General features: G+C 38.7%; 1 protein-coding gene and 1 long non-coding RNA gene across 3 annotated transcripts; one reads left to right on the top strand and one right to left on the bottom strand.

Moving 5' to 3' along the window:
• Positions 1 to 20,568: 20,568 nt before the first annotated feature.
• Positions 20,569 to 27,699, bottom strand: nr2f2 (nuclear receptor subfamily 2, group F, member 2). Of its 2 annotated transcripts, none has more exons than XM_043264828.1 (3): positions 26,461 to 27,699; positions 24,935 to 25,480; positions 20,569 to 23,122 (listed from the first exon to the last, which is right to left on the bottom strand). In XM_043264828.1, exons 1-3 carry the CDS (start codon positions 26,918 to 26,920, stop codon positions 22,848 to 22,850), a joined length of 1,281 nt encoding a protein of 426 aa, XP_043120763.1. In that variant the 5' UTR covers positions 26,921 to 27,699; the 3' UTR covers positions 20,569 to 22,847. The 2 variants fall into 2 exon arrangements, with proteins under 2 accessions (XP_043120763.1, XP_043120764.1); XM_043264829.1 differs by having other exon boundaries at positions 24,935 to 25,462; positions 26,461 to 27,697.
• Positions 27,700 to 29,069: 1,370 nt separating this feature from the next.
• On the top strand, positions 29,070 to 35,685 carry LOC122362481. Its single transcript, XR_006253124.1, has 2 exons — positions 29,070 to 29,882; positions 35,228 to 35,685. It is a non-coding gene; the product is annotated as an uncharacterized LOC122362481 (long non-coding RNA).
• Positions 35,686 to 72,089: the final 36,404 nt, after the last annotated feature.

The following is a 72,089-nucleotide window of genomic DNA, read 5'->3' as shown; positions in this document are numbered from 1 at the left end:
GGGAGTGGGTGCTTTTAGCCTTGGACATGTCGCTTACTGGGGCTTAGGGGCTAGCTGACATTTGGAGGCATGTGTTCATTGTGAAAGCTTCGTATGCCGCGCGCCTAATGCGCAGAACGCGAGTATTGTAAATTTCCCATGCACACCCTATTCCCACATTAAAACCAACAGCAAAACATCACAAAAGCATGTTTTCTTACTGTCTGTCAGAGAGGCTCATCATCTTCTTTTTCAACTGTGCCGGTCTCTTTTCTCTGGCGAGAGAATGGCCTGAAAGGGAAGGCTTGATGCCAGGTATTGGTGACACGGCAAGGGGAATTCGCTGCCTTTGCCACAAAAGATTTGGGGAGCCGCATTTGCATAAGGTCAGAGCCTGCCTCCCGATGGAAGTTGTGCAGCATCTCCCGTCTCTTAGCAACCCTCTTGCTCTCTTGGTCCTTGCGTTAAATTGACTGGTCCTCTCCTTTTCTTCCTTTTCAGTGAGAGGCTCACAATAAAATGCCACCCTCCAACCTATGTCTGTCACCCAGAAGGTCATCCTTCTCTTTTTTCCCTCCCCGCTCATTCTCTTTACAGCGCTTTCATCTCCAATTAAATGATGCGAAGAATATTTGTTTGGTGGTCATGGATAAGGAAAAATGTTCTGTTTTCTTCTGTTTTAACCCTTTTTTTAAGCTACGCTTCATTTTTTTAGAATTACAAATAAACATCGGCGGTGTGCACAAAGAAACTCGGTTTTTTAAATCTGTGTTAATGAATGAGGAATACAGCAGCGTTGTCATTCCAAAACGGAAAAACCGCACAGGAAAAAAAAAAAAAAAAAATCTGAATAACCGCTGAGGGGTAATAATTGTTTCCAGGACGGAGGAGAGGGGAAAGGATGTTACGTGGCTATAGGGTCGAGAAAGGATAAGAGCAGTGGAGCTGGGTGTGTTGACAGAAATTGGTTGGCCCTTACGCCTTGGTGGTGGGAGGGGGTGAAAAGATCCAGATGCTGAGAAGCCGTGTTAATAGAGGGTCAAAATTGGACAATAGTATCCATCACTGCTTTCAAAGCTGCCTCTGTTATCCAGACCAATTTCTGACTGCTCTATCAAACAGAATTGAAGGGATGATTCAATTACTATGGTTTTGGCATGCCAGTGGCAGCTACACACCGTCATTTTCAGGGCACTTTGAAGACCCCCCCCCCTCCCTCCTCCTATATCTTTGCGCGTCCCGGTGTGAATATTACGTTGTGGATTATACGCACATATCGAAATGAATGACTCCTGATGAGGTAATAAAGTGTGGTAAATAAAGAGTTAATGACAAGAAATGAGTCTAAGGAGGCAATCTTCAACAGAGATTAAGACCAGACAAACTGTGATTATAATTATGATAATGTGATGATGTTGATAGCAGAGAAGATGACGGCGATGGCGGCGGTAATGATGATTATGGTTTATATAATAAAAACATACATAGTTACATTTGAAATAAGTTTATAGAAGTTTTGCTTTTTTTTTTCTCTCCAACAATCATATCAATTCGTCTTAATTACATATCGCTAACTAAGTACACTTAGACGTTTGTATTTCAGATTATGTGACATGTTAGTTGCAGAAGGGTTTTAACGACACGTTATTTCACATAATCATGGCCCGGTCATGGTTCTTATTTAAATGAATGAATGAATGAATGAATTAATTTATTTATTTATTTACAAAGCGCCGCGTAAGTCGCGTCACGCGCAGACGCGCTTGTTAATAAAAATAATATACTATTTTAAAATGTATTAACATGAAGAAGTATTTAAATAAAAAATAATATAAGCCAATAATAATAGCAATATTACTACGTTCAATTATATATATTTTTTATTAGTAGTAGTACTGTTAGATATTAGTATTAAATAAATAAAAATCGTCCACTGGTCTATATTTTCTGTTTAATTAATCAAGTAGATGGGGATTGGTGTTGGGAGATTGCATATTAATTATTTTTGAGTTAAACTGATTCTGGAGCTAAATTGATGCTCACTAGATAAGTGGAAGATTCAGCTAGGCTGCTTCAATTTGGACCAAACAAGTACGAGAAAATAAAAAAAGTAGGAGGCACATGACCTTAAAACCGACGAAGAGTCAAAAAAAAAGAAAATGTGTTTCATTACGCACCAGTGTCGCAGAAAAAAATACTAAATGGTGATGTTAATGGTCGATTGCCCTGTTAGTAAACGCCTTCGTGGTGAACCGTTTTTTTAATAGAAAGAAAAAAAAGGATGTTATCTTTACATTTGTGAAAATCCGAATTGCTTACGTTCTCGTTTTGTGGCGTAACATCTCGCGTTTGAAATGAAAAAGAGAAAGGCGAAATCGAGAGACGCAGAGCGCGCTCAGACGTGCTGGCAGAGGTTGAGGGCAGTCTGAATTGTTGCCAGAGAGAAGGGAAGCATTAGTGTTCCTCTCTTGTACTTAAAGGTGCTGTAAGTGTCCCTGAACAGCTGTTAGCCACAGTGTTACACCTGTGAAGTTTGCTCATGTGAAAGCTGCTGGAAGGAGGGCGGCAAGCAGCCTGAAGTCAGAACGGTGACCCCTTCAAATTTTAATTAACTGCGAGCAGATGCACTGAAGACAAAGGTTCAATAAAGGACAAATTGGGAAGCATGAAGAAAGGAGAGAGGGAGGTAAAGAGGTGGGAAAACATACATGCAGCCAATCTGATCATTTTGCCCTTTAAACTTATTCCGACGGTTTCACGAGCAACCCCCAAATATAAATCATGTGTCTGCTCTTTAATTTGAGAAATGGATAGTTTCAGAGACGAAGTGTTCAAATTGCACATTTTTAAAAGAAATGTTCAAATAAATAACCAGACAAGCGATGAATCCGATGAACTTTAATGAGTGAAGGGGGGAAAGGTCCCAATTAGAACCAAAGAAGATCAATCAGACGACTTAGGAGAACTTTTGAGTCCTCCAAAGAACTTTTTTGTCTTATATAAAAAAAAAAAAAAAAAAATATATATATATATATATATATATATATATATATATATATATATATATATATATATATATATATATATATTTATTTATTTTATTTTTCTCCTACGAAAAGTATACGAGTGCTTTAAAGAACAAGGAAACGGACCTGAAGTAAAAATGTGAAAACGTTTTCAAAGATTAATAATAATAATAATAATAATAATAATAAAAAATAATAATAATAAAATATATATATATATATATATATATATATATATATATATATATATATATATATATATATATATATATGTAAAGGTTTTTTGATGAAGATAAGAATCATCTAAGGGTGTAATAATATGTATAATATCATAATATCAAAACAATAATAAACTACTGACGATCAGACAGGAGGAGGGATATTTTAGATGTATACTTCCATGTAAAATGTGGTGTATACTCTTCTATAGGGAATCTTTTTGCTCCACCTGCAGTGTGGAGAAACACTCTCCCTGAGGGGACGCGGCCACCTGTCTGACAGCGCGCGACCTGTTTAAATGACTATTACACCGCGACGATCATGTGATGAACACGTGAAGTTCGTCCCTGGTAAAAGCACATTCACGTAAAATGGATGCTGCCCTCATTCTGACACCGTGAAAATGATACGGTGAGATTTCGTACGCTGAAACGACATTTCATCGTGTGCCGGAACAGAACATAATTTCACTTTGTCCACACGTGTCTTATGCAAATATAGTGGCAATTCAAAAAAAAATATTTTACATCTTAAACCGCACGTTCAAACGCCTAATATCACTTTGCATCAGGCTAAACTAAATCATGCTGTCGTAAAAATTAAAGTGAATGAATGTTGAAAAAATCGGTTAAATTGGTTTTCTCTAATAAACAAAAAGTTGTTTATATTGCGAAACATTTTTTTTTCTTGTAATGCCGGATGAATTGTCTTTTTAAGTACCTTGAGCCGCTTGAAATAAACCAAACAAGACGGACTTCGACTTGCAACCTTTGGTGCACCCTATTGACTTCGTCTTTATGCGTTTGAACGCATGAACGAGAACGCCACAGAGAGAGAGACGGAGAGAGCAACGCAGAGAGTAATATGAAACTATCTATAGCCAATAAATATCTCAAACTCGCGAGTCGTGCCCGTGAGCATAACATATTCTGCTGGGATATCTCATTTTTGATCGATAGAAGAATGAGGAGTGATGGGCTTCTAAAATCGAGTTCCTAAACGCGCCAGCTCGTGTATAGAGGCCCCAACATCTCCCAATCTGCGCCTCAAGATTGTGATGATGGAAAGCCCTTGGACTTAGAGAACTGATTACATCAAAGAATCCCACGCTTATAGCTATCATTTGAAGTAATCTCCAGCCCTCTCCGGTCTCTCTCCTAAACATCCAGCGTTTCTCATTCCACTTGTCATTTTCCCGATGCTCCTGTCTCTCGTCTGCTCGTCATAGCCTGTAATAAACTGCCCTTTTTGTACGGAGTTAAAGTCCAAAGGGCATCAGATTTATTTCCAAATGACAGAAGAGGGGACAAGGGACAACCTCATATATCAGTCCTTCTCTTTCTCCCTGTACTCTTCCATTTCACCTCAAAGACAAAATCATCACATTGTGCCTTTGCTTCCATATTAGAATCTATCTATCTATCTATCTATCTATCTATCTATCTATCTATCTATCTATCTATCTAACGATTTATCATATCCTTCATATTTATTTAGCATTAATATGTACACTTCAGGTACAAATATGTAGTGTGTGTGTGTGGATGCATGCACCTATGTTTTTTTTTTAAAAAGGAGATGCAGTAACCCGTTTTCAGGCTTACAATAATCAGTTTGCTTTACGATCCTCATCCTCTTAACACATTGCCCATGTCTTTTAAAGATTTGAAGAGAAACAAATTGCACCCTGCCTGATTGAAAAATCCTGAGCACTTAAAAAGAAATAACATCATTACAATTGTAGGACCCCCTGCTAGCTACCCCTTCTGATTCAAAATATCTTCCTCTTGGGCCTCCTTCTTTCTTTCTTTCTTTCTTTCTTTTTCTTTTGTTTGGTATGCAGTGCCCATATAATAATTTCTAATGTTTTCTAATATGCGACTCTGGGCCACAAACCAGTCATAAGGGTTAACTTCTTGAAATGTTCACATCAAAGCTGAATAAGTAAGCTTCCCATTGATGTATGGTTCGTTATTTGTTACCATTCGAATATCTAGTGGGGAAAAATACTGAGAAAATTGCTTTTAAAGTTGTCCAAATGAAGCTCTTAGCCTTACTAATCGAAACTTAAGCTTTAGATATATTTACAGTTGAAAACGTACGAAACGTCTTCACGAAAAACGATTTTTGCTTACCACCCTAATGATAATAAATGAAAAATCTATAATTTTGACACGTACAATGTATTGTTGCTACTTATGACTAGTTTTGCATTTCCGGGGTCCCGCGTAATCTATAGCATTCTTGTTAGAAAGAAAAGAGTAACCTTGATCCTAGAAAGTACAGGCTTCAAATAACCGTTGACACCTCTCACTCCTCATCCTTTCTCTCACTCCAGCAAGCACGCGTTTTGATACGTCTGCTGTATCACAAGGCTGTAAAACATCTGTGCAGGCGCCGCCGCGTGGGCAGGACTCCCACCCACCGCCAGCGACCCGCGGTGATTCCTCCTGGACCCGCGCCGCGCAGAGGCCGCGAAACACGGTTCTCTAGCTTCCCCCGAAACGGCTTTTTTTTTTTTCTCTCGCCGCTGCCATTCCGACACAACCGCATCTCCTCCTCGAGCTCGGACCGGTTGTGCCGGTGCTCCCCCACCGCACTTGACCACCACACAGTCAGAGTACTGTCAAGCCACCCAGCTGTGACGCAAATCCAGATCAACGAAAGCGCTCTTGCTCTGTAGCGTTTCCTCTCATCCCGCTGCAATGTAAAACCAAAATATTGCTTGTCGTCGTTAAAGAGGGTCAAGGCGATGGTGAGCACAATAACTCAGGTTGTGTCCCCTAATTAAGTATTTATGCGGCGGCAACTGGAGAAAGAGATATACTTTTACACAACACCGACCGCTCAGCCGGTCTTTTCTTTCCCTTCCCCCTCTGTGCATAGCTCTGCTTTTCCCAACGGCGGCGAGGCCATCGTTTCGGGCACTTCCAGCAATGATATCAAAAGGTTTTTTGGTCAAGCCAAAGAGAGGTCATTCTAATAATACCCAAGGTCATCGGTGGGAGCCAATGAGTCTCCCAGTCATTTTTCATTTGTTCGTAGAGTTAACGACAGTTGCAGGGGGACGGGAACTTGGAGCCAGTAGCCATGTGATGTCACAGACACATGCCAGGGGATTATAAGGGCAGGCAGGGGACAAGGCCTGTGGATTTAAATAAGCAAATACATGCATTTTGATTTCTTATTACCATGTAAATAAAACATTAGGACAATTGTGTCTAGCTGCAAATAACACATTGTGTCTATAAACGCTAACTTGTGTCTTTAAAAGTCTTAAAAGTTTCCTGAAAACATCGATACTGGCTTAACGTACGCTTTCTTTTTCCGTGTTGCGAAGCTATTATGTTGCTTTTTATGTTTAAAGTCGCTGACAAGAATTATTAACATGCACAAGAATTTATTTCTGTGTATTATGATGCATGTCGGATCAGCAGGTTTTGGTCAGGCACATGGAACCAGGATTAAAAGACGACATGTAGATGCATTTAATAACCTTAGAACACATCGATTCTATTCTGAAATAAAATGTCAAAAAAAAAATTGACCTTGAAATGTGCCGGTGATATCCCTGTTCGACCAGGGTGATTTGATTTAGGTTTTTTAGGTGCACTTTGAAATGTTTTTTAAAGAACGTGAAATGTGCTTAAAAGGCACGCACAGATGTTAGAACAAACCAGAAAAATGCTTTCTTTTCGAAACATTTTTGCTAATTTTAAAGTAACATCGGCTAAAGGAAACACATTAATTTGACGTCTGTTGCAGGTGGAAGTTCCCGGTGTTCAAGTCGGTTTGTGACTTCCTTTTGCCGCCACTGTAACGACAGCATTGATCTCACTGTTAGCAAGCTGGCACGTCGGCCTCGGCCCTCGTGCGCAACTTCAGCCCGCGTTAATGATAAGGAAAGAAACCCTCTGACAAATTCATTCTGAGGAACGATCTGCGCTCCGCTCCACTCCGCTCCATCGGCCTGCATGTAGATAGCTCTGTTCCTCTAGCACAAGGTCGTGGAGTGTAAATATGAATTGCATTTTGCATTACTTCCAGATGAGTGAAGCTGTCAGACAAATAATACCAGCTTTCAGTCCCGCATTCTGCCACTTCTCCCCCATTTTTTGGCCAAGAGGTCACGGGCAAATTGAAAGTGGCAGCTCGGCCAGCATGTTCGACAGACTAATATTGTTAGAGTACCCTGTCATAGCCCAGATCAGAGCTGCACAACACATACTGTCTGCAAGGGGTCTCCGTGTTTTGGCTGAAAGAACAACTCCAGGCAGTCCCAAGGAGGAGGCAAGAGGGAAGACAGAGGCATCTCATTCCAGCTTCGGGGTACAAAAGTAATTCCCTAATTAGGAGGCTGCAGATTTCTTTTTATATAACATTATCAGGCGCCTAATAAAGTTACTTTTCCGAATGCTTCAGGTCAGCTCGCACACAGGCTTTTTCAAGCGACCGAAACATGGTTTTAGATCTTAGAAAATTCTGTCTGTAGAACACGAAAGGAGATACTCTTCAGAATGTTTCTCAACACGTTTGGTCCGAACCTGAACGCTTCGACTTTAATAGCATGGACGTAGAAAAGGGACGCCATTGAAAAAACGCCTTATTTTTTTCATTCTTCGGGGGAATGAAAGCCGTACGGGTTTGGAACAAATTAAACGACGAAAAAAAAAATAGCCGGTCATTGAGTCTGTAACTTTATGTGACGCTTAAACATGGCGTAACATTGTCAATTATTTGGGATTGACAGAAAAGTTTTACCCCCCAGATGATTATCGCAGTGAGGAACGGAGATGATTAAACTTGCCTAATGTCATTTTGTCACATCTTATTTCGTTTCTACCATCTACCTATCAATCTCAGCAGCTGTCCGTTAACACCTCGCTCGTTATTAAACCGAAAGCATGAAAAAGTGGTCGTGAAGAAAAATAACTCTCAGTCTTTTCTCCTCTCCGCGTGTGGATGTCCAAAGACTGTAATGGTTACAAATCTGTGGGGTATTTGCATGTTCCGCACCTCCAACAAGCCACAGGACAGATCAAAAACATGCAAAACAGAAACTAATGGCACCTGTCACTGTTTTAATGGGAGATACGGCAGCACTGCTTCGGGCTTAGAAGAGGGGAGGCCGTGTGGGGAAAATGAAAAGAAAGAAATGCCTTCACGGGAGTGAATATTCATATCAGTATTGTCATCTGCAATAACAAGAGGTGTCAATTTCACATCATTCAGAGCACGCCGATGTGTGTTAGAACCGATCTGGGTGACATCTTAAAGAACTGTGGAACATCGCCACCCATTCAACATGGGCACAAAAGATGCAGACGTGCTCGGGCTGGCCCTGCAGAAGGCTCTCCCATGTTATCAAAATATCAAAAGTAAGTCTTGCACAAGAGCTTTGACAGGGGTCAAGGTCTATGTCTACATCTTCACATGTGTCAGTATAGGTCTGGCTAGGAGACCTGTGGTGTAAATGGGCTTCTACGCCTGTCATCCCCTTAATAGACTTGTCAACCAATGGCGCAGCCCGAGGAGCAAAGCTAGTGGCATGTTGTGCGACGAACATATGTGGGAAGGTGTCATGAAGTCATTGAGGATTTAACGTTGAGCAGAAAAATAAGAGCACGGTGTCAGTGGACCGTTTTTAAATCTTCCGTCGTGTATTCACGCGGGAAAAAAGAACATTTTCGAAAATCTGTGTTTAACGGCGATAGCAATCGAATCAACTTTATTGCAAATCACTAAGCGGCTAAGATATGCACAGGAATTTTCTTCCGAAATATTCTTATTTGTATTTGTCTGTTATTTATTGGTTCAGCGAAACGAATGAACGAATGTTGACTAAATACAGCTGTTGTTGTTGCTATTATTATTATTATTATTAATATTATTTTGCAGTAGCATTCCTCGTTGTTGTTGTTAATCATATGCACTAAGCTTTCCATAGTTAATAAATAGTCCCCCATGTATTTTTAAAGAAAATGACAGCAAAAGCAAAACGCTTCTATTTGTTGGCTTTTCCCCGATATTGCAGAATGACCCGTATAAAGGCAGAAGAGGGCCATAAATCAAACCTAGAGTGTTAATTCTGTTTTTTTTTTTTTTTTTTTTTTTTTTTTTTTGCTTGCATGGTCTGTATTTTGAGCGTAGTAAATTTCAAGCTATAAACTGCATATAGCTTCTCTGCTCCTTCCGGTGTTTTCTAATTCGGGCATAATAATAAATAAGGTAAAATGCCTCCAAGTAATCAGTTAATGCAGTTATCAGTCAAAATCAGACCATATTTGATGTCAATGCAAATTATGGCTCAAATTAATAATTTGTGACGTTGACCCTTTATTTGATCGTCCCATATATATATATATATATATATATATATATATATATATATATATATATATATATATATATATATATAACTTTAGGAAAGGGGTGTGCACGGATTGACTATCCCGGGCTGTCCAGTGTTGCGTGTCAGTGCGCGTGATGAATTATTTCGTCATTATAGTTAATTAGATAGCATTCAGCGCTTATTTTTGTGCTCTATACTTTTCACACTCTTCAGACACCCACACAGACCCACTGAGGCTCGGCATAATTAAACAGCGCTCCTTTAATTGTGTTATAGGCTACATTGCTTGCAATGGTAAAAATGATCATCTCTGTTCTCTATTGAGCGAAACACGGATCCCGTCTCTTCCCATGTCTCTTTCCAGACCAATCCTCTGTTCATCATGAATTCTTTAGCGGATATCTGTCTTATTCTCTCGGCCTGCCTCTCTCTCTCTCTCTCTCTCTCTCTCTCTCTCTCCCCCTCTCTCTTTTTCTCTCCTTTATTTCACTGATCTGAGCTTGAAATGCGAAGGCAGCACAGCACTAAGCCTTCAAACGTGTGATTTTTTCAAAGGATCTCTGGAAGCAATCTCAGCTCGCCTGACCCCTGACAGCTGCACATCTCTTTATTTCTCTCTCTGCCGCCACTTCATTTGGTAGAAAAGCTCTCAGATTCACACCTCTGTCGGTCAGCACAAGTGTTTAAATGTGCATGCACATAAAATGCCACGTAGAGAGAACAAACAATTATATTATTTGTAATAAAACTAATAATAATTACTCCTTTTTTTGTTCTCGAACGGGTCCGGTTTCACGGAGCTTTTGGAGTATTCTAACTTACAGTATTCTGACTTCCAAAAAAAGTTGATTCAAAAGCATCGTTATCAAAGCGGTATTAGTCTACTGACATTTTCTCTTTCTTTCTCTCTTTCTTTTTTAAGTGCATTTTGATCATTGAAGTGCATTTGAGAGCATAAGGATTCCCGTTCCCTCTTAGTGCATCGGAAAAAAAATGCCAAAAAGCAAACAAAATACTGATGTGTTTAATATTAACCAAGGAACATTATTTTCGAGATTGACTCTTTTACTTACCAGTTTGCGTGACACGATAGGCCTTTATGTTACAAAACAGAATAATCCTAAACTTTATGTAGGCATAGGGTTACTGTGAACAAAATAGGCTAAGTGCAATGAGTTTACACTTGAAATATTACCAAATTATGAAAGGAAAAATAAAATAGAGTAAATGAGCGCCTCCGACTCTTTCTTCCTGTCTCTTTTTCCTCAAATCTGCTTCGTTATCCTCTAATCTCTATCAGTTACATGTTGCATGAAATTCCGATAGTATTTCTTTTTACTGCGCAGATACCTCAACCCAGGTACTCGAAGAAATGAGTGTGGAGCTGAGAGGATGTAATAATCTTCCTGGGCCGTTTTCATCCACCCTCGTCCTGATCTAATTATTATTTATATATCACATTCAGCATTTTCGGCAAATCAGCAGTAAAGTCTATATATCGTGCAGTATATTCGGTGGCAGACTTTCAGTAACAAGGTGAATATTTTTGTGTTTCTGACGAAACCTCGGGACCCACCAGCTCCCATAAGGACGCGCCTATTCATATTTTACTTAATAACTTGCATCTGACTGGTTTGGGACGCCAGAGGATTTTTAGATGACCTTTAACGCGAGTAAAGGTGATGTTAGGATTGTGTTTTGCAGGAAAGTCGACCCAAATCGTTAAAGTTGTCCCCGATAGTCCTGAGAGAAGAGCTATAGGTCTATGGGGGATGAATAAAGGTCTAATAATAATTAGTAGATCTATAATAATACAATATTAATTAATATAACAAGACTATCGTTTCGTTACCATTATGCATCTGCACAAATAGCTGCAAAATACTCCCTATTGTTTTTCGTGTGAAAATACACGTTTTTGGAAATTTAGTGGGTAACGCTTTACAGTAAGGTGTCATTCATTAACATGAATTAACGTGAATGAACAATGAAATACAGTATAATTGCAGTCTAAGTAATGTTAACTAGCAGAACTTGCGATTTTAATCATGCATTAGTAAATGCTGAAATGAACCAACGCTGACTAAATAGCGTAGAAGCATAGTTCAAGTTAACTAATGCGCCTTATTGTAAAGTGTCACCATTTTGTGTTTTGTCACATCATTTAAAAGCATGCATAGGCCTGTGTTTTTCGTTTCTTCCATTGTTGCCATTACTGAAACAGTTGCATTTCTAAGTATACAACGACTCGATTATTGCTGTTAGTTCGCAGTATACCTTGAATGATCAGAATGCAGGTTTCCCTCCCTGTTTTTAAGGGTGAATATGTTGTGGGACCCTCCCTCTTTTGAAATGAGACTGTAGGCCCTATCATTAGATCGGATGGCAAGTCTTTATACAAAGTGTTTTGCATAATTATATACCAAAGCCAGAATAGCCACCCTCAAATTTTATGGGTCACATAGCATCCACAATTGCCACATTATTGTCCTCCGAAGTCTGGCCCAACCGGTGACAAGGAAAAAAAAATCTCATCTGCCTAATCTAAGCTTGGGAGATTGAATTTTCATTCTAATAATAAAAAAAAAGTAAAGAAGATTATTTCCAAACTGACAACTTGTTTACATTTAGCGATAAAGTTCAGAGAGCTCCACATTCAGTGAACATTTCTAAAAACAGACCCATAACCTGTGTTTTAACTAATGTGATTATTATTGTCTTATTGTGTTTTAAATGGCAGGATGATATTGTTTGTCCGATTAAAGCACGTGTTTATTATTAATTAATAATAACATTAATAATAACAATTATTATTATGTTGCACGTTACATTCTGAATGAATTGATTTATGAAGTAACAGGTAATAATTTTGTACATACAAGGCTGAAAAAATGGAAAACTGTAGAAATGTCAGGTTACACTAATTAATTAATTATTATTATTATTATTATTATTATTAGTAGTAGTAGTAGTAGTAGTAGTAGTAGTAGTAGCTACTACTGCAACTACTACTATTACTACTACTACTACTACTAATAATAATTAGTATTATTATCGATACATTTCAAAAACATAACAATTGAAAACATTTATCAATTGCTAATAAACAGTGTCTAATCACTTTATTTTTATTTTAGAATCCAAATAAAAATATCCGTTTACATGTATATATATATATATATATATCTAGACTTTGTTAGACTTGCAGTTGTCAGTGAAGGTAAACACAGCTAGGAGGAAAAAATGAGTTCAGTGGGTCGATCGTGGAGGTCAATCATATTTAGAAATCTGTTTTCTTTTTACATTTGTTCCTAAAGCTGTCCGCATGGACGCCTGACGTTATGACATAATTACGTTTAGTTAGTTAGTTTCAGTAAATATATACAGAAATTCAATTATACTTTAATTGAGATTTAAATGACTGCATTATTGCACGCTGTAGACAAAAGGAAAAGATACAGGAAAACACAGGTCTACTCATTTTGAGTGTTAAATCCTCATAAAAAATAGTTTTACTTTATCACAATAATAATTATATAATATAATAATAATAAACATTTATTTAAAAATGATTATTGTTTCGTATAAACAGTACGTTTATAAGGTTTTCAACGTGTATCAAAACATTGCCGTTTTTTTATTTCTAAACTGTTGTTGTTGTGAAACCTTTTACCGGATTCCCAATAAAATAAGAGCCATGCAGTTATCAGACAACGCTGTTTATTATATCACTATAATAAACAGCAAGCATTCCTTTTCCTTATTCTCAAAATTCGTGTGAATTATCTTACAAAACGTATTTTTGAAAAACACAACGAGAAATGCAAACATTAAACATCAAGGTAGTCCAATGTACAAAACACACGTGAAAGTGCAGAGGTACAGACAAAATAAAGTCAGCAGCAAAACAAAACAAAAAAAAAAATATATATATCATTTGCAATAAATATGTCGATAAATAAACGTACATGAATTGGAAAGGAAGGCAAAGCAGTCTTTTAGTAGAAGACGATTTATGTTCACAGTACCACATTTTAAAGTACACGTAATACTTAAAATAAATGGGAAGGTGATATATTGCAAATAACAAATGACTAAATATCTGTAACAAATTTACAGATTTATATTATGCGAATGAACAAATGTTTCATTTGTTTATTTGTGGCGCACGGTTGGTTTTCAAACGCAAAGGTAATACTTTTTGCACGAATGAAAAAAAAAGGGGGCGAATAGAATCTTCAAATAAAAAAAATTAAAAAAATCACAATTTCTTGTTGGCTGATACATTTCCGATAACTGTAATATATTGAACCTGACCGATGAAAAAGACAACGTCTGATAAGTTCGGTGTGTGTGACCAAACCAGCGGGAAGCACAGGAAGCTCTCTTTTGACAGATGAACAAAACAGCGCCATCTTGCTTTCAAACGTAAAACGGCACCCTCAGTGAAAAAAACCCCGTCTTTTAACAGAGGGACGTCTGTTTCTTGTGTTTCTGATGCGCGCAACAAAATCAAACAGTTCCAACAAACATTTACGAAACTCACGTTTTGTTCTCTAAATTAATAAAAAAAAGTATTATATATATGAATGTTTTTTTTCTGTTAAATCCTATATATATATATATATATATATATATATATATATATATATATATATATATATATATATATATATTCCCCCTTTATTTTATTTCCCCAGCTATATTTTCTTTCTTAAAGCACCTCCGCGCCGAAGTCGACAACATGCTTACCTCTCTCAGCGTGACTGGCAGCGGTGCTTGAGAATTTAATGCACCCGTGTCTTATTGTTCAATCCATGCAAGGATTGTAGCTGGAGGGGGCCGCTAATGATCTCGAAAAAAGAAACAGGGAGCATGTGTCTCCAGAACTGACATCGGCCGCTATCATGAAAGCGGTGGCGCGGGTGTCGGGGTCTGTGTCTTTCTAAGTAGGCTATCACTGCGCGCTCACTCTTCAGATGTTTAGGTGCGCGCCTCAAACTCGAACTCAGCCGCGCGAAATTCGAGACGGTATGGGGGGGGGGGAGAAGAAAAAATCAGCTGTTAATTTGATGGAGGCAAACGAAACGATTAAGAATTGCGCGTCCTATATATTTATAAAAAAACGATCAACGTGTTTATTTCATTTTATGTTGACGTGTTAATTTATTTATGTATGCATCTGTTTATTTTTAAAGAAGAGTTCGCAACCCGAGCGACGAATGTCATTATTAAAATCTAAGTTGCGTTTAAAAAGAAAGAAACTTTTCGGGTGCGTTTGATTGTCGAAGTGTACGCTGCTTCTCGAAGAAAGGCGTCTCTCGCCTTTACGGAGGGATGGAGAAGAAAGAATAACAGGCAGCGGTCGAGGACAAAGATATCCAAGGCCTCCGTCGCTCGGTGTCTTTTTACACTGCTCTATTGAGAGGATTTGATATTTGCGTCGCGTTGAAACGCCGTTATCTTATATATATATATATATATATATATATATATATATATATATATATATATATATATATATATATATATTAACGATTGGGTTAGCGTGCTCTAAACTAATAAAGCGTGTGTGAGAGAGAAGCGTCTTGCGTATCACACCGTTTATGTTGAACGTGCTTAAATCACACAATAAAGGATACCCTAAAAGAAACAATAAAAACATGCAATAATGAATGAATCAATCATTTATTAAATCATTACGGCTTATTCAACGGCGATTGCACGCTTCTTTGTTTGATCGCTTTTCGTCACTGTTTTTTAAAGCGCCTTTCACAGCTGAGGAAAACCTGCATTCGTTTCTTAAACCGGATTCCGTTCAATAGATGCGACCGCCTTTACATATTACAGGTCGCAAGGATTTACACTTGCTATTCGTATGCTCGTGGGGTTAATAATATCTTAACATCTTAATATTTCGAAATAAATTGAAAAACAGTAGGCCTATCAAAAAGTGCTATTTTGCCCATGACGACATTAGTTAACCAGTTAACACCACCACCAATACTACTATTACTACTAATAACAGCAGCAGCAATAGAAGCAGTAGGATTTTTTTAAACAAAAGTACACATTTGTTCTCAATATGGTTCTGATCGCTCTGAAACATTTACACCCTGATGTCAGCACCGAGACGACTTAAATGAACAATGAAAAATTTTATAACAATTATAACTGACCCCACACGCTAAAAAAAAAAAAAAAAAAAAAAAAAAAAAACAGTCCTCGAAAGTTCACCACAAAAACGTGCCTTTAATGAGATTTTGCACGTGGTTCTAAATATAAACACGCGAAAGTTATATCTTCAAAATGTCCTTTTGAAACCGATTAGCGTGTTATGGGTTATTTTCTAACCAGATTTGCATTCACTAGTAGTTTTTCCGAGTCAAAATCCAAGTTTTGCATATTAGTTTAGATGGTGCTGTGACACTCTCAGCTCTCGCGCTCTCCCTCTCTCTTCTCCCATTGGCTGCTCTCTCCCGCGCGGTAAAGCGGGTTCACTGACTCAGACCGACGTTTAACTCCGGCGGCAGACAAAGCGCGTGCGCTCGGCTGAAGGCCGCTTTTTAGACAGGTATCACGTTTTGTTGACGTTGTGTGGCTAATGTTTTCCTCTTTACCCTTATACGTCCAAGTCTTTTCAATTCAGTCGTTAAAAAGGATTTTGAAGCGACGCTGCGCGTGCTACACATGGGAAAAAAAATCTAAATCTTACGAACTCAAAATGAAATGTGTCATTCGGTTCAAGATGTTAGTCGAGTTGACGAGTAACCTATTAGCAAACGACACTACCTTGTCAACACAAAGACACACAGCATTTAAAAAATATTAAGCCTATGCCTTGGACGGGGGCGGGGGGGTTTAGGGGGGCCCTTTAGAGACTGTGAGTTGGTGCAAATAGCCACCTTTTTTTAATGTTAACCTATCTATGTCCGCCCCTATGTGGGCCTATTCCACTCACCCAGTTCTTAACTTGAAGCACAGCTTTAACAGGGCCGACAAAATATTAATACACGCCGATCGTGTAAAAACTACGGAATGTTTAGCGCAAGAAGAAGGTAACCAAAAAAGCAGAAAGCTGGATGTGTGTTTTTCTCAAGAAACAGTCAATGGAAGTCATTGTAAAGACGTGTGGTATACAAGACAGATGTCTGAGAGGGACCCGTGCACTGGGAATGCTAATGAATGAAACAAGAATTAACCCGTCCATTTGAAACTGTGCTAAAGATCAGCGCGTGACCTGCTCCTTTGCTCCCAACAGATCAGTGGAAGAGGAAAAACTTCAGCGCAGACTGTGATGGCGCGTTACAGAAAGACGCACGAGTTTGATAAAACGGAAACAGCGTTAGAAACAGCATGGCGTTTACTCGTTCGAGGACTGCGCTTATTGCGTTTTGTAATTTTAAAGCATTAAGCGTTAGTTCGTAGATCGTCGTGTGATCTGAGTAGTAATAATAAAAAAATAGCCTCGAGGATTAGACATGTCATTGTACGAATGGAAAGACCAAAAAATGTTTTGGGGAAAAATGAAAATAGAAGGGTGGCTGGGGTGCCCATTGGTTTATTTAGGTCTGGGCTGCAGTGATGTAATCTCTCGCCTTGCTTCGGTAGCCTACGTTGTAAGTTATATTAAAATAATATATCAAGCTTAAAGTCTTTAATGTTATTGACTTAACGCTTATTTTAGCCCAGACCGAACAGACTACACTTCGAAGCATCTCACCAACCCCCTCGGTCTCTCCCTTTGTGTTAAAGTTGGCTCAAGGTCTCGGGAGGTCCTGGAAGTGACAGTTCTGTGAATAGCGGGTAGATGGCACAATTTTCTAACATTTAGAGAGAGGAACCCACCGAGCCGAGAGCAGCAAGTCTATTTTAAAGCACTTTATTCAAAATAACAAAGACACACGGACAGGCAAAAATACACATACATCGCAATAAAGCATGTTATGTTTTGGGTTCCCAATACGAGTATTTTTATGGCTCCATTTTGGAATTATTTATATATATATATATATATATATATATATATATATATATATATATATATATATATATATATATATATATAATAGACGCACTGACCCAATCGTGCATTTGGCGGTTGGTTATTAATATGAACATTATCAAATAGAAGTGTTTACTTATAACAGTCGTGAAAAGGGAAGAAAACCGTGCTAGACTAGGCCACGTTAAATTGTTGTTTAATCGTTCCATTCCACGCAATTTGCGGCAAATATATAGATGACGTCAGACAAAAGTTCTCCAAAGTACCTCGTTATTTGAAAAGCCAAATACTAAGGTCGCGACGAGAGTTTTTCTCACATAAACCGATATAAATCAGAGGGTCGGAATCACGGACGGGTCCCCTCTATATTCAGAAAATCTTGCGAGGGGCAATAAATATAACGAAACAGAAATATGTTGATACTCAAGTGACGTGAAGTAACAACACAGACGTTAAATTGTCTTTTTTTTCTGAGGGAGTGGGGGTCTATGCTTTGCTTATTATCGCTGCTCTTTGGAGGTCGCTATGGAAACCAATTGCTGGCTCTTCCTTCGTCGAGCTCATCATACGAACAACACAAGCGAGCATATGATAGCCTATCTCAAAGCTACGATGACTTTTGCTAAGGACTCTAACAGACCGACGAAACCACATTTGCTTAGCTCGAAGACAAAGCAAGTGTCAGGCCGGGTCATCATTAACCTGATATTAAAACGAAGTTGAAACAAACAGTGCTTTTCGCTACACTACCGCGGTTAGGCCAGATAACCACGTGCTAACTTTTCAAATTGGGCCTGGATTTAATTGTTTTAGGAACACCAGCAGCTTGATGTTAGGTGGATGGCCGAGCACTTCAACCCCTCGCCGACACCTTACATTTACACAGCGCAGGTAACGGGTTTTGAGGCAGTTCTGCCGAACATGCAGCATCACACGATAACGCCTTCACGAAACAAAGCCCTCGCACCTGCAAGAACGCGCTTCACGCGAGTTTTAAAAGAAAAAAACCCGCCACAGATACACAGTTAATCAACGGAGAAGCGGTTAGGAATCATCTGTTGTTGGCTCGGCCGGTCAGCCATATCCCACAGTACTTTATTTTTTTCCACGAAGAAATAAATAAAAGTGACATTGTACTGAGGGAGACCTCATTAGTTCGTTGTCCGACGCTAATAAAAGAACAGAAGTGCAAATTATAGAGTTCAGCCTCAACACACGCTCTGTCAACTAAAATCAAGTCTGTGAAGCCATGATCCAAATTACTACTAACCTGCTCTGGTAAGCCTATCAAAGCAAAACGTGCATTTAAAGCGAAGGAACTGACGGCAAAACATGCTACCATGCAACTTAAGGTCTGCGGCGTTTGTGTACGGTGGAATTTGTTGCAAAGACTTACGTACTGGAATTATTTTTTTAAAGCATGCAATGCCAATGCAATCGTTAAGCAACTACTAATAGTATCCCGAGTAGTTAATAGGTCTCATCACCGTGTCATGATTACATGCCTTCCTCTGCTACGTGCATTAGCGCTCTCATCAAACACACATCCTGGACCGCATTTAAAACAATAACAAACATCCATCAATCATTTCCGATCACCCAAACAGGCCTTTGCCGATAGCCCCGAAACAAACAAACTTACCAGAATTACGCTATTAGTCTTGCTTTCCCGATCAGTTTCAAGGAGGACACTGAATCTTTAGCAGGCTAAATAAGGAAATGAAACAAATACATTCATTTAATATGAAGGTTGTATAATATACACTGCACCGTTTATTATTATTGTTAATATATTTATTTGTATTATTAGGCTAGGCAAAAACGAGCAGTGGCGTCATTATCGTTCGCGCCATTTCCCCTCAGCCATCACAACTTAGGCTATCTTAGTGTGCCTGGTCAAAAATCCTAACAATAAAGCGTAAAAAAAGTCCTCTGATACACCAGGTAGTAGAATTTGCAAAAAGAGATCTGGAAATTTACTGTATTTTAGGGAGAAACTAACGAGCTAGCGGTGGTCTTGTTAAATTGGGTCTACACAACCCTACGAAAAAAGGAAAGTAAGTTTTAATTACACTGACAATGAAAATATCAAGCATATCTTCGCATTTTAGGACCCTTGGACTGCTGACAAAAACTTTAACACGGTTTCTGTCTGAAGCTCTTTTTTTTTTTTGGAGCCTTCGGTGTCGATTGAGGGGGCCTTTTCTCCCAGCAATGTGGTTTCTATTACAAGACACCGCTTTGCTCCGGGGAGCCGTAGCTTGCGTTGAATCGCAAGACGCCATATTGACTCAACTAATAGGACACCAAGTTGAAGGCGCAGTTTACAGGATAGCTTCACACGCTCGGTGTCCTCTAACAGATAGCCCCAAACGCGACACATAAAATACCGCTTTCGAGGCAGAACAAACAGTGGGTCTGCGTTTTGTCATTTGTCACGTTTACAACGAGACGGCATTTCATTTGACATGTATTGAACGTCCAATGTTGCGTTTCATGCGACTTCAGTTCCGACGTGTCAGTACCTGTCCCGAGAAGATTTTCTGTATTTAAATGAAAAGTAACACCCAACGAGGCAACGAGCGAGAACCCCCTGCGCGCGCGCGCGATCTATATCCGGAATGACGGGATAATTGATGTTTTTTCAAAGACGGATTAATATTAATGTGCAAAAAAAAAAAGAAAAAGTAAATTGTTAGAGGGCAAATCAGAAGTACTTTCTCACTACAGCACTTTGCACGTGTATTTACATAGCCAAATTTAGACGTAACCTGGACGATTTCCCATGCCAAACCTCGGAGTCACCCTCGCACCCCAACCCCACACACACACACACACACACACACACACTCACTCTCGCTCTCTCTCATCTCTTTCTCTCATCTCTCTCTCACACACACGCACGTAAACCCAACCTTCAGCAGTTTGAGACAGAGCATGAGTTCATACAGATTTGTCTGCTAATGAATAACACAACATTGAAAGCCTTTTGATTTCAAATTCATAAATTATAATTTAATACCAAGAACAAATTTACAGCAGAATGCTTGTTTACAATAAGCTAACACAAACAAACAAGAATTGTTTTCAACTATAAACTTCCACACACACTCACGTATATCACTTGCAATTAATAATAATCAATAATAATAAAAAAGTATCTATACGTTATCAATACCCTGCAGTAATATATTTTATATATTTATATAAAAACGTGGGTCAGTTTAAACTGTTCATAATTACAATCATGTATCATTCACTGGTCCATATGTGGCAGAGAACAGCCCAAAATAACTGTTCAATCAACTACACAATATGATCCCTTTTTATCCAATCACAACATGGTGTCTTGTGTGTTGAAGAAAAGCCTCAAAACAAGGACGAAATTGCAAGCTTTCACACATACACACACAAGGCATCTGTTACAGACCGAAAAGGAGCAGAACACCAAGTCAAAATAGCCACCCCTTTCCAAACCAGCTCACCCTGTTAAGTGTCAACCTATCGTCGAACATTTTTTTTCCATTTTTTTTTTGTCTTTTTAAATACAAGGGCTAGTGTACTGAATGCACAGATTATATCTATACAGTCAAAAACATTTACATTTATATATATATATCAAAGGTAAAATAGGTTAGCGACCTGTGGCCATGCATTCACAGTCTAAATACATGAAAAAGAAAGGAAGAAAAAAAAAAAAAACCAAAACATTTGTCTTAATATGTATGTACATTACAAACAGAACTTTCAGTGCTACTAGCTAAGTCTGTCACTCATTTGAAGACATTTGTATTACCGAAAAAATTGGCAACCACAGTTTTATTCTTAATCACATATACGTTGTATAAAGAAAAAGTCCTTGAAATGAATTGACCTATATTTACAAGAATACTGCCTCTACTTGTGTTTTTTTTTCCCTCAAGTGAAATGAACAATTATAAGACTTATTTTGTAAATTCTAAGCGTGTTCCCCATGGTGTATAGACTTCAGTAACCGTTAATAACACATTTGCGCTGTACAGGCACTTTAATGCTTTAAGTGTTGAGGGACGTTTATAGGGACGCCTTATTAATACTGCTGCTTTATCATTAAAAGAACGATGACCCATCATTCCCCCCCCTACGTTCAAAATACAGTTTACTGTGGCAAAACACTTGAGCGAGAATTCGCACGGGCGCAACTTAAGGTGGGTTCCAGCAATACATCCGAAAATGTTAAGTGGGGGTCTAACTGTAAAATCAAACACGTTGTTCTGCTATTTGCGTTACAACCTGACGACCATTCCCCAACCCGAATATTTAAAAAAAAATTAAAAATACAAATGGAAGCAGGTCGTAACTCTCAACCGAATATACACGATGAGATTTTGCGAATACTTTAGTGGCGCATATAACTGATAGTTTTTTTTTGCAGAGTGGAGTATTGCTCCTGGGTAATGATTTGTGGTGTCTACATCAGTCAGAAGAATAGCGCAAAACACTGGAACGTTTCTACAAATGCTCTGGCATCCGTGTGTGTGAGTTCGAGCTGATCGTGGAAATAATCCCTACTCTTGTTCGTTAAGGGACATCAATGGAGTAAGTGCGCTTGCAGCATTAAGCATAGCCTATATTGCTGTGGATTTAGTTTTAATTCTCGAATTCTCGAAGAACGTCTTTACATTACTGAACTGTTTTAGAAGAAGTCGTGGTTATTAAAAAAAATAATAATAATAAAAAATAAAAATAAAAAAAAAAACAACAACTGCATACTACAGAATCACATAGGCCGGTTTGGAACCAGAAAGGAGGAACAAAAAAATTACAAAAAAACAGCTATAGATACATGGACACAGGACAATAAAGCAATTTGGAAAAAAGAACTTTTTTCTTCTCTTCTTAATCTTTCCAAATTGTCGCTTAAATGCACTTTATAGTTTTGCTGTCCCAGAAACGATTATGAAAATCCTTGAATTATTTTTTTCTCTTGCCTTTTTTTTTTCTCTTCCCGTTTGTGTTAATTTTAGTGGGTTATTTATTTATTTCTTCATTTTTGCATTTGTTACAAAAACAACAAACAAACAAAAAACATTGGAACAAACTGTTCAGAATGACACTGGGAGCGATCTCTGGACTTCGAGGCTTCACTGAATGTCTCAATTTTAAAATTCACAGTCATTGTATGAAAGTCTCTCTTCGTGAAAGTAAACTCGTGTAACAGCCGTTTCCTTCTACAAAAGAAGCGCTAACTATTGTAGTCATAGCCCCCTTTGATCATTCCTTCTGCCTACTGAATCGACATGTAAGGCCAGTTAAAACTGCTCCCCGACAGCAACATATCCCTGATGAGGGTTTCAATTGGGGTTTTACCTACCAATCGGACGAAAAATAATTGCTCTATGACCGAAGACGAGACTGTACGGAGAGAGGGCAAGCGCAGTAATAACTTCCCAAATCGAGTTGGCTGGTTGGGATACTGGCTCCGAACGTACTCCTCCAGAGCGCACTGGGACTTCTCTTGCAAACTTTCCACATGGGCCACATCTGACAGGCCGCAAGCATCTATAAAGAATGGAGAGATAATCAAACGTCTATTATATCAATTCTGCACCCGTTTACAAAACAGCAAGGCACCCTAAAGCATTTTATTGAATCACATACCTTATAGCACGTAGCCTAACAACGCGCGCGCCGCATTAGTTCATTTTAGCTTTTACGTTTAAATGCATACGAGACACGTAAATCGTTTATAATCGTTGCTGGTTAGGTGTTTTTTTTAATATAAAAGAGAGCTGACTGAGTAAACCTTACAGCACGTGAGCTGTTTTAAACCTTTTCAATCGTGACCAGGGTTATCTCCATAAAAAGGACGATTTAGCAGCACGTGGGTTATACCATTATGGCATACAGACAAACAGGAGCACAATATGCATTTTTTTGGAAATGTCAAAAAATTAAAAAGTGCAAGCGTGCTGTGCTGCATCTGTGGTACGGTAATATTTTTATTAAACATTTATAGAACCAAAACACTCTTTAATCCTAAACTTTTAAACGGTTTTCAAAGCCCTTTTTTTAAAAAAAAAAAAAAAATCGACAGCAGACTTAAAGAGCAAAATATCCACAAGAGGTGGTGTAAGACTTTAAATCAATAAGGTGATTGCAAAACGCTGCCTTACGTGACACGAGCTTTTAAAGGTATAATGTTAACACCTGTTCCCTTAACGCGTCTTCTTTTACGTTTTGACTCATTTATACGTCGCCGTCGTCGCTGTATAGGAAGCACTGTCTGTAAAGGAATCAAAACAGCGTATTTGCACTCTCTGTTGTGCAACTGGTAGGCTGCTAAAGCCTTCTCGAGTCGTAAATATCCGAGCGAATATATTCGCCGTGAAGTTTTAAATCTGTAAAACTTTTTTTTTTTTTCGCTTTAGCTCTGTGATACACAAATAAAGAAAGGAAGTCGGGGTCATGACCCAGTTCTGGAACGAGTCCAGCATGTGTCTCGGATCCCTGGATCATCCTAACAAAACAAGGAAGAGCTGCGAGCTTTTAACGACGCGAAAAATGTCTCGTCGCCCGCTACGATAAAGGACGATGAAATAAAACTAGCCACTAGCGTTTATCGCAACGTGAATATATATCTATATATCTATGTATGTATGTATATAAGCGCAGAGCTGGTCTGTGATATGTGTAAACGGAGCATTAGGCCTTTCTTCCCTTTCCTGCACAGCCTCACCCCCCCCCCCCTCCCTTCGAGCGTGACATCCTTAATATCTGTCATTGCAAATAAATACAAATAATTGATTGCCCTTCAAGATCTTATTAGGCTTATGCATTGCGAAACTACAGCAAAATATGAATAAAGCTACAGTTAAAGAGTTTGCAAGTCGACGGTGCTCGATTTCTAACATTATGTGCATTGCATCAGGCTGTTATTAGTTTAAAAATCCGTGTGATACAGGGAAACTTATTTGTCCCATCATTTCGGACGACTACATAAATCGCGTTTTTTTTATTTATGCTGGCTTTCACAAAATATTAATCGCATCACCGTTTAATTCTTAAAGGAGCTTAAGTGTTAAAATAAATTCCTAAGCGTTAAACAGAATTGCAAGCGTTGTACTGAATATACGTCGAAGGCTTTAAAAATATATTAGTCAGGGGAAATAATTTTCTTAGTTATGCTTGTTCACTGAAATTAGCATTAGAGAGCTCTGCACAATATTTGCACTAACGTGGCTACTGCGACGTGTGTGTGTGTGTGTGTGTGTTTTAATACCAGCACCCACGCCGTTTTCTAGGTTTTATTAAAATAACCCTCGTTTCAGACGCACTGAAACGCAATCTGGATGTTTGGGAAATGAAACTTACCTGAAGTGAATAAAACGATGGCCTTTAAACAGCTGTATTCAGCAGAGTCAACGTGCAAAGCTTTGAGCTTTTCTACTTGTTCTTGGAAGATCCTAATGTGGTCCATAAAGGCGACCACTCTGTCCGCAGACATGGGGGAGGCGTGGAGGCCGGCCGCCGCCAGAAGCGGAGCCACATGGAGCGGCATGGAGCACTGAGCAGCGTTGAGCACAAACAACTCACTCCAGGTCAACCTCAAAAGGGCGACCTGGTCGGTGATTTGGAGGTCTGGGAAGAAGGGAATATTCCTGGCCCACTCTACCGCGCTAAACAGCATCCTGGCCGCCAGTTCACAAATGTTCTCGATGCCCATGATGTTGTTGGGCTGCATGCATTGACTGCCATACCGAGAAGTTGGGTAGGGCTCCGCTCGTAGTAGTAGAGAGATATATCCGGATAAGTAGGAATGGCAGTGCAGTGGGTCCCCATTTGTCAAGGCGAACTGACCGTGGTGTGGCTGTGTGGGTGGCATCCGTCCCCTTTGCACGGCTGCAGTAAAAAGAGAAACTGTAGATATTGATGCTTGAATTCTACAACAACAAATCATAGCTTGACCTTGTTTCTACTTTACTCGGTGTGCGGTTACCACACGGTTCGTTCGGAGAACTACACCGATCGCGTTAATACCGTCGATTATTATGTCACCCCGCACGTGCGGAACTTTGAAACTATCGACGCGGCCTTCGCCGTTCTACAGTTAAGCGAAATAATTCAAATAAATAAATAAATGGGGTCCTCGACGTGCTCGCGCCGCGCCGCGCGCCGCGCGCACGGAAAACAATCGCGGCCGAACCCTGCGTCTCGCGCGGACGAAATAAATATCGGCAAACGTTTCAATTTTGGTGCGCTTGTCAAATGATTTGTGTTTACGTTTCACGGCAGACAGCGTGGGTCCGGCGAATGCACGCACAAAGAAAGACATGCATGCTAACCCTTAACCTATTTAGCTAGCGACAGAGTCAGTCCTGCTATCCGTGAGCGAGCTGGGTGTCTGGCGAAACGTTTATTCAAATAAATACCGTCAAAAGCGCAGTGGTGATTATTATTTACTTTTATAACGGGGAAGAGCGATTTAGATTGCGGTCGAACTGGAGACCCTAGCCTAGTGTGTGTGTGTGTGTGTGTGATTTTGACGCTGCCTCTCCATACTCCCTCGCCATAACCGCACGGCATATCTGCAGTGATATTATTAAAAAAATCAAGACGAACGCCCCGGTTTTATCCGCCGATCTGTTTGACATCGCGAGCGTGTAATATGCGAAATAGTCGCCGGGGAGAGGGTGTTCGTTATTCGAGCGCTACGGGCGCCGCGATAACGCTCGGACTCGAGCGCTATAGGCGGTTCCTTCGCGTGCCGTGGTCGGGGCAGACCGAGAGAGAAGAGTCGGGGATAAAACACAGGGGAGGGGGGCACGTAGCATGCACGGTTCAATCGGGCTAAATACAGAAAGACAAAGACAGCAGTAAAACAACAAAAATCCCAATACCTTCCCGTCTCATGCCAACTTTGAGGCATTTTTTGAGGCGGCAGTACTGACACTGATTGCGATGGTGCTGGTCAATGGGACAATTCCTGTTGGCACGGCATGTGTAAGTGAGGTTCCTTCGTACGCTCCGTTTGAAAAAGCTTTTACACCCCTCGCAAGTGAACTGGCCGTAGTGTTTGCCGCTGGATTTGTCCCCGCAAACCACGCACTCTATGTGCTGCGGTTGCTGCTTTTCCGACTGGCTCTGCGTCGTCTGGTTCGTCGGGGTGGACTGTGTGTTGTTGTTCGGGGGTCCTTGAACGGGTGTCTGAGGGGTCGGAGGGGCAACCTGAGAGGCCGTCAGACCCAGCTGGCCTGGTTGAGGGGTCGGAAGGGATAGTCCTCCTTGGGCTTGCGATGAGAGGGTGCCCTGGGTCTCGGCCACATCGTCCTGGGAGCCTCTCCACACTACCATTGCCATATCTATCAGTCAACGTTAAAAAAACTTTTTGTTCCCCGTTTTTGGTTTCGGAATGCTTTGTTTCGAAAAATAACAACGCAGCACGGTGCCTTTATCACTTAGGAAGGTAAAATAAATAATTCAGGATCGGCACGGTCGGTTAGAGTCTGAATGTCCGTTCAAAGTTGCGCACCGACGACAAACAGCAGTCTATTTCTCGACTGAAACGGCGTTACCTGGCATGTGGTTAAAACTGAAGCAAAGACAAGCCGAATAGCAGCCTTGCTCTTTGAGGCCAAGTCCAGGGGCACTTGCAGTCATCCATCCAGTAAACCCATCAAGGAAAAAACGGGAAATAAACACGGCGGAAGAAGACGCGAAACAGAGCAGGACAGAGAAGTTCGCGTGTGCAGCGATGTTCGGAAGCGCAGGAACACGCAGCTTTCAAAGATACTCGCGACACGCGAGAAGTTCCAGCGTAAAGTCTTGAAGAAAACCAACAACTGGCCAAAAAATATTGCCGCTTCTTCCTTTTCTTCAGATGAGGTAGCGCTAGCAGCCGCGCGCAGTTGCAGCCCGTGCTCGAGTCAAATATGAAGTCAACTCTCCGGCAAGCAGGACCGATAATAAAACAAAAAGATCACAACCTATAGAACCTCCTTCATGCGCGTAAAAATAATAAGAGAGAGAACAGAGAATCAAAGTGATCAAATATGTTAAAAAGGGGGAGGTTAGGAAGTGACTGCGATTTGTAGGCGCTGGGCTGGCAGAATGCTTTCTCTCTGATCAGCTCACTGAGCTCTCTATATAGTGAACTTTGACACGACTGCTGCAACTTAGCACACGTTACCATGGAGATGAGTTGCCATATATGGAAAGTGACTGTGTTTGACTGGTCAGAGCTCACGGACCTCCCCCTGAACCCTATTGGCTAGTCGGCACTTGTGCTACTTGGTTCTTTGCCAAAGCCAGGAATAAGGGTCGAGGAGCCGCTTGGTCCTAAAGAGAGTAGGACACAGCGCGATAGAAAAATGATCGCAGTACATGCGTTTATTATTTTTATTTATTTGAAATAAAATACGCGATTGCGCGTTCTTTTTAAGGCGCTTTCCACGCCGCACAGGACCGGGGCTTTTAAAAAAAAATCTATATCGTGCAAATGTGTATATTAATATTATTTTGAATAACAGGCTACCATCCCTCTTATGTGACCACAAAAATAATATCTCCGTGATAATGACATTTCTGTGATTTAGACGTCGGATTTTGCGATGTGTGTTACAGGCATCGCATACCTTTTTTGTTACGTTTGCATAGACCGGCCGCAGCGTATGTGATTTGGTCACTTTCATTAATCCATTTATCCGCATTAACGCCTCGTTATAAATCACGAAACTGCATATCGTTCATCAAGTCAATAATGCACTGACAAATACGTTTAAAACAGACCGTCCACGAGGGAACAAGCGATTTAGGCGAGGAGCTATTGCAAGTTCGAGTACACGCCGTTATATGTCAAAGATGCAGCCTATGCGAAACTCTACTTTGTCAGCAATGCTGAAAAAATCTCACAAAATTAATAGCAATAATATTTTTTAAAAAATCAACAAGAGTCAGAACGTGCGCGAGCTGGCTTACACGTTAAGGAATATCAGTTTTTCATTTTTATCAGAACGTGATTGCCTTACATATGCTCTTACGTTGCTTCTGATTTTATATACCAATACAACAAACTGGCCCAAAAGACCTATCATATTGGCGTATTATGCATAGGTCTGAAATTTAAGTCGAATGACTTTACCTTCTAGACTCCGAAAAGATATCTGATGATTACTGACGTTTATATCGTTATCTACATAATTTACAGCCTTACTTAGGAAATCAGCTCCAATTGCCACATATCCTGTTGTGTATAGGTTCTTTCGTTGGAATCATGAATGCTAGCAATAATGAATATTAGTTTTTTTTAAAAACATGTCTTCATAATACATTGATTTATATATTTATATAAATATATTTATACACATAGCTGAGGGGTTCAAACGGTCCCCAATACAACAGGCTATTTTTTATTTTTAGATTTTTTGCAGAGATATTGCATTCAGCGTGTTCGCGAATAACAAAAGGCAATTTTGGGGTCAGTTTTAGGGCCTCGGCACGCCACGGACAGATTACGCAGCGAAGCTAATAAAATATCCCACAACTTTCCTCAAAAGGACCAGTGGATTTTTTTAAAGGGGGAAAAAAAAATCCCCAAAACATTCAAAAAATCACGCAAACATCAGATGAATGATGCTCATTGAGGAAGCAGAAGTCCACAAGTCTTATGTTAATTGCCATGGACGTTCGCTGGGAGCCTCGGGGTGGTCAAATGAGGTGTCTCCCTTTTCGCTCCTCGGGTTATAAGTCAGTGCACATTTTTTTTTTCCAGAAGCTCGCTCGTTGAAGTCTACTTTCTGTATCACCGGGGGTTGTCGGAGTTGGGTCCACTGAAAAACGTACAGTGCTAAATCACAGCATATGCTGCCTCGGAGGAAAAAAAAAACGCCTCAGACTGGACGTACAGCAGTATATGGGCGCCCCCTAGCGTTTGGATTATTTCTGCCTGATATCGCTCTTTAAGGTGGAAGAGCCATCTTAAATGGAAACCGCATCGGTCGCTCGCCTCTCACATACACCAAAGTAACATGCGCCTATTTTAATCTGATTAATGCTTTTGAGATTTCCTTCTAATTGACTTGGACGTTGCAGAGGTGCGCTTGTAGGTCTCTTCCGCACATTTTCTTCCACGGCGTTGTTCACGCACGGGAGTATTGCAGCGTTTCGGTTTATTTCGGCCAGTTTATTGAAACGATCAAAAGTGAGCACCGTACCTCATCTCCGACCATTCAAATGCCTGTATGTGAACGAGACAGCCGACAGCGATGCCGCAGAAGTAAATTATAGCGTACAGATGCAAAGTGGATTTTACCCCGAGATCAAGGTAAGCGTTAATATTTTCACACTTTTAAGTTGCGAAGACGCGAACGTTGCGCATTTGTTTGTTTCTTTTTTTTTTTTTAAAGCAAGAATACGACTGGCAAAGACGCATGGAGAGACGTGCATGCAATACACCGGCATCGATTCTTAAATATCAGCAAAATTACCGGCAAAGACCAAAAAGAAATAAAGAACAAAATAAAATAAAATAAAACATTGCTCATGATGCGATGACCGTATAGGCAATGAATGGACAAAGTGTTCTGCTCAAGGATGCGTTTGCTAGATACAGCGTTCATTTTAAAATATTTTAATAAAAACTGCGAATGAATTCACAACACTAAAAAAACAAACAATCAGGTTCACTTTAACATTCATATTCCAAATGATATGCACATGCTAAGTGAAGTTTGATTCTCAACAATTATAGCCCAAACATACCAAATGCATATGATGTTGACTCGTCTTCCCCGTGATGCATCCTCTCCTATATGAAAAAATATATATACTTAGTCTTCTCTTAACCCTCTGTTTGGAAGCGGAACCAACGTTTCCTTTTTCCACAGACGGAATTACACACAAAAAACGCGGCTCTCTGTTTATTTGAATGATTACTAAAACTTTAGGGATGGGTTGGGGAGAGAAAAAAAAAGACAAGCAAAATCGGTCAAACTTTTCTGCGACCCTTAAATCGCATATTAATATTTAGTGCGTATCCTGAGAGAAGGACGGTCGTGTTGTTGACTTTGAAGGTAGAGGCTGTTAGTTTTTGGTTTTGTTAAAAAGGAAAAAAATGACAGAAGATGCTCCTGTGCGTCTTTTTCTTTTCCACAGAAGGTAAAAAGCCTCCTCGGTGCAGCTGCTTTGTGTGGGCTGTGTGTGACTGGGGGAGGGAGGGGGTGAAGTCAGGAGAGACACCTGTCTGTTTATGTGCAAACTAGTAACAGTGATATGCCTCTGTCGCTTTTTCAGCGGTTAGGTCCGGAGCGAGGGCTTTATTAGATCAATGAATTTCGATGATCGAAGCAATAAACCCTTACCGTTATGTAAATATGGCTTTGATGATGTCATTAAGTTCGTGAACGGACGCAACCCGTCAATAACGTGCTCACGCCGAATAAAACAAAGCTAAGAGCGCTTTAGAAAACACCGCGCAGTCAGGCGTTCGCCAGTGACGTCAAACTGCCGTAAATCAGAGCGTTATAGTTAAAGTAAAGTAACGCAGTCGGTGCCCGATGGGTTTTAAGAGTTGTGTACGCGGGGAGCTTTAATTGTTTGTTCTGGTCGGTCTAACTATAGCTATGGCTACAAAAAGAGAGTCGGGTTTCAGGGCTGAGTGGCAAATAAATATAGGCTAAATATAAGCTAGACGAACGGAATACCGCACACACACACACACACACACACACACACACACACACACACAACCATTCAATAGGCATTCAAACAATGAATAAGTAAACAAACAAACCAACAAACAAACGCCTTTACGACGCAAAGTCGTAAAGACACGTTGAATTATCTTATTAACAAAGGCCTCAAACGTGGCCGCTTAAATAAATCGCCAATTACGCGAATTGCATTACACCGAATGTCCCCCCCAAAAAACTGCTTTTATTCACTAGGTTATTTGTCCGAACTCTGAAAGATCACGAAATAATAGCAGACGCCTCTAGGAACCGGGGGCAGAAACGAATCACTTCGCGCTCGAAGAGCCTGTAATCGGTGGCTGTGCCGGAGCAACTCTGGACGACAGCCGTTTTCAAGCAACTCGATGTTGACGATCGCTAAAGTGCAAGCAAAGTCGTCCTGGTGCATTTATCATTGTAAAACGCGCCGCGCGAGAAAGAGTCCTCACACACAGAGCTCAGCAAGCGTCCACACACACAATAGAGCTCCCCCATCGGGACCTCCATCGATTAGGACGAGACACTACACTAAATATTTACTGATCACACACAAATAGCGGGATCTTTAACGATTTTCCATGCCTGGGACGCGAAGAAAGGGGTAAATCACTTTATTATTGTTTGTAAAGTAAAGTACGCACGCTGGGACGCGAGTGTGTAAGATGTGACTCCTGTAAGAGGAGTTATACGCGAATGAATCAATAGACGGTGAATAAGCAAAGACAAATATCCAAACCGCGGCAAATCTCAGTCATCAGCCGACTGCATGCAAAACCAGACTTTATACCTTCAAGGAAACAGCTGGACTTTGAATAACTAATATATCACATTTAATATAGCGAATATTATGCATTATGTGCATATCTAGCCTAAGCCTATACACACACACACACACACACACAAACACACATATATATATATATATATATATATATATATATATATATATATATATATATATATATATATATTTTTTTTCTTATTGTACTTCTACCCCAGCTTTTAAAAAAACACTAATTTATTTCGCTCATATTAAGTGGCGGGCATGACAATAATTCTCAAAAGCTATGCGAGCGCAGGTTAAGGCGCAGGTGTCTATTGCGCTTCGATGGGTTGGAAGAGGAAAGTTCACCCTAATCTTATCGCTGCCTCCACCGTATCCTTCAAGCAAGAGATAGAGGGAATCTGACCCTCGGGTCACTGAGATCCCGGCCTGATTAACCCTTACGGACCCGGTACGGAGCAAAGGTTAACCAGGCTAATCAACACGAGGAGACCGATTAAGACGAAGCAGAAGTCAGAAACACATAAATCCGATTTATCATTTTAAATATTTAATTATCAGCGAAAAATGTAACAAAATCGCATCACAGATTCTAGGTTATCACAGGTAATAACGCCAATAAAGGCTGGCTTCAAGACGATCTTATCACAGCGAGAGGTAACACTGCAACAATTTAGTTTTATTATTATTGTGATGATTATTATTATTATTAACGCTGCTGAACGCTTTTTATTTTCATGCGTGCGTTAGGTTGATCGGACCCGTGGTTTTCTTTCCTGGTCCTGGGAAGCCACAGCACAGCACTTTTTGTCTCTCTCTTATTCGAAGGATTGAAAACCACTGGATCAGACGGTGCGGTTTAAAACGTGTCCAAACGAGCAAGTAATAGACCTGTCAGCTGGTGTGGTCGCAGTCTATGCAGCACATCTGTTGTGACGGTGAAGCATTTTCTGATATTTCGCAGTAATTAGCAATTACAATTCCCTCGGCCAATACTGCAATACATTTGAGTTCGCAAATTAGCCGTTTTTTATCTATTTTACTAGATGTAAAGGAAACACTGTCAATTTATTTTCAGACTGATTAAACTGCACGTGCACATATCTGCATTTGTTGCTTTGAAATTTGTAATAATGTTTTAATAGCCTGTTAGTATCTGTTAAATACCTGTATAAACAACAAAAATATTTATAATGCTATTGAACCTTTTTTTTTTTTAATTATTATGCAAGCTATTTAAGTATAAGCAACATCAAATGAAACAAAACAATACATCAACTTGCTGGCAGTCTAAAACGTACATGATATATGACATGCGATGTTTTCATAAACTGCATATTTCCAGTATGTAGATGTTGATGTTGTCTGAACTTTCACTTGAGCAAATGCAGATGATGCCTACAGGCGCTACGGTCTATTGCTAATTTCCACCTGTACATGAAACTGTGCTACTAAAAAGGGAGAAAAAGACACTTTAGCGTGTTTAAAATCTGACTGCTCTCAATAAACGAATCCAACACAACGCAGAAAACTTCTGAAGTATTTTCTCACGCAATCTTGCCGTTTTTATTGTTTGTCATTTAAATGGATCTGAAAAAAACTCCCCTTGACATGTTCTTCCAACTCATTGAAGAAAATCTCATATCGGTTACGGGCAAATTGAATAGGATTATGGTTTTATTCTCTACAGAAGCCTGGCTCTGTGCCCAAATATGGTGTAATTTGTTCAGCATTACCTTCAGTCTTAAAACAACACCGTTGCCCTGGGAATTTAGATAACTTACTGGTTCTTCACAGGACAAGACGTTCTCGCTATGTATTTCACTCTTTAAGACAAGAATATGGACCGGTTGTTGCCACAGTCCATGAAAAAGATCTTAAGAAAGTATAGCCTACTCCCATATAGCTTAGACATCAATGTAACTGTGTGGGAAGTCTTTCAATGTCTTTTTCTTATTTCTTATAGCGTAGCAATAATACCAGTCTGCAGCGAGACTGAAGAGATAGTCATGACCTGTTACGCAAAGTTCTTTATTAGAATTAACTGTTATACAGATACGTAGATATAGCGGCGATATAAAGGAGATACAATGCAAAGCTTCATACTGAACTTATACAGGTAAAGGGTCAACTAAATACACTTCTGGTGCAAAAACAAAACCAAAAAAAAAGACTCCTGTCATTAATCTGATATGATTCACCCGCAGTATGTGGTAAAGGATTATGCAAATTGTTTGCCATATGCAGTCAGTTTAGAACAAGCAGCATACGATTATGAATGAAGATTTTGAAGTGATTATTTCTATTTGTGTTCTGCTGTTGGGTTTGGTTGTATGCATGTATGGCAATGTGATAGCAAATAATTAGTTTGTCATTTTTGCCGGTTCTTACTATGAAAATGCAGTCTTTGTTTACAAGCTAGGGCTACATCGAGATCGAGGCATTAATAAAAGGCTCACAGCTTCAGAGGGAATGATGTAATATGCAATAGCAATTAAAAAAAAAAAACTAAAATAAAACCAAACATTAATACCATTGTTAAACTTTACATATATATATATATATATATATATATATATATATATATATATATATATATATATATATATAAATTAAATTGCCAATTAAATTATTATTAAGAAAATTGCATGCATGTGCGTGTGCAAGTCTCTGTGTGATTGATTCATTCAGTTGGTTTAGGTTACCCTCTCCCTGTCTATTTCTGTTTGCCCTAAGGGCCAATCTAAGAAGCTAGCAGAATCATGATAGATCACAGAGTTCGATTCTCCAGTGATGGATTACAGCGTCAATTTAAACAGCAAAAGCTTCATTCGTTTAAATAATCTCCTCTTCGACTGAACGGCAAACTTCCATTTTCAACTGAACGTCCCGTGCGTAATACAAAAAGTGTGTCGCGAATAATATTGACTTGCATGCATGCGCATTGCTTATTTATTTTCGCATCATTATAATCATTCCAGTTCCTCTGTTACACTTATCATCCGTTCACATACCCTAAATGAAAACAATCGAGATAACTGGCGATACAGTAAGAATAAAAGTGACCTATAAGCGTTTTACTGTAATACAGGAGTACGGTAATACATTTTGTTGGTATTGACAACTTAAACTGTGATCAACTGTCTGAAACTATAGGTAGAATACGGTGTTCTGGCAGACTAGCTGTGCATTGTCTCAGACCTCTGCAGGACTGTGATGAGGACACGGTCACTGTGGGAACCCAAGAGTGCTGACGTGGTGACGTTGACATCAACACCAACTGCATGATGGGAGGAGGAACTTGTGACGAAGCAGCGAAGGTAGGCCGCAATGTACGCTTTTGAACCACTGGAACTAATAACCTGTTATAGATTATTTTATAGGCAAAAGGATCATTGGCTCAACTGACAACAAACTGCTTCAAATCAGCTGTGTACGTATTGCAGTCCTACATATAATGTTGTAGTGTATGATTAAATAATGCAACTGAACAAGTAGCAGCACTGTATTAAAAGGAAATATTTTATCGAAAAAAATAGTACAAATGTTTGATCAACAACTGTACAATAATTTCTACTGAAAGCACAAGTAAATAAACATGGGTCCTATATGTATGTTGTTTGTTATTATTATCTATCTATCTATCTATCTATCTATCTATCTATCTATCTAACTATCCATCCTCATGCCTTTCTTATGAAGTCTACAGCACTGTTTTTATATTTTAAATATGAAACTTGAATATGAAATGTTTTAAAGATGAAAATGACTAAATGTCGGTTGTAGCACAGCTCTAAATCTTCATTTAATATGGAGCTGTAACTGACATTTTTATTGCTAAAAAAATTACCATTAAAGTTTCCATTCCTTTAGCTGTAATGAACAACTTTTGATAGGTATTATTTTCCACACATACTCTTCTGCATTTACTATACTAGTCTGGATTTAATCACTGGCCACTAGACTAGTTATTAGGGAATATAAATGTTTTCAAAAGTAATCAAAGACTTAAAGCAGAAGAAAAGAGATGAGAAAGACAGGAGGAGGGGAGATTCAGAGTATGTACTTGCTGTCTGTAATTGAAAGCAGCTTGTTTTTTAATGTGAACTACTGAGACATGGGTAAAGGTTTTAAGTTTGCATGCGTGCTTGTACCTTACCTTACGTGCTTCCGAATATATTATGAGAAGCGGTTTGAGATATTATGAGAAATTCCTTTGTATGCTTTATATAAGGTAGTTAAAGAAAAATGTTTGGGAAAATTGTATTTAACGGCTGCGATGCAAGTCTGTGGGAGTAACCTATTTAGGTACACCTATCTTTACTTAATCCTTTACCAAAAGGATTACAGCTTGATTATTTGACTTTTAGAGTAAGTTATGGGTGCAATGGCACATTTGAAATGAAACGGCTGAATTGCAAATGCCACTTTCACAGTATAACCACTGTGCCACTTTTCACTTGATAACACTACAAAAAAAAAAAAAAAAAAAAAATATATATATATATATATATATATATATATATATATATATATATATATATATATATATATATATATATATATATAAACGTTGCAAGAATAATGCCATTTACATCACAGAGGGTCTTGTAACACACCTGATCCATATCATGCAAATAATTTGGACATTAAAAAAATATTTATTATATTTTACCACTCCATAAATTTAAATTTTGAGTTTATCTAAAAAAGGAAGTTATTTACATACTTAGAAATCTATAGCAAACACAAACCAAATAATCAAATATGTAAAAAAATGGATTATAGGACTACTTCTCGAAAGAAAGTATAATTTCTAAATTTATTTTCAGAATCTCACATTTAACTCAATGTGTTACTTGCTGAAATTTACTTGCGATTTATTTCTGCACCATTTTTATTATTTATTATTTTTTTGGGGTACCTAATCGGAAATACTTTACCAAAATATGCATTCAATATACATACATATATACATATATCAAAAACAAGGGAGAAGGAAGAGAGCAAACAGAACTAGTGCGAAAAATGAACCAAACCACACACCCTGGCAGCGGTAAGGCAGAGAACACTCAGCACAAGATTTAATGAGTGCTGAGTTGTTGTGGTATTTGCAACGCGGCCAAAAAAGCTCAGCTATGTTCAGGAAGCATGTGAAGTGTCTGCAGTGAAAAAACGTTGTCAAACAAGATTTGGGATCAATTACCCAGACAGAGAGTGTAATGTTTATGTGAGCCCCCTGAAAGAAGCAGTGTCCGGGTAAACTTCAGCTGCAGGCCCTGAAGTGCTCATGTAACTGGCTCTTGAAGTTTTCTCTGAGGACGTTTGTTTTGTCACCTCCATTAAGGGCTGTTTGGTCCCAACAACGTAGTACTACTCTGCTTCCTCTTGCCCTGAAGAAAGAGGTTTAAAATACAGCTGACAAAAATAACAGAAGGTTTAATGGCAAAAGTCAAATTCTTAAGTTCTGGGAAATATTGTAAAGGAACAAATTTGAAGCTATTTTCTAGTAGCTTTTCGTCTTTAAGGCAAAATAAGGCTAGCTTAATGTGATGTTTAATTATTAAATAATAACTCGCAAAGCACGCATATTTAACACTTTACTATCAGTGTTTTTATTCTGTGCAGTGGTTAGTTTTAACAAGACCAAACTTGATCAAAAGTCTCTTTAGGGAGGTCGACGTTTTACGTAGCATTCAAAAGCGTATTAAAAATCAGGTGTTTTTCAGACGTCCTTTTAGATATTCTCAACAAATAAGAGCTAAATAACAAACCGCAGTCTTTGATCATGGTTTAAAAGCTCCAGGTATGTGTGCGCGCGCCACAATACATGACGTTTAATGAATGGTAAGTAGTGCCTGAAGCAAGGTACGTGTACGGAGAAGTGCAAAAGACGTAATGATATAAATAAACATCTCAGTCGGATTTCTGCATCGCCTCCAAACACGGCCAGATGTTCCAGCCTTTTGAATTTTTTCATACGTTGAGGCTTCTTTCTAAAGAGACACCTTTCAACACATTTTCACCAGCGCACTATTCGAGGGAAGTCTTCCCTCCAGAACTTCAGAAAGAAAAGTCAGAGCGCTGCGGCCTCACTACGAGTCTCTGCCCATATGGTAAGTTGCAAACAAAAGCATCTGCATTCCATTCAGCAAGAGTAAGAGGTGTGAATGTCAGAGAGACGGGGCACTGGGTCAACGCTTATAACATGTCAAGGAAGAGCTGTTGTATTACCGCATGGTTCAAATACTACACGCTAGAATGTGTGGAAAAAGAAACCTGTTTTTCACAGCTTGAAAACAAACTAAGCGCTCTGCTTTTTGTTCTGCTAAAGTGCTCGGCAGAAAGCATTAGAACGTTTATCCGGACGCAGTGCAACACAAAGTTTCACAGTAGTTACGCCTGTAGCATTTTATTTATAAACGCGCAGGAAAATCAAGCGTGATTTCCACATGATACAAAGCACTATGTCAGTCCACAGCCAGCGATAGCGAGCGGTAAATCTTTACAAGGATAAATGATAGCTCTCCAGGCAACAGTTGAACGTTGTAGCACATAATGTAATATATTTTGCTTTGGTTTCAGAAAATTAAATCTGTGGTTCACCTCAAAGGGCCTCGCAGCGTGGACTTCCTATACCAGGAGCAACTTTTATGGTTCCGTGGGTTTCCTATGTCTTCTAAACGCCTCTATATACAATGGGACTACGGCATATAAAACATTTCTGGATGATACTTTAACAAAAGGGCAGACATAAATTAAGGGTGCATTTGAAACGTATACTATATGATAAAAATATATTGCACAGTACAGATTTGGGGTAAATCCTAGGTTTGTTTTACTTGTTTGTTGAGCTCCAATATTCGACCAAAATTGATTTGTCAATTAATAATGTGATGAATTGTGATAAATGTGATCAATTAGTAAATTATACATCACATCACACACTGCAAATGTAAAATTACAGTATTTGTATACTAGTTAAACACTTAATTTAATTTTCATACATGCATGAGATGCTGCAAACAGATAATAAGTTCATGTGTAAGAACACAGTTCCACGCTTCACTCTAAAAACGTTCAGCGCATATATTTATTTAATTAAATGGCAGCCTTTGTGAATTGCTAAATGCACTATAACTATATTACATTTTGGTTTCATTTTGATCAGTTGTTCAGCATATAGTATGCAATATTTCAGTAATTTCATACACAGATTAGCATTTGCAGATTAAAAAAATCGAGAGAGAGAAAAATATTAAACAAGTTACATACCATGTATACCCAATGACTCTTCAGTCTTAAAGGAATAGTTAAAAAAGGCCATAAACTCCTTATTATGAAAATCAATGGGAACCATATACTGATTGGTTACATTCTACAAAATATCTCCTTTCATGTTCAACTAAATAAACTCATACAAGTTTAGAAAAACATAAGGGTTAGTAAATGATGACAAAATTTTCATCTATGGGTGGAATATTCCTTTACAGCTGGATAACAGTTGTCTCTGCATATTAATTAGGAAATAAATTGCTTTGATTTTCTTTTGATGGTCCCTTTAACACATTCCGTTGACTAGAAGTAAAGTTGCACCTACATATCTACTAACTCTCATTGGCGTGTTAGTAGAGTATTAGTAGACTGATAGGGTTAGAATACGTTGACATCTAATTGCGAAGTTAGTTATAGTCAGTAGAATGTCTGTTGGGAGACCATCACAGCAGATAATCAGACAGTCTACTAATACTCTAATGACAGTTAGTTGACATGTAGGTGCAACGCTACTTATTTCAACAGAATGCTTAAAAGGGACCATCAAAATGAAGTGTTACCAAAAAATGCAATATTATAACACTGGGAAGGGGTGTATGGTGTAAGGCTTTAAATAAAATCAGCCTCTTAATTTTGTGCTGTTTTCAAATTTTCAATACAAATGAATAAATGATTCTGCCTTGAATGGATTCATTTAACAGTTGCAGATCATTTCAAGAAGTTGAACATCACGAGACAGTCAACAAAGATTGCAAATGGTCAAAAGAGTTCACTTCCCCATTTAGATTGTTCCATGTAAAACCAGAGCCACGAGAAGAGCGCACGACTGCAGGAATATTAAGCGAGTTTGAGGGAATTTAATCTCTTCTTGAACACCAGTAAACAGCCACAGAGCTGTCACATCAAAGACTCCAACAGATCTAACCCCACAAACAAGGTCCAAGCTTAGCAGATGCCTCAAAAAAGGACCTATTGCACTGTCTAGCAACATCCCAAAATACGACGTGACCTTAATCTGCGCGGTGCAGCTAGCGCACTGAATCAGCTGGACCATTACATCAAAGTCACCAAAGCTCATTAGACTGGAATGATCAGTTTAGACACTGCAGTCTGACCCAAAACACTCACTGATCGGCGGCACTCATTACTGCTCTTGGAAGTCCTAACACATCAGGTCATGCACCGGCTAATCTCTCCCTCAGCATGCCTGACGCTCCTATCTGGATCTGTGGACACCAGGGGACGCATGAAGAGGGCCAGATTACATACCTTTTGTGTAAATTGTACAGACACAAAAAATTATAATCCCTTACGTAACTTATGTCTGAAGCTTTTCCTGTTTCATTCTTTTTTCAGAGCATTGGATAAATGAGTATAGGGTGTCCGCTTGGCCCAGGTCAGTCTAGACTTTTCTTTATGAATGAAACATAAGCAGACGAAACACCGCTGACATGGGTGCGGCTGTTTACGCCATGTTTGAAAACCAGGTTTCTCTTCCCATGTCAAGCGTCATGCGACCGCTCGGATTCATACCATTCCTATATACCCGTGTCAGACAACTCCTGAACTTGCCAACCCGTCTAACCACGCATAAGCCCTGGCTTGAATTACAGGTAGGATTGATACTAATGAAATTTTACTCTACATAATGAAAACCTGGGAAGTCGGCAATGTCTCCAAAGGTAAACAGCGGAATGACCTTATTAGCTGGGTGTGTTTGTACTACGTCAGCTTCCTCTAATAATGAACTCAGCGGCTAATAAAATCTAGGCCTGCTCGTGAAGTATACAAGTTAAATACAAGCTAGTTCGGCTATTGTATGCGTGGCTAGCATATGTAAAGGGATACTCCACCGCAAATGGAATTTTTTTTATTAATCGCTTACTCCCATATCGTTCCAAACACGTTAACGCTTCGTTAGCCTTTGGAACACAATTTAAGATATTTTAGATGAAAACCAGGAGGTTGCTGGTCTCCTTTAAATATAATATATATAATTATTAGAATACGACCTATTTTTTCCCCACTCGTTAAATAAACAGGCAGAGACTCACACTTCAAAAAATGTGATAAAACAAGAGGCTGGTGCTAGCATATCTACAACACTATGTAACTTTGGGCATTGACCTGCAAATGGAAAACATTGTATTGCATTCCATCACAGTGACTCTCTCACATGTAATTACTTCCACATTAGATCCCTCTCTCACTCCCTTTCATGAAAGCAGATCCCCTCTGACATCTCCAGGAATACAGCCATGTGTTAGCAATGCACTTATGTTACACTCACATTGCCACAGAATTCTGCTTCACTGCACGTCTCTTCAAAACAATTGTGCGCTGTACTGGCCCTTCCTTATGTCTGCGGAATCGATTTGAGACGCGGAAGCTGAAGCTTCCACTGACGATCATTTCTCATCTTTCCTCTGTTTATAGGGGCCTGGAGGGTTCAGTGAAAAGTGAGGTGGCTACGTTACAAACCATTATTGTGGTAGCAATAATTAGACCAAGAAGTTATTTCATGATTAAGTTGAGGATGGGTTCCATTTAAATAAAATACCTTAACATTGTTAACGGTTAAAGTTAACGGTTCATGCAAACGTACTCTTCTGCCGATGGCGGGCGTTTATCAATTGTCGATTAAAACAAAACAAAACACGATTTACAGCACAAAACAGAAACAATGACTTCTATGAGACAGCTCTTTTTAGTCAATCAATAGAATACGACACGACTTGTCTGATACCTGAATCAATGAATGCAGGTCTCTTTTTAGTGAATCAAACCTAAAAAAGCTACTTTAATAAAGACAATTAATTAAGACAATTAAAAGTATACAGCACATTATGTATTTTGTCAGTAGTAACTGATGTTGTTGTATTATTGTTGTATTATTAAAATCACAAGTTGTGTTTGTTAAAATCTAAAATAAATTATATCATATATATATATATATATATATATATATATATATATATATATATATATATATATATATAAAACAGAATTTAACAATAAACTTGCTAGTATTTATTTATTTATTAACATATTTTATTAAAACATACTAGAATCACTGAGTAACCAAAAAAGATCACAAGTAGCACATGTAATTGTTAAAAAATGTAGTCTTAAAATGTGCTTTTGGTAAACTGCGATTCTATTTTGCAAATGTCAGCACATTTGAGGCGAAGGCTTAGCGAAACAAGAATACGTTATAGACGGCAGTTCATTATTTAGGCTGAAGTCAAACCAAATAAGGCTCTCGAACACTTCAGATTGCTCCAAATGCAAACAAGTGGAGACAGGTGTGAAGAGGCATGAAGAAGAAAAAAAAAACAACCCAAAACAATACCTGATAAAAATCATGTTGCCATATAAAAACAGATCATAACTTTTAATGTCTCCTTGCCTTGCATGAGAAAGCAGAAGAAATTGAGGTAGGTGAGACTCCTGCTGTGGGCAGGTACAGTGCCAAGACTCCAAGCTTGCTTTACCATTATTTCTATGAGGCATATAAAAGTTCTTTATCACTTTGTCATGCTGGCAACAAGCTTGCTAAACTCACTCCTGTACCTTCATCACATATGAGAGCCTGCTTTGTTTCTCGCGTCACCTCGCTTTGCATCGTATCTGCGGTTCTGAGCTCGCCAGGGGTCCGGGTTTGTGGTGTTATACAAGACAATGCTTTGTGTACACCATAACGCCTCCTCCCGTTCGACTCAAGGTGAAAATAACAGAACAAGCAGTCGGCCCATTATTATAATATCAGTTTACATATCCAGGGCACAAAACAGTGAGGGCCATTTCATCAAGCTAATTGCCTGTGTGTAAGAGGGAGCAAACTTTTTCTCTATCTCTCAGTTATGAAGCCTTTTTTCTTAATCACAAATAGAGCCCTTGTATCCCGGAGGGACTTGCATTCTAATTTACAATTGAACCACAGAGCAAAGCTATCAATCTTTCCCAGACAGTTTTTCGTCTCCCCCATCCTCTTTTTTTTTTCTTTTCTTTTCTTCCCCACTATATAACTGTGTTGAAAGCGTTAATGGATCAAGAAACAGGACGGCATAGCTGAATTTTTCCACAAAGCCACACTCAGCAATGCCGTGTTTGACAGAGGCAAACCACAAGAGTCAAGGCCTTGGCACTGTTAGCTATGAGCAAAGGCCAAACACTCTGGCCTTCATAAGCTCCTGGCAGCAAAAAGCCCTCGAGTGAAGGACCTCTGGAGCTTAAGAGATCATTCTCTGAACTTACATGTCATCCAGACTAACATTTTCTCCAGATAGGGCAAGCGGTGGTAGTTAGCAACTGTGAGTCCGTGTTTAAGTTTCATTTATTCAGCGTTGGCTTGTGCACCCGAAAAAAAAAAATAAAAGGTCACTTGTAGCCTTTCTAAGCCTTGGACTTGACTGGCCCATCTCTCAGTCGCTAATGCTCATATCAAAGCCTGGGAGAGAGTGAAAAGAAGGATTGGTCTGATGCCACATTCCTCCATGCCAAGTGTCACCCACTCAGAGACACACCCTGTCCCTCCCCCCTCCCGGTAATGATGAGTCTTGTCGTTAATGAGTTAATGCGAAAACTCTCAATGTCATCGGCAAAGATAAGAAGGAAGAAAGCCGTGCATTGTACGCATAATGACAGACTCCCCGACTGCCCCCAAGATGTCACGGGTCAGCCATGTTAAGAATGTGTGCGCCCAATCATCTACTGATCCTTATCTGGCTGGCCTGCAGCTAACCAAGACATGGGCCCGATCAGGGGCGCTGATGAATGAACAATGGGGCCCGTGGATTGTTCTGCCATCCACATGACAGCTTCTATACCAACACATGATGACATAACCAATCAATATATCAATTATCCAACAACTTATTGGGCCAGATGCATGAAAACACACATTATGAAACATATTTGGTGCTAGGCTTGTGGGAACTACATCTAGGGCTTGAAAAGAAAAGGGAAAGGAGGAGCGTGACCTTACAGTGAACTGTATGAACTGTTGTTACCTTTGTTACCCGCCATCGTCAGGTCACTGTTGCTGTTTGTATTCAGAAGTATGCAGACCGCTGGCGCACAGCTCACGGTATTCTGAAATTATTGTTATGGTTGGATGTGCTTTGCAATAAAATCTATGGTAACACTTTATTTTTATGGTCCCTTATGAACATTCTGTTGACAATAAGTAACTTTGCACCTACATGTCAACTAACTTTCATTAAAGTATTAGTAGACTGTCTGACTATTATCTGCTAACTCTTTATTGTGATGATCTCCAAACAGACATTCTACTGACTATGGGTAGCTTTTCAAGAACATGTCAACTTATTCTAACCCTACCAGTCTACTAATACTTTACTAACAAAAGTTAGCTGACATGTAGGTGCAAAGTTACTTATTGTCAACAGAATGTTCATAAAGGACCATCAAAATAAAGTGAATCCAAATTGTACATGCTAAAGCACCTTTAATTAATAACCTTTAATAAAAACTTTTTATTTGTTTACACATAATAAATATGAAAAGACAAAATGTGGATGTTATTCTCTTTAGCAATTCAGGTTGTAATGTTTCAGAAAGGATTGCAACATACTGTCACACAAAACGTATTAGATACATTGCTTATACTCACTGGTGTTGGTATTGTCGTTCTCCCTCCAAAATGACGTCACTTCCTGGAGGATTATGTCATTAAAGAGCTAGATTTTGTTAAAGGGGCATTACAAAGGAATAGATGGGAAACAATGGAGACATGAGTCAAAACATAGAAATATATTACATTTCGAAACTATATTCCAAAAAAAGCATGTTTAATAAAAAAAATTCTAATTCAAGCCTACTATTCAAATGAATGAAATCTTGAAAACAAAAAAGGCTAAATAAAAAAACAAAACAAAAATGACATTACCTATTCTATGTGACCCAATAGAAATGCGCTTGAATGATGTCACTTCTTAGAGGCGGAGCAATGCGTCTCGAGTGAGACAACAATTTCTGTTTATGTGCATCTTAACATGATGTCTAGATTGTGAATGCTTTACATTTTACCATAAAGGGAGTTTGACTAAGTAAATGATGTTCTGCTTATGCTGACAAATTATAGCTTTGCGTGGCATAAAGCACTCAACCTGAAAAGGTTAAGGGGATGAATTCCAGCTGTCAGTGACATCATAAAACCTGACAAATTGTATTATAACAGTCGGTGAAATCCACACCACCGAGGCGTTCTTTTTCTGCGGTCCCCAGCGCAGTCTTGTCTCAGATTCAGGTCTCTGGCTCAGCCTGCCAGTTTAGACAATAGGGGCCCTGCCAAGTCCAGTGGCATTTTGTCTGGTTCTACATTATCTGAAATCAAACGCTCTATTCTGCTCCCACCACTACACACGGAACAATCAGCGCTGATGTGGGAATGCCTGTAATTCACACAATAGGACGTTGACATTTATACCCAGCAGAGGGGAGAAAAAAAAGGAATTATAAAAGACTGGAGTCCATTTGTGCATGGCACACAAGACAGAGGGGTGGAGGAGATAATGACACTTTAATACAGGGCTGTTAGTAAAGGTAGCTCTTCATAATGGGAGGTGGAGAGTCATTCACAACGGACACCTGTTTGCCAAGCAGCTCAGCGTGTGGACAAATAGAGGACTAGACGTAGTGGGGCTAATAGATTATATGCGAGCTTTAGCACATTTTCGATGTGCTAAATCAAGTTCAATGGATTGATCGTTCATTTTCTACTCGCTATAGATAATTGTAGCTTAATGTATGCGCTTGATGTGTTTGTTGTACAGGGAAAAGCAGATGGACTCTATTGCTTCGCAGCTGTTTATAGAAACTCATCCTGCTTTTTGCCATTTTAACAGAGAAACAGAGATAAAAAATATTTACATCTACTTCCTGTTCCTGATGAAGCATACTGACACCATCCACAATAATCCCGCTATCCGAGACCCTAAGTAAGATTGCTTCTGTCTTTTAGAAATCCTATAACGTAAGATTAGGCCCTTTTGACCTCACAGAAGAGATAATGACATTAGCTAATTGTCCTGGCGATATTGAGAGAGAGAAACACAATCTCAGGTAGAACAGTTTGGTTTAAATACCAATAAGTGCTTACACACAAGCATGTTTTGTTAAACTGCAACATTCAGAGATGACATGATATGCTGTTACATGATGATATATTACAAAGAACCGGTAATGACTGAATAAAATCATCATGCTGCTCTAATAAGCGACAGTAAAAATTTGTATAGTGCTAAAAATAAAAGAGCACCATTGCTATGCTACTTTATATCTCTAGCTCTGTATTTTGTATGTAAGGGAGTTTCCTGTAGTCTGCAGGACACCTCAGGTCAGCGTGTACAGATTGGTCCTTGTCAGTAAGAGATGACAGGCTCTTTGTTGGGAGTTTTCCTTGGTTGGCAGTGTGGAGTTGGGTTAATTCAGTTGACCCACGTTTGTTTTCTTTCAGGCTAATGTTCCTAAGAGCTTCAAGCTCCCATCCTGCGATAGCTCTGCAATGCTTTGTGCCTGCAGCCTCAGTGGTGTAAGATTTTACCCCCTTGAAATTGATGGAAACCCAACACTAAAACAAGACAAGCCTATCAAGATTGTAGTGTCTGTCTTGCTTTGCTGACTTTCCAGAAAACTCTTGGTCTTGTGCCAACACATGGGAGCATTGTTCTGTTTTGAATGAGGGTGTTACACTTGAACAACAAAGAGAGTGTTTTAAGTTTATACGTGCATGCTATTTTATAACGTTGTGAAATGTGTCTGAAGTAATATATGCATTAATAAAATATATAGGCCATTAAGTTAATATCGGTACAACTTTGTGGTGCTCGGTTATACATTAATTCAACTTTCGCAAAAGCCTTTGAGCATATATTTAACACACCATTACTTTGTCGTTGTACGCCTGTGACAGCTTAAATACAGCCCTGACGGTCATTCTGGACATTGGCCGTAAGAAAATGAGAAGTTTTCATGGAGCAAGACCATAACATGAAAACACATCAACATGTGAACAGCAGGCGACAAGTCATAAAAGTCAGTGAACTGGCTCAAACTTATCACTCAAACGGTTCATATAATCTGTTCTTCTTTTTTTTTTTTTTTCTTTCAAACCACCTCTTCTTCACAAGGTTTGTACGCTTGAACTGACTTGAAAAGAATTTGTTTTGTGGGCAAATACAGTTTGTGGCTACAAATTGCAAGTATAAACTAAATTAGTTTTTGAAAGATTTATTTTTAACAATAAAATTACATATTACATGAATCAAAAGTGACAGTAAAATATTTATAAAATGTTTCATGGTTTATATTTAAAATAAATGCTGTTCTTTTAAAATTTCTATTTATCAAAGAATCCTTAAAAACCTATCACAGTTGCTTGAGCATTGCATCAGCATATTGTTTGTTTGTTTATTTATTTATTTAGATTTATTAATAGTTTTTGTCCAAATAGAATTTGGATACGCTACAATTTCGGTCTTATTTCATAGTTTTGATGACTTTACTGTAATCCAAAATGTTTTTTCCCTAATCAACTTTTCACTGCTAGCATATGTAATTCCCATCAAACCTCTAAATATTTAGCTTTTTAGACAATATGCTCATTTAAATAAGAGATAATAAAAAGCTCATAAAGGAAAAAAGAGCTAAGAGCCCATAGCTGTTGCTCTTCGTGACCTGTGAGCCCTTCTGTACAACCCCCTCAATATACAACTCATTTGGAAATTTGATTCAAATGAAAGCGTGCTCAAGCAGCGGCAGCAGCAACAAGCATCTCGCCGCTCCAGATGTGAGGAGTGTTTTATTACCAGAGAAAAAGAAGCTGATAGCTGCAGGTGCTAGGGCTGACATAGCAGGGCTAGCTTTGCTTGGTCTTGGCAGAGAAAGGGTGGGGGTCGGAGGGGGATATCCATTGCCTGTGTTTAATCAGGGCCAGTCGGATGGGATGGGATTCATTGCTCTTTGATGGAGAGCACTGTTATGAAGACGGACAGTCACTTTGCTCTCTAAGCGAAACCATCGTTTAGCCTCAAATTCGGAGAGAAAAGGCCCATTTGTTATCCACAGGGGAGTGAGGCAGCCAAGGCTTGGCGATGTTGGGTGAGAGCGGCATGCATTTGCCAAACAATTACAACACTCAGGCATATATTTGGGTGCGGGATAGAAGCGAATAATATAAGAGCTTTGCAGCAGAGTGCTAGGTGTGTGGGTAAAAGCACGATTTGAGCATTAAATGGTTGGTTTACAGCAAAATGAAAATTCTGTTATCATTTAATCACCCTCGTGTAGTTCCGAAACTAAGAAATGTGTTCATCCCCAAAACACGAAGATATTTTCAATCAAACCTACCTGAGAGATATATTGATTACTTTGATTAATGTCACTCTAAAGTTCAATCAGAATATTCATAAAGAGATCACCAAAAATGTGTCCACAGGTTTAAACCAAGTCTTCTGAAGAGATATGATGAACAGATTTAATTTACACCTTTATTTAAATGTAAACATAGATCAGCTGACAATGTGTACATTGTGTCACGATAAACAAGCATGCTCGTTTGACACCCGAAGACCCGAAGGTTCGCTCTCACAAGCACGTTTAAACTCCTGCAAGAACCAATGAGGTTTGTCCTTGGATGTCAAATAAGTATAGCTGAGGTTAATCTGTTTTTGTTCACAGAATAATGTTTATATTTCAATAAATGCCTAAATTAAATCTGTTCATCATATAAAGCAATCATGTCTCTTCGGAAGCTTAAATCAGTTAATTCGTATGCATTATTATTATTTTTTTATCTCTTTACGAATGCGTAAGAGTTTGGGTGAAAATGGAAGAAAAGAAATGTCTCAGATTTGATTAAAAATATCTTCTTTTGTGTTCTGAAGATGAATACATTCCTTAAAGGTTTGGAACGATATGAGGGGAATAAAGTAATAATGACAATTTTCATTTTGAGGTAAACTAACGTCACATTCATTATTGGGACTGTAATTGAAGTTAAATTTCCACCATCTTATAATTCAGCTGATTAAATCCAATTGATAATTTCATATAGTGATATTCCAACAGAATTGAACGCCTCTAGCCAGTCAACTTCAATAATTCAATATGACATGCAATAACTGAGGGGGGACATTCCGGTCCTATGGTCAGGTGAGACAGCAACCTGATTAGAAAGTGTTTATTTTGGGGTTTACTGGCCCTTTAACTCCGAGCTATTGAAATGTCACACCGGGTGACCCTGCGACAGGGTGAGAATGTCATTTGCAAACACACAGGGACTATGAGACCCCCAGTTAGGATATTAGTAATGACAGCTGACAGACAGGACCAGGGGAATACTGCAACTCGGAATTAGCAGCAGCTATGTCTCATTTAGGACGGGATTATAAGCTTTTAGAGACAAACGGTTTCACTTTGAATGGACCGTAGCGTTATCCACCGTCGTCATCTTCATTGCAATTTACTGAGAAAACCTTATCAACTTATTAATGTACTCTGAGCATCAACTCTCTGGACTACGCGTGGCATACTCGGCCAGCTAACATCATTCTAATCCTGATGGTTACTCTTCTCTAGTATGATGGATTTATTAGAAGACTGCATGACTTACTGCTAAAGAATGGGCCTTGCCACTAAGTCAGGCGGTGTGAGGAAGACAAGTGTATCTGAAGTCCTAATTCTTAACTCAATCATCTGCTAGCGATGTGAATTGCATTATGGATCATTCTGACAAGACAGCCCGCCCCAGTCTCGGACATGAATTTCGACAGGGATTCCAATATGCTAAGCAGGAGTGTGTCAGAGAGGTTAATATACATGAGAAAAAGCTCCTTAAACTTCCTATCTGTCTTGCCTGCCTGAAAGTCTAGATATTCTAATGACCGTTGCTAATAAAAATGCAAAGGAATCAATTAGTTTAATTAAATCTGGCAACACACACTGACTTCTAATGTTTAAGGTCACCGAGTAATTCTCAATCAGAGACATGAACGTACATGCATACACAAAGTGCTCATGGGTGTACTTCAACTCAAGTCAGCGCGTATAATAATGTCCTCTAATAAAATAAAATAGGTGCAGTTGACAATGATATTTGTAATAATGGTCTTTTTTGACAAAACCGACGCAAAAGAAATGAAACAAAAATTATTATGTAGATTGTTTCCTACATTTCACTGAAGAAAGAGATACAGATATACTATGTAATTAAAATAAAAATATATTAATATAGTTATTCAGAATTGTAGTAATATTGCATATACTAGTATTGCTATTGTATTTCTTTATCAAATACATATGCATTATAAATACCCTATTTATTGAATTGATTCATCAACAGAATAAGCAGATAGAAATGTATTTACTGTATTTTTACAGCAATTATAATATAAATGATTTAGTTAGAAAACAGCGAAATTACATGAAAAGTAAAAAAAAATATGTCTATCTATTTTTAAACATCTTACAGACAGCTGTAAAAAAAAAAAAAAAAGGAGTAATGTGTCATGGCGCGTCCTCAAGAGACTCCTCCAGAAAAATTTTGAGGAAAAGAATATGAAGCAATCCTCCTGGGACTGATAAGACTCTGCGGCCGGTCGGGTGTTTTGCCCAAACTGACATTTTCTCCCGGCCTTTCAGCCTTGTTCCCAACTGCCTTGATGGGACCACTTTTATGTTTTGTTTTCAAATTCCTTTTTTGTTGCTAACTAACACAGCTTGACAGGACAGCGCTGAACTTATCTCAAGTAGTGTGGTTTCACAGCACATGCGCCTTTTCAGCCACATGTAGCACTTAGCACGTTCTTTCCCCCTCTGCTTCTGGTTCCTCTTTCTACCCTGTGGCAGCTATCAGGTCTGTGTTGTGTTTAATGGTATCTCAGGCTTTGGACCACTGATACCAGCCCGAGCGGTCAGAGTGTTAGCACTCCTCCAATATCTATTACAATTAGTTTTTGATTAAGGGGCCCGACTTGGCCGTTTGAAGCCTTTAATGTTGTGTCAACTGGCTGATGATGGAGAGAGAAGCATGGACGCCTCCCAGAAACAAAGAGGCTGGTAAAAGGCTCCAAGTGAACCATTTTATCTTTCTAATGGAAACCAGATGACCCTTTCCTTCTCTACGTTTTTTTAAGCAACCATTTTTTTCTGGGGTGAGATAGACAGCTCTCCCACTCCTAGTTATTTATGCAAGGGTTTCTGGCATTTATATTTCCTTACTCCTTTCGAAGTGTGTTTTTAGTGCCGTTTTAAGGGAGCTTCTATTGCAGTATGCAGCTTGAGGGATGGTGACCAGTGAAATCCTCTCATTTCTTAATTAACATGACCGGAGTTGCTAAGGTTACCCCTGACCTTTGGAATTAACAAAGCGATAGATACCAAATAGCAGAGATTTACTTAAAGCACTCTTGAGAAAACCAGGCTTTAACAGAAAACGCGGTGACAGTACATTATAGGAGACCAATTAAAAGCAATAAGTGACCTCCAGAAAGAAGTGGGGGTAAACAAACAATTAAATTCCACCCATTTATAGAAACATTAACAACATTTTGAATTAAGCTCTTGAGTATTTAGCAGCGCAACGGAGTAGTGCACTTTTTGCAATATTAAAAGCTCTAGTTGAAATGGCAAAGTGTTATTGGCTGTTACTTTGATTATGTCTGGAATTTCTGCATGTTCACAACTCACACCCACATCTCAAAGTAATTGATGGAAAAAGGTCAAACAGCTTTTTTAGGGTGGTGTGTTTATAGGGAGGATTCAAGTGCAAACATCTCTGTTACACCAGCGCGAGAGCTCAACATTTTTTTTTAACAATTAATTTATTTATATAAAAACACATTTTCATGATGCTTACGATTACCTCACGGACACTTTTTAAGCCCACCAAGGACAAAACAATTCTTGGTGTGAAAGAAAAAGAATTGCCTCTGTCCTGTCACCGAGTGGAAAGCCTTGAAGTAGCCTTGAGTATCCGCTTTCATTAAGTCGAAGATTTTGTTCATTAAGATAACGCTATGCACTGGAAATGTTTGATCAGCTCATACAATTTGATGAATGCACCAATCCAAGATAACAATTTATTTAAAAAACTATAAAGTGAATATTTGTTTCCTTCAAGGACATGATTTCAAGATTTATTTCAAATAGAGGGGTTCAAAAAGTCTAATTCCTAATTACGTTTTATGAATATCCATGACGGCACTGAGTGCGTGTGTGCGTGTGCTTTTTTTTTCCAGAAATCAAACTGTTTGAGATTTCGGTGAATAGCATGAAGCATGAGAAAGTTTATGATTACAGTTTTTGAGCGGAGGAAGATACAAGTACTTGAACCAAAAGCGATCATCTTGTTCTGTTTTGTTTTGTGAAACGCGCACATTAAAACACACACACACACACACACACACACACACACGGAGGAGAAAGCTCTGGCATGCAGGCGGGCTGATAAGTTGCAGCTTGTGCAGTTTCGCTCAGTTTACTTTATCCCTGGGCTGGAAATGACCTTGTGAACTTGAGCGTTTTTTTCCCTTTTCTTTCGTTCTTTCTCTATCTACACCCGCCCCCCCCATCATCCTTCTCTCTCTCTCTCTCTCTCTCTCTCTCTCTCTTTCTCTCTCTCCCTGTAACCTGCACTGTACAGTCAACAAGCCACCCACAATACAGTACCTGCATGAATGTGCTAATGGCTGTTGACAAGTGTGTTTTTTACAGCTCTTACAGGTGTGTGTTTGTGTCTCAGCGCTCTGATACATCACAGCTCAAAGGCTGTTGTCCTATAACGATTACTATTTGTTTCTTTAGCACCAACGCAGACCTGTATTCACCCAGCATGCTTTTGTGCACACATGGCCTGTAACCCAGCAAGCTGTGGTTTAATCATTACCGTGACCTGCTTATCTGTTCGTCAAGCAGGTAACCATTAATAGGTGTTTACTTTCCGATGACCTCTGCAAATGCGCGCAGGCCCTTTGCCCCATGAATGTCAACAAAGGCCTGATTTCTTTCTTACTTTTTTCTTTCTTTTTTTTTATTTCATGACCCAGCTGTGGTCTTGACCTAGCAGGACTATGTTTTTTTTTTTTTTTTTTTCAGTGAGAAGTCCGTGAAAAGCATGAGAAAACGGCACAAAATATATTTTTGAATTCAAGCTGTGGGTCAACTGCTGAAAAGGAAAGAATTCTGCACAAATGTAAACATCATAAGTGAAAGATTATAAATGATGGCTTCACACAGGAAATAATAGTAATAAAAAAAAAACACAAGCTTTGTAAAATCATGGTTGTCAATTGTAGACAACATTCCTGCATGCAGCTCAAACAGTAAAGGCAAGATACAATCAACGCCAAGGTCACGGTTTTGATTCACAGGCAACTATTCAAATGTAAAGCTTAAATGCAATTTAAGACACTTTTGATAAAAGCCCCTGGCAAATGTTTAAGAATAAATGTAAACTTTTAGGCATCTTTGATTTATCTCCTAGGAAAAAGACCTTATAATCTCACAGTACAGTGTGTAATTTACTGTATGCATGTGTGACCCTGGACCACAGAACCAGTCGTAAGTGTCAAATATTTTTAAAATTCAGATTTATACATCATCTAAAATAATAATATTTCCATTGATGTATGGTTTGTTAGGATAGGACAATATTTGGCCGAGATACAACTATATAAATATCTGGAATCAAAAAGATATCATCCAAATTACGTTCCTGGCAATGCATAATCAGAAATTAAGTTGTAATATATTTACGTTAGGAAATTTACAAAATGTCCTAAATTTGGGGTCCGGTACATGTATATATAATTTATATAATTCTATAATAACTCTAAACTTAAAAAAATGTCATGTAACTATTATTCATATTTGAATTATATTATATAATATACTGAATAAATAAATCTGAAACATGTGAAAAACCCTCATTTATTTTAAAATAAATGTATTTTAAATGTTCAAGAATTCCGTAGGAACAGTAAAAAAAAAAAAAAAAAAACAAAAAGAACATCTGAAACAACTTACCGGCCAAAAATGCATGACTATAAAAAATGCATTCTTCAGAAAATGTTCTCAATGTAACATTTGAGTCTCATTTATCGAACCGACCCCTCTTGTAAAAGCACCACCCCAGCCTTCAAAACCCCACCTTATACAGACGTCCAGATGTGTCTCCCTCTCTCTCTCTTTAGCTGCTGCCCAAATGATAACTCGCCCTTTGTCTCTCTCACTGAGCTGGGTAATATATAGCTGTGAGGCGTCCTGACATAGTTATATTTGCTGGTGTCCTAGAAAAGACAAGGAGACTCAATTACAATGGCAGCAGAGCGAGTGCCTTTACGAATGTCAACTCTTCGCCCAGACGCAGCGTGATGAATCACACCTGACCTCACACCAGGCGTCCATTTCTCAGCAGCCTGCGTACAAGTGTGGACTAGTAAATGAGAAATCAGGGTGGGGTGGCGCGTGAGGTGTAGGGGGCTCGGTTTTCGAGAAGCGTGCGCGCGCGTGTGCGTGTGTGTGTGTGTGTGTGTGTGTGTGTTTGCGTGCGGGGCCAGAGGCCACGAAGATGAGACAAACAGCGGAGAGCCCGCAGACGTCCTTGCTCGCACTGCCTGTTGAGAGAGGAGCAGCGCAGACGCTGTGGAATTGTAAGCAGTTGTTTAAAGCTTTTAGTCGGGGGGTTCTGGGACCGTTCCGTTGGGAGGCTCGACGGCCCTGCTGCAGCTTGTGTGATGCTCTCCTGCAGCTCTGTCAGGAGAAGAACTAACCTGCATCTCTGTTTGTCCACACACACATGTACGCACACACAGTGCTGCCTGCCTGCCAGCAGCCTCCTCTTACTCCAGGCAGAGCGTAATCCTTGTTGACAGAGAGCGAGTGTGGTTATTAGGTCACTTGTGTTTTCATGCTGTACTGTAAAGCACTTAGCAGGCTGCAGTGGCAGCGGCTCACAGACTCACACCGGGGCTGTGGCAGTTCAGAGCCACTCTCCTCCGGGAGAAGGGACCTCTTATCCCGCCACTGCACCGTCTGACCCTGGCAGGACGGCGGGTGAGGAGTGGTGGGTGGTGGGGTCAGAGACGGCTGTAACGCTGCCCTCGGCCAACTCCGAGGGCAGGCAGGGGAGTCCCTGGCCTCTTGGGAGAGGGAGGGAGGAAGGGAGGGGGGGAATGAGCAACAGGCAGACACAAGGGCAAAGGCAGATGTGTGCAAGGATAGATGAGGAGATAAATCACAGACTGTCAGAGCCCGAGGCATTTGCATTCCTGAAATGGAGCTTGCACTGGCGGTTGGTGCACGGAGACCTACGGAGTCCGGCGTAACGTCAGACGTGGATGCGATTCACACGCAGCTGCGGAGGAGTTAGGTCATTTGTTCGTTACGTAAGATGTGACCTGAATTACACTGCTTTTTAAATGTTAAAGGAGTTCCTAAATAAAGTAATTTAATAAATAATGCATCCGAGGGAGCACAGAAATGATTTGTTGCGCAGAAATGGGCCACATTTTCTAGAGCTTTTCAGGGTATTACAAAGGGTAGCAAAAGGGATGAAATTTACTAGATTTATCTTGCACTTTCAAAAAAAGCACACGCTTTAAACCGATTGTCAAAGTTCAGAGGACACACACGGTATTGGAGGTGGGGGTGGACTGGGTCATGTGATTATAGTTTACAGTTGGCAGGCCGTCTGTGATGTATCGTACCTGTGTCCTGGACTTATTCAATGTCATGTGGAAGGACAGGACACCCTTCTGGGATGCGAGTGGTCTCATCAGGTTGTTTCATGAAGAAGAAGAACTGTGAAACTAAGAAACAAACAAGATTAAACAGTTTATGTACTGACAGAAGCATTAAAAATTTGGAAAATGTGTCGCTGTGCACAGGACATATTGTGCACAACATTGTTTTATTACACTACCCCAAAATGTAATACAAAAACATATAATTTATTACAAAAAAGATATGAAATATTTATTGAGAGACGAGAATGTTTAAACAGGTACAAATTATTCATTGGAGCCAGATCATATTGCGTTTGGTATTTTGGGATAAATATTTTGTACAGCTTAACAATTTATTATTGTTATTATTATTATTACTATTACATTTGTATTTATATAATTTGTATTACATATAAACAGATTTAATATATAAACATAACATTTTTTTGTTAAATATATACATGCATGTAAATATATAGATACAAACTTAATAATAAAATATTTCACAGCGCTAATATTCTATATATATATATATATATACTCCTGAACAAAATCGTAAGACCAGAGGAAACAAGTATTCATATTTCACACTGGTGGATGCAAACCAGGTTGTAAGTACTGCTTCAAAAAACCGAAAGTAGCAACAGGAGCAAGAGACAAAAAATAGAAAATAAGCAATTTATTAATAAACTGCATTTAAACTCACACAGGCTGTTCATCAGCTGATGCTTCATGGCTATGGTTCAAGACCATAGCCATGAAGGTAAAATCTGCACAAAAATATGGCTTTCATGTCATTGTTGTTCAGGCAGTAACACTGTCAGGATTGCCTGATGGCAAAGACAAAAAGTCTTTCTGTTGTTCAGCCATTGGGACATTGAAAGGTGGAAGAATGTATTATTCTGAGAAAAATTTAGTTCGAACAGTCGCCTTCCAACATTACTGGCATGTTAAAGAGATCCCACTGAAGATATTTCTCCATCATGAACTGACGTGCTTTTTCCTTCAATGGTATAATGGTTCTTCAGGAGTATGTGGACATGTTGCAGGAGCATCCCTCTCGACTGAGGACTTTTCCTGAGCATTAATGACTGGGACTTTTTCCAGGAGAATGAGGTTGCACTTTTGGACCATCCCTGATCTTTTTTGGTTCTACAAATTATTGTTTTTGTCCCATCACTCTCAGGATGTTTTAGGAATTGTAAAATGAATGTTTCACTGAGTTTAACCTCGGCAGTGATAGCGTGTTCTGAGAGCACTTGCTTGTTTGTCTCAACAATCCAGCCACAGTTGAAGACAGAAAGACTTTTTGGTCTTTGCCATCAGGAAATCATGACAGTGTTACTGCCTAAAAAACAATGACATCAATGCCATATTTTTGTACAGATTTTAACTTTTTAAGGCTATGGTCTTAAACTTTTGATCAGACAGTTATGCAGTTTTACATAAATTGCTAATTTCTTTGTTTTGTTTTTTGTCCTATTTCTTCTTTTGGCATTTTGAAGCAGTACCTGGTTACAAATATGAATATATATATATATATATATATATATATATATATATATATATATATATATGATTTACTACAACATTGTGTAGGATAATACAGCTTTTTCAGTCTTTAATAGGAAACCCCCACCAACAGGCTATTTTAATTTTATTTATTTATTTTTGCTTGATTTGAAGTTAAATCAAGTGTGGAAATAAAATCATCAAAGTAAAGCAAATACAGAATCTCTGAAAAACAAGTCTTAATTTTTTATTTATTTACAAAAGTCATTAGTCCTGCAATCAAATATGGAAACATCATGATTTAAGGCCAAATGCATATAAAATACATAATGGGCTAAAACATAATTTAGCAGTATTCAGCCATTTAATTGCTAGAGCCCTTTCTTCCTTTCATGGCGCATGAGAAAGTAAAGGCTCTGACCATTCTACTCACAGTGTGCAAATCATATAGTTGGTATCCAAAGTGTCAGTGAAACAGTTAAGCAACATCAAATGATGACATTGGCTTTGCAGACCTCTTTCCATGATGTCAAGAGCATAGTGAAGCTTAAAGAGGATTACAGTCTAATTCTATCGTTAAGGCTCCCAACTAAATTGACTTGGCTGAGTGCATATGGTGGACTAAAGCAAACTTCATTTTTTGTCGTTGATGGGCGCAGTGGTTGGGGCACAGAGGAGGACAGAGAGAGAGAAAGAGAGGAGAAATCGAGACTAAGAGGACTCATGGTAGGAGGCTCACTGGAGGGTGGACGGGTGGGGAACTGTCATCAGGAAACCCTTGTCGGCCCAGAATGAGGAGTGTTGAGTAACTAATGAGAATGTTTTACACAAGAAATGTATCAAGGCTGAGGAGACACATCTGGGTATGCAACTCACACAAAGAGTCATCCAGCTCAAAAGACTTTTTTTATTGCTCTAAGTGCAATCCTCCCATCTGAAACCCAGCCAGAAAAAGAGAGGGAGCGAAAAAGAGACAGAGGACAGAGGGAAACAGCTGGGTTTCCTAAGCAGAATGGCTGGTAAGGCTGAAGGGAGAGAGGGGTGGCTTTCTATGCAGAATATGGAGGAGGAATATAAACTCCAAGAGAAGTTGCTGGGAAGAAAGCCATGAAACAAGTGAGTAAAAAAAAAGAGGGAAAGCAAGGAGGACAAGATCAAGATCAGGGCCAAGGAGAAGAGATTATGAAGAACTAATAATGAAACATCGCAAGAGAGAGAAAAGAGGGGGAGTGTCGACGGCGGTTTAGGAAAACAAGCGAGAAAGAGATAGTGGCCAAAATCAGCGGAAATGTAATGTGAGAGAGGCAGGAAAAGGGATGCATGGCTCTGATTTGTGAGATGAGATGAACTGAAACGGGATGGAGGCAAATTCCAGGAAGACGTCTGAAAGCCAGAAAATGAAGTCACCTGTGCAAATACAACTCATATTTACTCATTGTGGAATAATCTTATGACAGTTCTCCGTTTTATCTGTCTTGGTCAGGGCTCTCAGGAAGAGGCCTGGGTCCAGGAAAACAAAACAAAACGATCATGTGCGCTTGGCTCTCAGAATGCGAGTCGAGTAGCAACCGCTGCCCCAATAAGCAATGAACAAATGAACTATGAGCAACCGAAAAATACCAAAATAATTTACGGCTGTAGACTCATTCAGAATGTTCCTTTGGAGTCATGAATCGAGACTTTTTCTTCCAGCAGTTGTCAAAAGAATTGAAATACGCCGACCGCAAACAGGATCAGAAGCAATAACAAAACTAACCCATGCAAACTTCAACATGGGATGTGAACACATGTTCCCAACTAGTCTGCCAATTACTCTACCTCAGATTTACTGTTGTTCTCAATTAAAGTGCAGTTTGGCAACAAACAATAACATGTGTTGTGATGCTGCGGTTGAGCCAAGTTAATGTTTCATATTAGAGCTCCCGCAACTACTCACCAGGCCAGAGCCCATGCTGTTTAGTGCATACTTCACTTAACGGGGTGCTCATAAGTCATTATGCACGCCAAAGTTCTGCTGGGCCATAATGAGCGAAACAAAAAAACTCCTGCGCTACGCGTACAGACGACAATCGCAGGAGCTCCTTCCAAATATTCCAACTCATAAACATTTCAAAAAGTATTAGAGGGTGCACGGGATTTACAAATCCAGGGATTTTCATCAACTACTGCCTTAGGACTTGATTGGGTGTTTTTTTAATGGATTTGATTCAAAGAATGGCTATATATTCTCAATGGACATTTATAGTGAATACAGAGCTCCTTGTTTTGAATGTTCAGAACAGACTCCTATGGAAGCGTTCGAAAAAAGGCGATGAACGCTAAAGTGGTTCATATGTCTAACAGATGAGTTTTATGGTCAGGCGCATGTCAGCCACTGATTCTCTGCATTTCAGGATAGTAATTTAGGGCGGCTGCATATTTTCAGCACTTCAGTCGGAAGTCACATATTTGTAATTGAATGTTTGAGCTCTCTTTTAAGCCACTTAATGTGTGCAATCCGATATAGTGTTTGCAAACCGTTTACTCGTGACCTGTGCTCTCCCTTTCCTTAAGCCATTCAAGAGAGCCAGCAAAAGCAAAGTGCCTTTTAAGGCCCTGAGTATTGCCAGAGTCCTCCTTATATTACTGATGATATCTTTACTGAGGGCTTCACTGACAAGAGCCCAGGGATCAGAACTGCCCATAAAGCAGATGGGAAATTACATCTCATCCTAGGCCCTGCGCTCAAATGGCCTGTCTGTTGATGCAGCGGGCTTGTGGTGTCTTTAAACAGGGACTTAGCCTCCGACCCCATACCCCCCCAACCTTATACGATTGCGGTGAGGAAGCTACTGGAGGTAATCAAAGCGGGCCGACTACAACTGGACAACTGCACTGACTGGAGATCGGTCTCAATCCTGGGAGCCTGATGGCTGGAAGGAGATATCTAAGACTCTGTCCACACACCAGGCCTGAAAATGCTTAATAACGTCAAGCCTGTCATTGATAGAGTGAGATCTAGGCTGTGCCTCAACAACAATCTTTACAGCCGAAGACATGAAATGCTACCGTAATTGCGAAATAATGCATTGTGGGCGGTTCCAATATTTCATCCAGTAAAGACTTAGTTTGACTAAATATCAGCCGGGGGTTGGAATGAGTGTGTGAGAGAAAATTCATTGTGCCGTAATCCCTTAAGCCCTTCAGGGATGGCCTCTGACCAGGGCATATGAGATCCACTACCCAGCGCTAATCTGTTCCCAACACTGATGAACCCAGAAAGTGGCTCTTGCGGTTAACAAACTGTCCACGGATGGATTATCCAGTTTGCAGCAATGCAAAGTTCAGAACACAGCAGCTGTAATCCCAGTGTCTCGATGACACACGTGCTGAGGCCTTGCACTCAATAAGCGCAAGCTTGGCCCAAAGAATTGTGTTTATCCATTCATCCATGCTCATTCCTCCCCCTCTCTGTGACACAGGCACTGATCACTTTATCCCTCTGTTCTAATGGCAGAGAGACAGAGCGAGCACGCTTCCGCCACGCACAGCACAAATCCCTACTGACCTGGCTTACCGCTGGCTGACCAATATCTAAAACACTATTTGCAAGAAAAAAAAAAAAGATAAAAAATGTTAAATTCCAAACAGGGTCGAGGCTGCCGAGCATTAAATAATAAAAGTATGGTTTAAGTTACAAGTCATGCATTACTTGTAAATTTACAATATAGTATTTTTCAAATGCATAACATTATTATTGAATTTATTTGCTGACAAATACTCCTCCCTTCCCCGTGTTAGAAAAAAAGGTGGTGTATTTAAAGCAGGGGCGTTGCAATATGTGTGAAGCATGATGGGTACTGTAGTTCAAGAGTGTGTAATTCGGTCCCACTTTACATTAGACTACTATGTACTTACATTTACATTAGTCATTTGGTACAATACTCTTATTGTGTACATGTTTTTATATTGTACTTATATTTTAAAAATGTCTCCACGTAATTACATCTGTAATTTTATTATAATTACACTGTTGACCTATCCCTTACACTCTTAAACCTGTACCCGTACCACCAAACCTGTTCCTAATCTTACCTGTATTCCACCTCAATAGCAGCAAGTTTCTTGCAATAAAATATGACCACAATAAGTACACTGTACTTATTTTTTGATGAAAGAACATAGTAGTTAAGTAAAGTGGGACCTATAATTTTTATTATTTAACATTTACAGACCAAATATTTAGCAAATGTTACCAACATATAAAATATCCCTGCACCCACATATCACTGTGGAAGCAGTCACAGAGGTTCAGAATGAAATGAGGGAGAGTAATTGATGTCATTATGTAGCAGATAGAGAGAAAAAAGTAATGGAAAATTGTACCCTTTAAGGAGAGTTCAAAGTTCCTTTTTACAATTGTAAAATGGGTAACACTTTAGAATAGGTAACACTTGTTAATTATTAACTATGACTTTAACCTCAACAAATTCTTAATTTGCCGATTATTAATATTTAGAAAGGTAGTTGTTAATTTTATTGTGTAGGATTAGGGATGTGAAATTATGTCATGTAGAATAAGACATTAATATGTGCTTTATTAGCACTAACAAATGGCTAATATTCTAGTAATATGCATGCTAACAAGCTATTAATATGTGCAACCGTAAAATGTTACAGTAAAAGTGTTACTATTTATTAATAGTTAGGTAGTTTAGGTATTGAATAGGATTAGGGATGTTGAAATAAGGTCATGTAGAATACGGCATTAATATGTGCTTAATTATTACTAATAAATATGCATACTAATAAACTAGTTAAGAAACCCTAAAATAAAGTGTTATCCATATTTTCTAAAGATTCCTTTCTTTTAAAAGAAGAATAAGAATCAGAAACAGTTTTCTCTCAATAAACTCCTAATTTACTGCTTATTAACAGTTAGTAAGTTAGTTGTTCATTTTGAGTAGGGTAGGTTTAAGAGCACCAAGACATGGTCATGCAGAATAATAAATGTATATGTGGATTATAAATACTAATAAACATCCTAAATATGCTAGCACTATGCATACTATGCAACTACTTAATAGTGAGAATATGTCCTTGAAATATGTCCTTGTTACTGAAAAAAAGGTTTTACAGTTTAATATTTTTTATAAAAAAACAAACAAACAAACAAACAAAAAAACCCATTTCACACTAATGTCATAGTAAGCTAAATTAAAGAACTGCTATTCTCCTATATACAAAGACACAGGTCAGTGCCACTATTGACAGAGCAATGTGGCATGAACCTTAGCCTATGATGACTGTGCAGAGTGTACAGAGATGCCTGGAAATATGATAAGGCGAAGGTCATAGGAGAATGGCTTGTTTGCAATGTTAATTTCCGGAAAGAAACCTGTGTATGATAAGACAAAGATAAATTAACCTTTGGTGTACAACATTCAGCACAGTTTGAAGACACTCAAAAATGTATTTTCATTCAGTAAATGAATAAATGATCTGAGCTGCGTTTCCCAAAAGCATCGTAAACCTAGACACCAATGGTTTCTTTGATGCACTTATCCTTACAATGCTTTTGGGAAATGCAGCCCTGGACAGGCAGTGTGGATATATGCTGTGCTTATTTACGAGACATTTGAAGAACAAGCCCGCTCTTCAAGTTATACAAAAACCAACCTTGAGAGGCAGACACTTATTCCAAACAATGAGGTATTCGTCAATGTGAGGTATCCCATTGTAAATGGACACTTAATACAGCAACTCGAATCTCTTTCCTTCTTTGCTGAATGTGTTATGAACCAATATTACATTCATCGACTAAGAAATGCAATTAATTATGAGAGCGGTCCAGGCCATCCAACCAAATGGATGGGCAAAAGGGGGAGGTTCAGGGACTGTTCAATAGCTTTCATTCGAGGAGGGAAAGGCCTTCAAACAGCAAGGTTGTTTTTTAAAGGCTGTGGGTGCTCAGTGTTTTCAGAACATGTCTTATCTTTTCATAGAAACGGAGTGAGCTGCACTCCAACTGCGTCTCACATTTAAAATAAAAAAAAAAATAAATAACCTACATCAGCTGTCCTATCATTTCAAGAATAGTGACCTGACACCTCAAAACCTTGAAAGCCTTGAAGGGTCCAGATTCTATTAATTTGATTCTTTTAAATTCACCACAACTCTCTCTGACGCAACGAGCACCAGTGTCATGTTTTAAATCGTAAATCCAGCTCGAGCTTTATCCCATCGAAACCATTTATTTAGCGATGCACTCAATTTTTCATTTCTTTGTGAAAGCAGAATTCCCAAATAGTAAATAATTATATAGACAGAGAAAGCCGTACTGTAAGTCTCCTAGTAAACCGGTAATAGCTACCTTTGTTGGTGGCCCCATCTTTTTCTTTCTTATCTGCATTATACTGTACCGCTTTATGATGTGTGAGTCACTCCAGATACACTGAGTCCATTCACTATTTGGGCACTGGTCAGATCCAGCGTTTGTGCCACTCAAGTTCGTGAACGCTGTAACTATATTCGTTTCAGCCATAACTGTACGACACTATATAATCGAGTGTGCATTGTTTAAAAAGATAATGTAACACTAGTATCAGCAGTAATCACACTGTAACTGGCATTTATGTATGTTAAAACATAACTTTCTGAGGGAATAAGGCGCAATATAAACAACAAAACTTGTTTTGCTTACCTTTTATGTCTACAGTGTGGGTTGTCACAGCTAAATTCACCATTCTGAACTACATGAAATAAATGGTAATGTACAAAAATAATTGTTATAGTAATGATAAAACATTACAATTTAAACATTTTGAGAAAACGAACATAGATTTTGACATAACAAGATCTGCTACTCAACTTTCCCTCTCAGTCCCACAACAAATGTTTTTCAGACCTTCCGGGGCATCTAGTGTAGGCTCTTGTTTTTGATAAACATCTTTGTTCTAACAGATACTTGACACCCACACTGCATTGCAATGTAAATAAACATGGCTGCACACACAGCTGATAATTAGTTAGATTTAGTTTGACAATAGCCTGTTACACGACCCCAACATAAGCACTGAATACAAATGAAATATTTATTATTAACATATGTGAGGATGAGAATCCTTTTGGCCAGTATCATGTGACTTCTTGTTACTGATTTTAATATTAAGATGTGATAAATACAAAATTCGCCGTCTGCGTTACTCCCTTGCATGTCAGTTCAGCCAAATTCGCATTCACACACACTCGCACAGTCAATTTACACAGGTTGGCTAGGAACCAGACTTTGCAAAGAGAAAAATCTCCCGGCTCGCAGGCCTGATAGAGACCATTGAGTAGGGGACCCCACACAAAGACCAATAGCGATGGGAATCAGCTGAAAATATGTGACATAATCACATTAGTGTCTTAAAGGACACAAAGCGCTTAGTCAACTTCCCTTGATCAAGGCACATCTGGAGAAGCGGGGGACTGGAGCGGTGGTCCTGGCTTTCCCCAGCTAAAATTAAAACAAGCTGTAGTGCCATGCTGCTGGGCCGCAATGGACCAAGAACCATGACACAATAATGGATTGCTCCGGCAGTGCTGTAGTAAATGCAATGCTTGTGAAAAAGGAAGAAGACAAAAAAAAGGAGGAAGAAAAAACATTGGATGGATTTTAAAAAAGGCTTTGAGAATAACGCCCACAGCTTTCCCAGAGAGATTGAACTCTGACCCAGAGAGGGACGATGGAAATTTGCTGAACGTATCCGCAAAAAAACAGACAATATACTTTCAGGAAGTGAGGCATTGTATATGGTATTAATGAGTGGGAAATATCATTTGATTAATAGCTAAATATTATCCTCATGTAGTTCCAAATGTTAATATGCTTGAAAGTATACTTCAGTCCATACAATAAAAGCACATCAGTGGGGACCAAAACCGTTTTCTAATGAATGAAAAGATATGGATGACATTAGTGTAATAAAAAAAAAGAAGTTGTTTCAAAGAAGGGCGAGAATTTGGGTGTACTATTCCTATAAATATGTGATAAAATAAATGGAGAATCAAAACAAACAAATGAAATAGTTTCTAGATTGCCTAAGAAACATTTTGAAAGGTCACAATAATTTGAACTACACTCAGTAGCAAACTGCGCTTACTGTTAATAAAACCGCTTAGTAATATTTTCCAGAGGCCCTTCTGAACATATTATAGCCCCGTTTTTTCACTTCACCCTGTCTTAGGAAAAAAAAGGCAGAGCTTTGTTTTAGCTTCACAGTAACTGTGAGAAAGAGGACCTGCTCAACGTATAAACAGCCACCTCAACATGCTCCAGCACAGCACTAGGAGCTAATTACAAACACTGCTTGTGCTAAAAACCCTCTTGTAGACAGCAAACAAAAAGAAAAAGCTGGGGGAGCGAGAGGGTGAGAGAGAAAAGTGACAGAAAGTGAAAGGGGCCCAGGCAAGGAAGAAGGGAGAAGCGGGAGGTGGGGGGGGGGATGAAGAGGCTAATGAATCTATAGGAAACACCACTCCTCTGACACGTGAAACGTTCCTATTCACCGCCCAACGGGACTTAAAGAATGTTCAGCCTTTTGTCTCTTCTCTAATTCCTCAAGAAGAGATGGGATGTGAAAGGTGTGTGTGTGTGTGTGTGTGTCAAGAGGGGGCTTCCTTAGCAGCACTGCTTATCCCCCTGAGCTTTAGCACTTATCAATAAAGTGGAAAATAATATAGTTTAAAAGTACAGACTTATTTGGAATATAATTAATCTTCTGGGAAATCCTATCCTCATCTAAACATAATCCCAAGAGAAGTGTATATCATTCTTACCTTCACAGCTGACGTAAATTAGAAACAAGTCAATACCCTTTTAAAGTATAAAGCACAACAACAACAACAACGTATAAGCACTAAAACATCCAATTAATTATTCAAAATCCTTTTACATATTATTTTTAATATGTAAAACATAAGCTATGTCATGTTAAATACAACTCAACGCACTCAGACCTTGAGCTGAAACATTTGTTTTATCCTGCTGGAATTTCATGTAAAATAAAACAATAAAAAATTATTTTCATATACCAAGTTTCATTTACTAAGTATTTAATAGATTGACATGTTAAAATAAATTATTACGTGACAAAAGAGCATGGTACAAATTACTTTGTGAAAACACACTAAAAGTAAAATAATGAAAAATGTCAATATAATATTTAATGACATTGAAAAAAAAAAGAAATATTTATTATATTTATTTATATTTGTATGTTCTAACTGGTTAACCGTAGGCTACCATGTAACGTTTGATAGAAATAATATATATACTGTATATACAGTATATATATTATTATTGTTTTTTTTCTTTTCTTGAAAATGACGCTAGATCAATGTATTTCCGAAAATAAAAGGTATAAATGAGCACATTCAAAACTATTACTGCTTAATAACACATCTCATAAATTTTAGTAATTAATTTTTAAAATTAACATTACAAACAGTAAAAGAATGTTCCCAGAAGTCCCTAATTGATCATGCATTACATATGAATATATTGTAATCTGAATCAGCTTTGTTCCCTTCATTATTAACAGTTTTATTTCCTATATTATTAGCAGCTGATAGCACATTAGGTTTATTTTAGTGTCATGTGCATTTCCCCAAATAATGTTTTTTGTACATGACTTATATGTGGATCATCCAGTATTAGCCAAAGTTTATGGACTGGATACATAATATGAACTTGGGTAGCCCATATGCGCTATATGGCGGTACACTTCCCATAAGCCTATAGCTATGTCGTTATTATTTGAACTTTTGAACAAAGCAGAGTTTACTAGTTTAAGTAGGTGTGCATATTTCTACATGTAAAGATTTTGCTAAGCAGCTTGAAGTGATATGGCAATGTGCTATAAAAATGAATTAAATGTGACATGATATCACTTTCATAAACTTTTCCACTGCAGCAACTCATCTAATTTATGTCTGACCAAGTTTGTAGTGTGCATGTTGTGTGTTGCATTGGGAAAGCCACATGGCCGGAGTCCAGGCTCAGATTCTGTCCGTTTCCCCCCCACCTGCTTCCACCCTCTCATCTGCACCAGAGCTCTGATACAATCTGCTGCGTTTACCCCTAGGCTTTTGACGGCACTTGTTACGCAGATAAAACAGGGAGCCAGGGTTGATTCAAGATTCAAAACAGTTGTTCATCTCACCGCAGTGATTTCAGAGGGGGTGCACATATGGCAAACATGGCTATTTATCAAATAAGTAAATGTAACAAATTGATAGAACATTCCAAGTCAACAATCTAAACAAATAACTAAATAGCATACTGGGCTTTTGCATTGCATATGAATGTGCATAAATCACGAGGCAGCGTGCACACACATACATACACACACACACACACACACACACACACACCACGCCCAAAGCCCACATACTCACTCACTTTCACCCTGAACAGAGCTGTGGTTACAGCACTAGCTCCCATATGTAATTTGGCCTAATCAAGTCTCGCTCATAGACGCCTGGAGCAGTGAGATTGGCCTGATCTCAAAGTGCACCATCAGCCACAAATTACAGGCTTTGATTTTGGGTTAACTGCATGCCACTCCTATAAGAATAACAGTGACAGTTGTAATATGGAGGTAGTTAGACACCTGTAATAGGACGTAACCAGAAGACATATGCTGCCAGGATTACAAAGCACACGGGGATCTTATCCAGCAACCGACCACAGACGCATTAATGTTATATATCACTGTTAATCACAATTTAGAGGTCTTTGATGACATCTCCTAAAATACCATGTATGAGTATCTAATAAGGAAATTAGGAGATTAATAGCATCATTTTTGTGAGGATGAGGTGTTTATATGAGGTGTACAGACGGATAGATTAAAGCTATATGTGGGTCAGTCTGTAATAGTGATATCAGTCATTTCTGCTTTGCATTCTGTCTAGTCTTAAAAACTAGTCTTAAAAAGTTAGTCATCTGATTTTTTTTTTCTTCAAGACTTGTCAAAAGTTTTTAAATTCAGTTTTGAAAAGGTAGACTGGTCTTATATGTAAAAGTGAAGCCGATCTCATGCCAACTGCTAGTTGGAAAACTAGTTCTTAAGACACAGTCTTAACATGGTGGCTTAGTTTATGCCCCTGGTTTGTTTTGAAAATCAAGAGCTGTAGAGATTAACACTGCTGCATTTGGCACTAATTATTGTTAAATGTTTTAAATGTTATATATAATATATAATAATTATAATATAGTATATTTATTATTGCTATGTCAATGCAAAGGTTCAGGCTGCAAAGTATATATGTGAATTATAATGTCTATATTATTTAATGTGTATTTATTTATGGAATTATTATTCAAAAGTTTTTTGCAGCTGTTCTTCTAAAATATGCAAACAATAAAGGTGATAATTATCTCACATCAATATACCTATCTGGTCTATTTTTTTGTACATGCCCATATAGTCCATTATAAAAAATAAAATAAAAATAAAAACGAAAAAAAAATATATATATAAATATAAATGAATAAATATTACAAAATCTTTGTTATGCTACCTTTTTTTTCCACATAGACTCACATTTATAAAATATTATTTGTATACTTGGTAACACTTTACAATATAGTCAGATTAGTTAACGTTAGTAATAAAATCCAAAGGTGTTACCTCTGACAGTTAAAAAAGGTTTAAATGAAGGTTGAAACGAACATGAACTAAGATTAATAAATTATTTTCTGAGAGTGTTTTTCATTGTTAGTTCATGCAAAAAATAATGGAACCTTATTATAAAGTGCTACATTTTGATGTGTTTTGTTTCAAAGTCTACTCATTTGCCTCACGTTGGCAATCTGTCATTTTAAATGACATGGCGAACAGGAAGTGACACTAGTTCTTGCAGGAGACAAATCCAAAGTATTGTAATAATAGCTTTGCATGCTTAATCAAACTCATTAAACACTGCATGTCCACCCCATTACCTGATACCTAATACTTTTGTCTTCTATAATTTTACACGTCTTACTGAAATTTACTTAAAAAAAAAAGAAGGCATATTTCATTGAATGACTGCAATATGTAACTAAAGATCATTCTACTTGAAAAACAGCATGTTGTGCTTTTTTTTGTGTGAAATTACAAGCTCTGATATCAGCAGCCTTTACGGCAGGAATGATATATTGACTATTAACACAGACAGATCATTTCCCACCAGGGCACAAACACAACAGAATGTAAGTTAGGCGTTAAGCATGTACGTTTTTTTCTTTCCTTTCTAGCCATGCTGCTAGCCGTCTGTTCACATGTGTTGCTTCTGATGAGACAGACAAGTCCGCCTGTAAAAAGCAAGAAGAATAAGCTGCGCAGATCAACACACATGAGAGCAATAAAAGGTTAACCACTGCAAATGTGCCATACACATACTCTTTGAAAGCCTTATATTTTCAATACATATAGATGGTGGGAAAATATCAGTAAAGTATTAAAAGGATGTCATAAATCCCCCAATATTATTTTAAATCACACTATACCTGATCTGGAGATCAGCTCTGACAGGGATCCTACTTTTTTTTTTCTTCTTTTCAGCTTTGAAACATCACCCGATTCTATCCCAAGCTGAACATTTCTCATGATCTGTTCTTCTGAGAATAGAAAACAGGAGTCGTTACAGTCATTATAATTCTTTTGCAAGATAACAAGATGTCATTTTCACAATGCAGTTTAGTAACATCTGACACATGAATAGTGGGTTTCTGTTACATCTGGTGTGAGGTTTTACAGTACAAGAAGACAAAAAGTTTGGCAGGTGAGTCATTGAACATTGCAGCCAACACAGAGAGATGGATGGGCAGACACAGAGGTTTTTGGACCTTGCTCGGGGCGTAAAAGTGTTTGTGTGTGTGTGTGTGTGTATAGAGAGAGAGAGAGAGCGCGCTTGGTTCTTTGCCATGAATCTAATGCCATACAGCCAGCAGAGTTTCCATCAAGTTGTTTCCAAATACACCTCAGAAAAATGTTACTTACCATTTTTTGAGGAAGGTGTGCGGTTATAAGCCTGTGGATGCCGACACCAGCTCAGGCCTTTGGTGGGCGTTCTGCCAATGACTGGAGACCTCCTGCTGTTTAACAATATATTTTCTGCCTTGGTCCACATTGCTATTATATCACATAAACAAGGTTAATTCCACAATTAATTGAGCCTAGTGACCTTGCTTGGGTACCTGAAATACCTTCTTTAACCGGGCACCTCTGAGGCGGTCCTGACCCAGAGAACCCTCGTCATCTCCCATTTATCAATATTTCATACCGGTGAATGCTGCTGGCGCCGAAAAGGAAATATCATTGTAATTTGCGAAATAACAAACCTCAAGGACAGGACAGCAAATATTTCTTTTCAACTGTGTTTTTGAAATATGAAAATCCAGGCCATCTTCGATATTTAAAGTGAGGCAGACAAAGAGATAAAGAGCGAGAGAAGTGTATGAATATTTGAGGACAGCAAGCACTTCACAGACAATGATTTAGGTTGAGCCTCCGTTTATGTCACTAATTTCATCTCACTTTGGGGGTCCCCGCTCTTTCTTTAGACCTTAAAAAATGTAAAGCCCTTTCAAACATCACCTTGAAAAGAAGGGATTGTGGCTAATTGAGCACTGTAGCAGCGTAATTGGGCCAAAGGACCTATCCACATGAAGAGGGTGACCCTTCTAACCTAGTCCTGAAAAAGAGACAAAGCTAAGGGGAGGGGTAATGTGAGTTAAGGGATTCTCACCCACCCTTGTGGGAGCTTGTTTCACACACACTGCCCAAAGTGGGGCTTAATAACTTAACACGCTGCTATGTTTTTCCTCTTGAGGAGGTTTTCTCCTTAGAACCTCCAACATTCTCCCAGACCTTTCCATAAGGACTCTTAAGAGACCGGCTTAGCCCTGTCCCGATATATTAAGAGGACATATAGGACACGCACAGATTTCCAGGGTATATAGTGAGCTGTTTAGGATGGGTTTAAATGTTTTACGGTAACATTCCATATGCATAATATTTCTTTTACTGTACAAACTCTCTTTATCCTAACCCTACCCCTCACAGAATACTGTCCAATACCATTTTTAGATTTTTTTAAAAGTACTGATCTTAGTTGTGGGTCCCTATAATCTACAATAACAGGTACACACACTCAGTATGTCTTTGTTGACCCTGGAACAACAGTGTGGCTAACCAATCAGGTCTGAAGAAGTTTATCGTTTTTGTGAAGTTTAGGTTTACATTGAGCCTGTACATCAGTGTCATTCATCTATCGTTAAATATGGTCAAGACTAAATTGGATTACAATGTTGTTCCAGGGTAATATAATATAATATAATATAATATAATATAATATAATAATATTTAATAAATGACTAAATGTAATGTAATATAATATATGCTATTCTTCACAAATGTAATCGTATAAGGTTACTATTTTTATTTATTTATTTTTTTTTTACAGTTTAT

This window comes from Puntigrus tetrazona, chromosome 18 (assembly GCF_018831695.1).
Source record: "Puntigrus tetrazona isolate hp1 chromosome 18, ASM1883169v1, whole genome shotgun sequence".
Lineage (NCBI taxonomy): Eukaryota > Metazoa > Chordata > Actinopteri > Cypriniformes > Cyprinidae > Puntigrus > Puntigrus tetrazona.
The sequence above is the reverse complement of the archived record's forward strand: the minus strand, read 5'-3'. Positions and strand labels throughout refer to the sequence as shown.

Coding starts and splice junctions, on each gene's coding strand:
- nr2f2 (XM_043264828.1), bottom strand. CDS start 26,920: ATGGCAATGGTAGTGTGGAGAGGCTCCCAGGACGATGTGGCCGAGACC. Junction 25,481..26,460: donor AGTTGGCATGAGACGGGAAG/GTATTGGGATTT, acceptor CAATATCTACAG/TTTCTCTTTTTACTGCAGCC. Junction 23,123..24,934: donor CATCGTTTTATTCACTTCAG/GTAAGTTTCATT, acceptor CATTCTTTATAG/ATGCTTGCGGCCTGTCAGAT.